This window comes from Symphalangus syndactylus, chromosome 2 (genome assembly GCF_028878055.3).
Source record: "Symphalangus syndactylus isolate Jambi chromosome 2, NHGRI_mSymSyn1-v2.1_pri, whole genome shotgun sequence".
NCBI classification, from domain to species: Eukaryota; Metazoa; Chordata; class Mammalia; order Primates; family Hylobatidae; genus Symphalangus; species Symphalangus syndactylus.
Window position 1 is genome coordinate 110,346,320 of NC_072424.2, and position 66,893 is coordinate 110,413,212.

The following is a 66,893-nucleotide window of genomic DNA, read 5'->3' on the forward strand; positions in this document are numbered from 1 at the left end:
AACCTGTAAAGCTCTGCATAGGAGAAGAGGCCTCATTCTCTCTCTCACTTTGTAGGCTGCTGTTAGTGTGACCTCTTGATTCTCGATGCTGTCTACAGAACTAACTTTATAAAACAGAGTGAATCAGAAGCGATACAGAGGAGAACTTGCTAGGGAAATTGCCTTCCTCAGAACCTTTGTCCATCTATATGGCATATAGGTCATATATTTCTATGCATACACACAACATATACACATACACAGCTATTTCTACTCATACACACATACACTCAAGTGTATTACATACTTACACACGCTGCCAGCTGGGATGAGTTATAATGTGGTTTGACTAAGTTGTAGGAAAACAATATAATTAAGTTGAGAGGTCTTTGTAGAAAAATATAATGATCAGGTTTATATAAAACAAGAAAGACCTGTCATGAAATTTACAACCATGCTGATACATTTAATGAAGCAGGAATTTTTTTTAAATACCAAAAATTTCTAAGCAAGCACAAAAGCACCAAGAAATGATTGTGCTTGTCAAGTAATCTTCCAGTGGAATGCTCTTGATAAAGATAATTTTTTATGAGGCTTCAGCCTTTCAGCAGTTAATGGTGAAGTGTGACTGTCACCGCCTTCTGTTCACATATGATCACAAAGATTTCATGGTCAGAAGAATGCCCCAGTGTTCACATTTAAAGGAAATTCTTAAATCAGGAGGTCCCTAAATTTACATAGGAAAAAATTTTATCTTTACATTTACTAACCTCCATCTGAAATTTTATCACCTGCTTCTATTTTAAATATAGGCAAAACCACAGTGGTATTAGCACTACCTCTCATGTTTGTCACCAGTAGAAATTAATAGTTTCATATCTCGATATAGTTGTTGCAGATATTATAAAATTTCATTTGTGCTCATCACTACTCTGAAATTATGGTAGTTTTATTGTACCTGTCAGCAGATCTTGTTATTTGATGCTTTCAAAAAGAAGCACACGTATGATTATATTATAAATTTGACTATTTGTAAGATATTTATATAATTATATTTTAACAATTGTTTTTCTTTAAAATTCCATGTTTTTTTAAAAAATTTTATTCCCTCAAAAGTTTTCATGATGAGTAGGGGTCTGTGGTCTTTACTAGAGTGTCAAAAACGTCCGTGGCACAAAAAATCAATAACACTTGCCTTACATGTCATTAACTCTCACTCAAGTAGGGAGAGTGGGTAAGGGTTATTATCACCACAGACACTCTACTAAGATCTCAAGAGAATGTCATTGAGTATATGCTTTCATTTGTCCAAGGGCCTAACCCAATTTTCTGGGTGCAACAGATTTGCTTCTTACATTCTGTTCTCCTGTCGAAGAGGATGAAAGAGCTGGACTTCAAATCCTGGGGTCGGGTGCCTCCCCTCTCCAACCATCAGCTCACGCTTTCATTTATGGTGTCCACTGAAGGTGTGATTCTTCTTCTCATTCTCTCCTGGTTCTTTGGTTTTGCAAACATTGTATCATGACACACATGTCCTTGTGTTTCTGTGATTCACTGGAAACTGGAGTCTCCTATCTGCTTTTCAGTGTCACAGATTTATCAGCTGTCCAAGTTTCCCTAATATTTCAGAGAAATAGTAGACAGGTTAACAGCTTTCAAGTAAGAAGATAAAGAACTTTCAAGTAAGGATGCCAACGTAGATTACCAGATCTTTGGGTGCCTCATCTGTGTGCTCTGTAAGGGTAATAATATCCACCTCACAGGTTTATAGGCATTAAGTGAGATGCAGACCATCATAGGTTCTCAGTAACTGTTAGTTCCTTCCCTTCTCTTCATTGAGGGCCTAACTGGCTAAGGCAGCCTTCTCCACCTAACAGGAAACAATAATATGTGCAAGAAGCAGAATCATTTCTTGCTTCTGTTGAAGTGGCTAGTTCAGAGCTCCACCTTGTGAAGCAGCTTGGATCTCTTACTTCCAAGATGGAGACTGCTGTGCACAGTTGAGTGGGAATGGGGTGGCTTATTTCTAGAAAGGCAGGAGAAAAATATGCTTTTTAAAGTAATGACTCACTTATAGGTTGTAATTATATTTATTGTTATACAAAGGCACAGTATTTCTAGCTTCTTAATAACCCAAAACTATATATACTAGGATAAGTTTTAGTTTATAATTCATCTGTAATTTAATTATTTAATAATGCCTAAAAATAAACTATAATTACTTCCAAAGAAAAACGAAGCACTAAAGAATACATGGAAAAATATTTTTACAACAATTATTTTTAAATAAGGAGAAAAGTTTGGGGTTAATAGCACTTCTCTCTCTCTCCATGTATCTATATATAAATAAATGGAATAAACCCATTTTAGCTAACTTCATTGACAAAATAAGATTTTTACTCCTTCAACTATTATTATTATTATTATTATTATTATCACTTTGAGACGGAGTTTCACTCTTGTTGCCCAGGCTGGAGTGCAATGGCACAATGTTGGCTCACCGCAACCTCTGCCTCCTGGGTTCAAGCGATTCTCCTGCCTCAGCCTCCCGAGTAGCTGGGATTACAGGCATGTGCCACCACGCCCGGCTCATTTTGTATTTTTAGCAGAGATGAGGTTTCTCCATGTTGGTCAGGCTGGTCTCGAACTCCTGACCTCAGGTGATCCGCCCGCCTTGGCCTCCCAAAGTGCTGGGATTAAAGGCATGAGCCACCGCGTCCGGCCACTCCTTTAATGATTATTATTGACACGTGAATGGTTGTTTTAAGTATTCGTTTAATGGCTACTTATCTGACTACCGACATATAAATTGCTCTTGAAACACATTCCCTCCTTCATTGTCTAAGTTTACCTATTGAGATTGATACACCTGTGTCTGCATCTATAGCTACAGCTATCTGTGCATCTGTAGTTGGGAGGCTTTGAGGTGTTGAACTAATTTATAAAGAAGTTTTTCAAATAAGCAATTATTAATTTGAAAAAATCTCAGTAATAAATATAAAGGAATGGTGATTAGAGGTTTTAGGAAAATATTCAGGAGAAGACAGGCAGGCTGTACATAAAGGTGCTAGTGCCCTTACTAGTAATCGCTGCTGAGAAACATTTGGTTCAATTCCAAGCAAGCACGTGGCATGGGGGCTTGTTTTTATAAAAAGCAAAAACAAAAGCAAAAAGATGTACTGGTGTTCCTGGAAAGATAGCAGGTCTAACTTGTGTGAGAAAAATTTAAAGGAAGAAATAATAAAATGGAAAGATGTGGATAATTATCACTTAACAGAATATTCCAACTATGTTCAGGTTTAAATTATTCAAAAAGATAAGAAAAAACATTCCTTCAAGAATATAATGCTTTTACTCAGTGATTATCACAATGGACAAACCTGGCTGACAAATCTGCTTAGTGCTTGGGTTTTTAGGAGATGAGGTTTCTAAAATGAACATTTTGAGGAAGAGACATTCTAAACACTTGATTATGATTATGAAATATGAAGTGAAATTATGTTTCAAACTAGGTTTCCTGAAGTTAGATTATGCCATATTTTCACTTAAGAACACAGTAGAAAGGAAATATTACAAACACCTGATTTTAGATGAGGAAACTCTGTGGTGGGAGGAGGGAGGATTCAGAGATTGTTGAAATCTCTCCTGGCTGCTCCGTGTGGCAGAACCAGTGTGAGAACTCAGAAAGCCAGACCTCAGGGCTCTGTTCCTTCCGTTGTTGCATCTTAGTTGTTTCAAGGAAGCAGTGAATGAGGAACCAAATATGTGCACAGTGTTCTGGCTTATCCAGTTGATATTAAGATGATTTCTTGCTCTCCTTTTCCTCTAACGTACTATAAAAAAGAACACTTTTACACTGTTGGTGGGACTGCAAACTAGTTCAACCATTGTGGAAGACGGTGTGGTGATTCCTCAGGGATCTAGAACTAGAAATACCATTTGACCCAGCCATCCCATTACTGGGTATATACCCAAAGGATTATAAATCATGCTGCTATAAAGACACATGCACACGTATGTTTATTGCGGCACTACTCACAATAGCAAAGACTTGGAACCAACCCAAACGTCCAACAATGATAGACTGGATTAAGAAAATGTGGCACATATACACCATGGAATACTATGCAGCTATAAAAAAGGATGAGTTCATGCCCTTTGTAGGGACATGGATAAAGCTGGAAACCATCATTCTCAGCAAACTATCGCAAGGACAAAAAACTAAACACTGCATGTTCTCACTCATAGGTGGGAATTGAACAATGAGAACACATGGACACAGGAAGGGGAACATCACACACCAGGGCCTGTTGTGGGGTGGGGGGAGGGGGGGGAGGGATAGCATTAGGAGATATACCTAATGTAAATGATGAGTTAATGGGTGCAGCACACCAACATGGCACATGAATACATATGTAACAAACCTGCACGTTGTGCACATGTACCCTAGAACTTAAAGTATAATAAATATATATATATATATATATAAAACATTGAATGTGGGGAGTGCTTTATCCCTTTCCAAATTAAGGAGCTTGTCTTTCTCTTCTACTTAACCCATCGTGTCCTGGAAGCATGCCCACAAACTCAACACCACACAGCCCACGGTCACAGTGCCACTCATCTTTCCTGTGAGGTCCTACTCCTTGCCTGCATTTAGTAGAAGGAATCATTCTTGGTACAAATCAACAGTGCGTGTCTGCGGTGAGAAGACCTTCTGGCTTATCATGAGTTTCAGTGCCTTCCGAAACCACCGGTAGGAAAAGACATAGATGATGGGGTTGCAGGCTGAGTTGAAGTAAGCAAACCAGATAAAGATGTCAAAGACCAGTGGGGGTGTGATAAAGTGAAGGAGGCTGTCGACCATCGTGTCTATGGTGAAGGGCAGCCAGCACAAGAGGTCTATGCCCACAGCAATGCCCAAGGTCTTGGCAGCTTTTCTCTCATGCTTGGCAGCCCCAGCCAGGCTTTTGCTCAATGTGGTAATCTGCTGAGCCTGCCTGGTAGCAACCACAAAGATCTTTACATACAAGCTGATCATAATGAGGCAGGGGACAAAGAACAAAGGGAAGTTTAACCAGCCCCAAAATTTATTGAGCAGCAGCTGGCAACTGCCCACACAAGGCATCTCTTCCAGCCACTGGCTGAGCCTTGTCTCTACCACATCTGTGTAGAGGAAGAAGGAAGTGTATGCTGCGGGCACCCCCCATCCTGCCAGGATGTACCTGAGGGCCACCCTCACTGTGAACTTGGAGGGATAGAGCAGGGGATCACAGATGGCACAGTGGCGGTCAATGGAAATGAAACAGAGATGGAAGATGGAGGTGAGGCAGAAGAGGGTGTCCAGGTAGGTGTGCAGGCGGCAGAGGAAGTCCCCGAAGAACCAGCAGCTCTCCACTGAGCGAATGGTGCTGAGGGGCAGCACCAGCAGACCCAGAAGCATGTCAGCCAGGGCCAGGGAGAGCAGCAAGAAGTTGGTGGGCGTGTGAAGCGCTTTGAAGTAGGACACAGCAAATGCCACAAATAAATTCCCTAGCACGATAATCAGCAAGCCTGCTGCACAGGCCAGGTAGATGACCAACTGGATGCCCAGAGTATGTACTGTCCTGGGGCAAGACCCATTCACCTGGTAGCAGAATGCCTCAGGATGCTCTTCAGCACCTTGGATGAAGACAGCTCTCATTTATGGTTTCTACTCTTCCTCTGTCTGAGAACTGGCCACCTTCTCCACTGGGGGGCAAAAAAAAAAAAAAAAAAAAAAAAAAAAATCTGTCTGCTAAATAATCACAAAGTGAAATGAAGAGGAGGAAACTAACGTACAGTTTGGAACCTGGTACAGTGCCCCTGGGTACTGAATCAAATGTGCCCTGAAAATCAAATGCAGCATAGTATTCAAAGTTTCATGAGAGTTACTTCTGCTAGCCCTAGTTTATATGACTAGGTACTTTAAAACTAGTGTAGATAGTATTCTTAAAGAAAGAAAAGAAGGATGTAAGCTGAATGTTTCCTCAAAGAAAGCTTGATTACATCAGTAGGTAGTATTAAATAATAGAGAATATCTCTTACATTTTGATGAGGTATTTTTTGTCAAATGTAAAGTGATATTTAAAGCAATGATCTGAACCAAGTGACCAATTAATTCTTGTTAATAAATTATTCCTTGGAAAAAGTGTAACTTCTAGCTTCTCTCTTTAGGAATTACATACATTGACAATAAAGTTAGGAGATTAAGATTTTTAGCTACATGTCAGCTCTTCCTAAGAGAAGAATTCAGCATGCAAATATTAATAATTAAAAGAGTAGAAAATTGCTCTATTTTAGCTTTAAATGCTGCACATTTTATGATGATAACACAAAGTGTTTACACATCTTGGTATAACTATTTGATAGGCAAAATGATTTTATCTATTTAACATCTTAACATAAGTCTGTGAACTATTAACCAAGTCCTAATATATTGAATTCAGGGTTTCTAAGCTACTTACACAGGTAGAAATCAGAATCTCTTCCCGGGAAAAAATGTTTCTTGGAGCAGGTAAACACAGGGAATGTTAGAGTACTCTTCTGTTGGCCACAATGACAGATGTGCAATTAGTTAATGATTTTATACTCTCAATAGAAACTACTCCTCCATGTGCTATGATACAAATAAGCTGTGAAGAGGCACCATGGGACCTAGTTTGCACTATTTGCAAGTCTCAGTTGTTTAAGGTTCCTCCTCAATACAGAATCACTTACCCTGACAATTAATTAGAGATAAAATTTAAAGACAGCGGATGCATATATTCTTTTTTAATTTTTCAGTTCTGGGATGTTTCGAAGGTATTCCTGCCTGCTAATGGCTGCTATATATTCTCTAATTTCCTTTTTAGTGAGTTCCTTATTTCTCTTCTGCTTTAGGATTATTTGTGTATATTTCTCTCAACATGAGAAATAGTTGAGAATTATTGATCGTGAGTTTTTTGGTTCATTAAGGGGTGTTTTGTGACTTCCACACAGGATTCATCATTATGTGTTTTTTGTGCACTATATTTTGTGATGGTGAAAGAAAGCATGATAGATGAAGCAGTTCACCTGGAGGAAGAATAGTTAAATTCCTGTTTCATCCTTTCCTGTGCTATCACCTAACCTCTCCCTCTGCTTCCCTATTGGTAAGAGTAGGTACAATTATAGCTGTGTAACTTGATTTCACAGGGATATTATCAAGGAAAATAACATGTTGAATCATATTCTGCTCTCTGCCTCTTGATATCGTAGAAGCTGGTATGCCTCTTTACGGTTACAGAGAAACCATTTCACAGTATCAGTCAAACTAAAGTTGTAAAAATGACAGAATTCTAGAGGTGACACCAAATTACATCTGCCAGAGGGGCCTGGAAGAGGAGGTGGGCAAGTCAAAAAGAAGGAAGGAGGTTGGTATGCACCTCTCCTTTCTCTACAAATCCATGGCTAAACCCAGTGTTTTCCAAGGCAAAGCTCCCTATAGCCTGGTGACCGCTGGAATCTTGCCTTATGCCAGCTTCATATGTGTGGAAATAGATTTCTGGCTCCAGAACTTAATCGGACACAAGGAAGGATATTGCATTACTAGCTACCTTGAAACCCCTTTAGCTTAAAAGTCATAATCCACATATAATTGGCTAAGGATTTATATATTTAATTTGACCAAGAACCTGTGAAAAATACAAACAAATGTCCTGTAGCTGGAATAAGGCTGAAGAAGAAACAGGGAAAGGTTTTCCGTTCTGGGATAGATTACCTCAAACCTACTAAAATGTAATATGTAACACAATTGTATGATCTCTGTGTCTCAGATTACTTAACACCACTGTGTCCAGTTTTCTCATCTATTAATTGAATATAATACATGATCTATGTCACGATCTTATTGTGAATATTAATGAGTTAAAATTCATAAAGTGCAATCTCTGGCATGTAGAAAGTTGAGTTGGGCAGACAAGAGTTCGAGTGGATATCTAGTGCAGATAACTGTTAACCTTCCCAAGTTAGGGCTCTTATCCCTTCTTCCACTGACTTTTAGAAATACATTCCATTACATAACAATCACAGGCAAAAGTAATTGGATTCTGGATCTGCTAAGGTTTCCTGCTTACCTTGGGGATTCATTAATGTTGCAGCAAGCTGCTAAAGGTCTTGAATAGAGGAACACTTTTATTTCTTTTAAATCTCCCCACTGCATCACGTGTAGCCTCCTCTGCACTTTACTTACTAGAAACCAAATTTGTTTTCAAATGACTGCCAACTTTAACAAAATCAATTATAATGAGACTGTGCTAATGATGATAACCTGAAATTATGAAGCCAGATGGAAGTGTTCTTAGTGCAAGCTCAAACTGGCAGACTTCACTCAGGTTCAGAGATTCTCTTTCTATAGCCTGTTGTCTATGGACAGTCTTTGCCTGCCTTTGAGAGCACATAGGACAGAATAATTCTTGATTCCTCAAAATTTGATATGATTTGGGTCTGTGTCCCTATGTAAATCTCATGTCAAATTGTAATCCTCAGTGTTGGAGGTGGGGCCTGGTGGGAGGTGCTTGGATCATGGGGGTAGATTTCCCCTTTGGTGCTGTTCTCTTGACAGTAAGTGAGTTATTACGAGATCTGCTTGTTTACGAGTGTGTAGCAACTCCCTCCTGCCTCTTCCTCCTGCTTCGGCCATGTAAGACGTGCCTGCTTTCCCTTTGCCTTCTGCCATAATTGTAAATTCCCTGAGGCCTCCCCAGCCATTCTTCCTGTACAGCCTGCAGAACCATGAGCCAGTTAAACTTCTTATTTATAAGTTCTTATTTATAAGTTACACTTGGCCTAGCTCCACTCTGCACCTGGCTCTTCTTCCTCTCTGCCGACATTGCTAAGCAACAGTGGTCCCAGGTCTACCACTGAATTCCTGCGTAAGGATTGCAGAACAGTAGCTACCCAGGGGCAACAGCTTACCACAGACTTTGCCACATGCCCTGTCTTTGCAATTTCACTTCAGTGGGTGAAAGTACTTGCTCAAACTTGCTTCCTCATGCTGATCTTCAGGAAGTTGGCTTAGTGACCCCTTCTCTGATGCTCTAACTCCACTTCCCCAGCTTTCCCTTGACTCTAATAGAGGCTCTGGTTCCCTTACCAAACCTGATGCTACAGTCCTTTGGTCAAAAATGCAGGCAGTCTCTCCACAACCCCATGCCAGGCTAAATTTTCCTTTGCCATGCTCTCGTGGCTTCTTGTGCCTGGCTCTGTCATAACACAGTATAACTGAGCAGCTACGGTCTCTCCTATGAAGTCAAAATTCCCTTGAGGCCAGGGTTTGAGTTTTATTTATCTCTGAACTGCAAGCAATCAGAGCAACACTTGGCACATAGTAGGTGCTCAATAAATATTCATTGAACGGAGTGGCTTTTAATACAGAGAGCAAGTATCATTGAAGTTACCATTCCTCCTGAGATAATGGCTACTCTGCTCAACTTAGATGAGTCCTGGGAAGAGGAGATTTTGTTTAGGAATGAAAATGGCTGCTTCACTCTCCTTGGCCTAGCCTAGGAAGAGCACGTGGAGCTGTTTTGAGAAACAATTGAGCTAATGTTTGTGGACACCCTTGTAAAGTTCAGTCTGGGAGGATAATGAATATATGTATACACACATGAAAGACATGGATACATCCCCACTATGTGTACACGCAGGTTGCATACATACATGGATCAAAAGTGTATATTGGGAGAAAGAAAGCATATTTCCCCAAACTCTTTATTCATTTATCTCATTTAGTAAGACAGTCCAATTTTATCAAATATTGCAAATCTCACATCAATTCTTTCTGAAAAAGGGTTTAAGCCAAAATCATTATAATTGGAAGTAACTACAACTGTCTGTGTCCTTCTCCCTTTCCACATCAATAGCATGCTCCATAACTCAGACTTCCTGTATGCCCAGGCTCTCTCCCACTCCCCTAACAAGCAATAACAATCTCAAGAAAGATTTAGATAAACTCAGATATACATGGCTGTCGATGATTGTGGAAACCAACTTTGCTTTTTCATCTGATGTTTTCAAGTTAAAGTAAGAAAATCTCTATATGATTTAAGCCAAAAGACTAAAATTCTAGATCCCTAATTTGGAATCTCAGGAGTCAGCAAGACTTGGGAGAGATTCTTTTTATTGGAGTTGTCTTTCCCCAAAGCCCAGAAATGGAATGCTTTGGTAGCTTTAGTATACCTGGAAGGCTCATATATGACTCCTACCTAGATGTTCACTACGCCAACCGGAAGGATCTCCTTATTTAGTCAATCCATGCCCCTACTTGTGTGGAGAAAGGGCATCCAAGATTCCCCACCTACTGAATGAGGAACACAGCCTAAGCATGGGCAGGAAACAGGCTTAGGGTGGAAGAGTCAGGGTGGAAGATCTTGCCTGTGACAATCATCCTCAATGCCTTGTGAAACCAAGGGTAAAACATGGCATATAAAATGGGATTGAAAGCGGAGTTGAAATAGCCTAGCCAGAGGAAGACATTGTACAGATCTTCAGGGGTTGTAAAATTAATGAAAGGATCTGTGATCGTCAATACAAAGAATGGCAGCCAGCACAAGACAAACACTCCCATGACTATGCCTAAGGTCCTGGTGGCCTTGCTTTCTGTTTTAGAGGATGCCTTTTTTTTGCTTTCTGACCCAGCCTGTTTAGTCCTAGAACCTGTGCAGATTTGCTTAGCATGCTTCCTGGCTACTGTAAAAATGTGTATATAAATTCCCACCATGATTGTCCCAGGGAGAAAGAAAGCTATAAAGGAGGCCGGTACCCCCCGGAGCTTATTAAATATTAACACACACAAACCTGTGCAATCAATGGCTGCAACAGACTCTTCTGCACCAATTATGTTTAGTTTTGAGAATACCAGGCCAAAGGCAAAAAGGATGGGAATGGACCAACGGATGAGTAGAAAGAGTTCTATGACAGGGATGGTAATTCTGGTGACGTATTGCAATGGGTCACAAACAGCATAGTAACGGTCAACTGAGACGAAGCAGAGGTGAAAAATGGAGGTGGTGCAGAGCATGATGTTGCAGCAGCTGTGGACTTTGCAAAAGAGGTCTCCAAAATACCAACAGGACTCGATGGATCTGATCATATTGAAGGGCATGACCACACAGCTCAGCAAAATGTCAGTGATGGCCATGGAGAGGATCAAGAAGTTGGTCGGGGAGTGAAGCTGCTTAAAGTGAGCGATGGAAATCATTACGATCATGTTGTCCAGCATAGTCATCACTATAGCCCCGATCATGACCAGGTACATGGCCCAGACACTCAGCACTGGCCTCACATTTCTAGGGCACGAATTGTTAACTGAACTAAAGCAAAATTGTATTGTTGGGAGGTTCTGAGGGTCAGGCAAATTCATCATATTTGTCTCATGGGTACTATGAATCTTGTTCAAAAGTGCTATGTTCCTCTCAGTTCTGTGTGAGAAAGCCACAGTACAACAATACAAATCACCAGCAGCACAGCTTTTTTCAGAGGCCAAACTTAGCCCGCATGTACAATCCAAATATGAATTCCCTACTGACCAGGAGCACTGCTTCCTAAAACTTTGCATGCATACAAGTCACCTAGGGATCTTTTTAAAACACAGATTCTGATTCTGGGGGAGGGCTGAGAGTCTGCATCCAAGCTCTCAGGAGATGCCAGAGTTGTTAGTCCAAGGACCTCCCCTTGAATAGGAAGGGGCTAAAGAAAACTGGATTGCTGTTAGGTCATCGTTCTCTCAGTAATACAGGTGAACGCATGTTCCAGTTGCTCTAATATTAACCTTACTCAGGATTCCAAATCCGTAGGCAGATTGAGTTTTTCCTGCCCCACTTACATTGGACAGTTTTTAAACAATAAAAGCTCCTCAAGGATTATGAAGAACTGTGGAACTATTATTTAATGTTTAGCTTAAACAATAATTATGATCTGAAGACTATGCTGATGCTTCTTTTTTAACTTTATGTGTGAGCATTTGCCAGTGCTTTCCATCCTGCCACTTATGACGTACTATTAGATTAAGGAAACATTTATCTCTCCAGCGTGGAGAACGACATCGTTTTTAGAGTTTTGAGCTATATTATGGCAAATTAAAAATATACTGAGGATCACAAAGTTATACATGAATAATCAAAAATATAAAGGAAAAGCCCACAAATAACAGATTCTATAAATCTGTGGCTTATCTCCTTTCATTTAGCAACTGCATTCATGAATTCAAATTCAAGTTGAGGTCCTCTCCCCCATTTTTGTCTTACATTCGTAACATATGTGATACGTGTGAGTGCTCATTGTTTAATCTATCATTTTGTATAATTAATGCCATTGCCCTTATAATGTGAAAATAATGGGACTGACTCATCCAGAGTATGACATGGTTTGATTTGTTTTTTCCAGTGCCGGAGCTGGATGTGTAATTCTGGTGACCAATGCGATCTAAAGCCAGTTGAAACGGACTTTGGCCTGAGAATAGGCTAAAACTGAATGGTCCTTTGGGAAAATGAACCCACAAGCACGTCCTCACCAGATTTAACTGAAAAAGACATTAATAAAAATACAAGTACCTTTAAAAATACTATTTTCACTATTTGCTACAATAGCTTAGCAATTATCTCCAATATCTGTGTATTATTTGAAATGTTAACATTATGATGTGTTTTATTTGCTCTGGATATAGTAACTTGATTTCTTAAATTTTTTAGGGTTTTTTTTTTTAATACCAATGATATATTAAATTTCAATTAAGTTGTACTTGAAACACCAAGCCATAGGGAAATAAAATGTAAGAAGAACAAAGATGTGTTCAGCTCCATAAAGTGCAGACTAGCAATCAGAATACACAGAATAAATTGTTTACTAGTCAGTTTGGTTCCAATAAAAGGCTGCAAATAATCAAATCTTAATATCTAATACTTTATTTAATAAGTTAAATTTAGCCTGCTCTTTATCTCCCCTGCATTTGTAATTTAAAACCTTTCCTCAATTCTTTTTAAATTCTTTTAAAAATCAATCTTTAAGAAAGCTAACAACTACAAAGTCACTTCAGCATTTCCACTATATATTCATAAATAGAGCATTCCCCATACAAAATTTTACATTTCATTATACAGTTTTTAAAATTTTAACTTCCAAGTTTGAAAATCTAATCACTGAAAGAATATAATTTAACCTCCTCGGTTTGAAGTGAATTTATTTATTTATTTATTTGAAAAACATGGCATGAAACAACTTATAGAAATTAACAATATTCTCTCATATATTAGTTACATATACTAAGGAAATGGTTAAACATTTAAGTGTTAGATTAAGACAAGAAGATAGAGTAAGACACTCACATATATGTTTAAAATTATTACATGGGTGAATTGTTAAGGTAATGTCAAAGATAAGAATAATTTCAAACTCCTATCTTAAGCTCTTGGTGAAAAGTTATGAAAACAAGTAACCACATGCAAATATGACTGCTGGCTTGCTTGTTTGCTAAAGGGAACTGATTATAAAATTAAATCAAGTTGGAGTTTTGTTTATTATTTAAAACTTAACAGAATAAAGATTCCTTTTATTTGGAGATTCGCCTTCAGAAAAGATAGATACAGCATTTTTTTAGACAAAATAAAATAAAGTTAAGCCCTTTATGGCATCTCACTTTTATCATGGGATATTATTGTGCCTTTTTCTCTTTTTTACCAATAACATTTCCCCCAAGCATCAGCAACAAAGGGCTAAATTAATTACAACATTGCAAACAACCACCCATGGAAATTATTAGTTATTTCTTCTAGGAGGCAGAAAGAAACATCCGTTGACAATTCTGGAGAGAAGAGCAAGAATTGCATAGCTTTTTCATTCAGATGTAGTTCTTTAAGGGAGAAGACGATAGACTAATGAAACAGAAACAAGAACTCTGAAATAATAATTTTGAAAATGTAAACAATTATTGGAATTTCAAGGAAAAGGGGATTTATGCAATACTTTTTTTCTCCAGTACTAGAATCCTAAAATTACGTTAGTGTACATATATTTCCATCAAATAAGAAGGGGGAAATATAGCTCAACTAGTTCAGCAACGCATTGTAAATAAAATTAGGAGAGGACATATCATACCTGCTTTATCAGGCATGATTTTTCTCATACTGGTTACATAGCCCAAACGATCTACTTCTGCAGCCATTTTCACAAAAATAATTTTATCTTATTTTGATATATCTCATCCCTACAATAGTGGCATAGGTAAGGGAAATTATTGGTAAATTAGATTTAAGAAAGATTTCCTGTGGGTCTTCCCATCATTGTTTCTTTCAAATCTCTGTGATTTAAGAAAATGACCCAGATTTATTTTTACGGGTCAGTATTTTAAGAGGGGTATCTTTCAACATGCAAAAATAGCAAACGAAGAAAATAAACCTATCTGGTTTTTTTCTGTCCTGATATATTCTCCTTTGGCTTGCCAAAATTTGGCTAATGAGGCTGGTGAAATTAATATCATTGAAAGGTGAGTTATCTGTTACACTACGGTTTCTTACCAAGCAAATTTGCACTGTGTTCTCTCGTTGTCCGCCCTGCTTATTGCCTAGGAACTTGGGGCCACACTATTGTAGGTAGGCTCCTAGTAGGCTGTGCTGTTACCAGTATTTATGCCTAAAATATGCCTCTAGGGGCAGTGTCCTATGTCCTGCTTTTGACCAGTGTGTCTTTTCCCAACCTTCAGTGTGCTGCCAGCAAGAGATTATAGTAAGTCACCAGAGAAATGGCTCTGGGAGGGAGCTTCAGTTCTGTGCAAACATTGCTATGACCTCAGAGGGACAACAAGGACTAGCCTCACACAAGGCCAAAGGTAGGGAGAATGAAAAAGAGGGAAGAAAGGGAGGAAGAGAGGAAGAGAAGAAGGACGGGAGAGAGAAGGAGAAAATGTAGTTGAAATACAACCCATGCTTCGTCCACTTATTACCAAATGCTTGATAATGCATTGATTCCATGAATTCTTTAATCTCTAGTGAAAGTTTGACTCATTTATATCTTTTCTTTTTCCTGCCATGCAAAAGTCAGTGATAGTCCTTCATACTGCAGTTCTTTTAAGTTCATAATTTTTCAAATAAAGGTCCTAGCCCAAGCTAAATGCAAAAAGAACAAGGCTTCAACACAGTTGGATGAAAAGGGGACTCTTTGTCACCACGATGGTATTTTCGTGATCACTGGGGAAGACATTTCCATTAGTGTGCCATAATTCCAAACACTAAGCTTCAAGGAGTTTCCATTGATAATTTTATTACTCATCAACACCACACAGTTGTTTTACTTAAATACACAACACTTTGGAGAACAGCAAAACTTTTCTTTTTTTATTTGACAGAGTCCCGCTCTGTCACCCAGGCTGGAGTGCAGTGGTGGATCTCGGCTTGCTGCAACCTCCACCTCCCGGGTTCAAGCGATTCTCCTGCCTCAGCCTCCCGAGTAGCTGGGATTATAGGCACCTGACACCATGCCCAGCTGATTTTTGTATTTTTAGTAGAGATGGGGTTTCACCATGTTGGCCAGGCTGGTCTCGAACTCCTGACCTCAGGTGATTCACCTGCCTCGGCCTCCCAAAGGGCTGGGATTACAGGCATGAGCCACCGCTCTGCTCCCAGCCCAAAGCTTGTTCTTGTAGCAATAGAAACGAATTATTCATATTTAAGTCAACCGGTAAGGACTCACTTTATTATGTCTTCTGAGGATATTCTTCATGAAATTAAATGCCTTCGTGAATGGGGATGGCTAGAAATGTTGGATTTCCTTTATATGCTCATCTAGGTTTACAAAACTTCTCTTTCCAAATTTCTGTCCTATACTAATTACTTAATAGTATATTTTTATACATTTTGATTGCTTCAGTCAGGGTCCAGTCAGGAGAATAGAATGGAAAATTTTTATTTCAACAGAAAGAAGTTAATTTAGAAAATTAGTTTAAAATACATCTGAAAACTTAAAGAGCAAAAAGCATTTGTAAACAAACAAAAAATAAACCAAAAAAACCCTGCTGAGGTTACTACTAATAGTAACTGTAGGAGGCAGCTACCTCCCTAGATTGGGGAAAGAAGTAGTGGTTGAATTATCAGAACCTAGAAGCACAGAACAGGGGCCCCTCAGAATGTGTTCTCAGACTCCTGAGGGAAGGATGCTACCCAGCTACAGCTGGTTCCTCAGGAGTTTGGAAAGAGTCCTTTTATAGAGGCAAATTATTATTATTATTATTATTAGTTTAAATTCTTTTACCTAAAGAGCTGGTTCATTATTGTTTACAGTTTGACAATAATGTAAACATTTACATGCCTTCCTTGAGGGAGAAGATCTATTAATGGCTTTAGGTATTTGACCAGGTCCAGGTCCAGGAAAGAACTCAAATGTTTCAATGGTATTTGGCTAAATAAGATGATTTGGCATGAAGATGACTCCTCAATGCTCTCCCAACCTGACAGCTTAATGCACAGGCTCTGAACTCCCCAATCGGCCACTAGGAGGAATTGCTCTGATAGCAATGCTGGAGCTCCATGGAGAATAAAATGACTCCTGGAATCGCAGGATTTAATGATTTCTAAAAGTAAGAACAACAAAGATTAATTTGTAAAATGAAAAACAATTACATGCTTTGGACATTAAAAAGACATGGTCTTTCCTTGAGATTACCATACCAGTAAACCACTCTTAACTGCTCATCCCCAAAGAATAAAAAAACTAATGTAGAATAAAGATAAAAGGACAAAGTAAACAAAACGAAAAAGAAAGAAAAAGGAAGGAAGAAAGGAAGGAAGGAGGGAGGGAAGGAGGAAAGGAAGGAAGGAGGGAAGGAGGGAAGGAGGGAAAGAAGGAAGGAAGGAGGGGAGGAGGGAAGGAAAGAAGGAAGAGACAAAGAAAGAAAGAAAAAACACACCAGACCAACAGGTACTCATAAACCGAAGTCTTGAATTTTTAATAGAATTTTTTCTCATGCACTAAATAACAAATAAATCTGAATTAAATACAAAATTCAAATGATTCAAATCAGATTTCTGTTACTTTATTGGGCAAAAGCCTTGCAAAATATATATTCATCTGTCCACATGTTTTATTTTCTCCCACCAGAATGCAGATAGCTAGAGGACAGGGTTTAATTCTAGCTTACCATTGTGTTCTGTGCTATATCCCCCTTGGTGGGCAGCAAGAAACATGTACTGTACTCAACCACGGAAGAAGCAGTGTTATAATACAATCATTGACATGCAGTAAAATAAATTTCAAAAAATCAAACAACCACGGTATTTACTAATGCATTCTCATAAAGAAATATGTTTGTGGATATTTATTGTAACATTAGTTTTTGTAGCAAAAGACCAGACACAGTAGGGATCTAGTTAAATAAATTAGTATACTTCCAAATAATAGAATATTCTGTAGACTTTTCAAAAAATTTGGCAGGTCTATGTTTACTGACATAAAATGAAACTCTAATATGTGACAGTTGTAAAACAACCAAGATTAAAATTAGCATGTATAATATGTTGCCATTTTTTAAAAGTGTGTGGGAGCAATATGTACATACATGATTGTTTACAGATAGGCCTGTGTTTCTTACATGTCTTAAAGAAGTGTCTACCTCTGAGGAGGATGTCTGAAAGAATAGAGAACAGAGATTAAGGAGAGACTTATTTTTTAGTGTATAGACTTTGACTCTTTTTGAATTTTTTGAATTCAAAATATTTTTTGAATGTGCTAGATTTTTTAAATTATGATTTTTAAAATAAGATTTTCTTTATTTTTATTTTTTATCAAATTCTATTTTATTTAACTTAATTTAATTAAAACTTTATTTTAGCTGTAGTCTAAAGCAGCCATCCCCAACCTTTTTGGCACCAGGGACTGGTTTCATGGAAGACAATATTTCCACAAATGAGGTGGGGGAGGATGGTTTTGGGATGACTCAAGCACATTCTATTTATTGTGCACTTTATTTCTATTATTACTTTGAAAATATATAATGAAATAATTATACAACTCACCATAATGTAGAATCGGGGGGGGCCCGAGCTTGTTTTTCTATAATTAGATGGCTCCATCCAGGGGTGATGGGAGACAGTGACAGATCTTCAGGCATTAGGTTATCACAAGGAGTGTGCAACCTACATCCCTTGCATGTGCAGCTCACAATAGTGTTCATGCTCCTATGAGAATCTAATGCTGCCACTGATCTGACAGGCAGTGAGCTCAGGCCGTAATGTGTGCAATGAGGAGCTGCTATAAATGCAGTACAGATGAAGCTTTGCTTGCTTGCCCGCCCCTCATCTCCTGCTATGTAGCTCAGTTCCTAACAGACCAAGGACTATTACCCATCCGTGGTCTGGAGGTTGAGGACCCCTGGTCTAAAAGACCCTTATCTTTAAGTTTGTGAAGGCTTGGAATTAGGCATAGAAAATGACAATGTACAAGTAAAAACACTTTAAGAACATTCTGGAGCTCTAAGACCTTTAGAAGTCAAAAAAAAAAAAAAAAAAAAAGACAATACCAAAAAAATAAATATTGATCAGAAAGGATTAGGTCTATGGATTAAAAAAAAAGTTTTGTTTTATTTTCATAAGGGTTTGCAGCAGGTTGTACATGAACTAAAGAGCTCATAAAACTGCAAGCAGTTAACCTCAACCTCATTGAGATGTTTCAGACAACATTGCAATAAGAAACATGGCCCCTCTCCAGTTCAGCGACAAAGGGAGTTAAGAAAATTGTCTGCCAGGCACAGTGGCTCCAGCCTGTAATCACTTTGGGAGGTCAAAGTGGGGAAATTGCTTGAGCCCAGAAGTTTGAGACCAGCCTGAGTAAGATGGTGAGACCCCATCTCGACTAAAAGTAAAAAATTGGCCTGGTGTGGCGGTATGTGTCTGTGGTTTCAGCTACTTAGGAGGCTGAGGTGGTAGGATAGCTTGAGCCTAGGGAGGTCAAGGCTGTAGTGAGCCGTGATTGTGCCACTGCATTCTAGTCTGTGTGACAGAGTAAGACAGTATCTCAAAAAAAAAAAAAAAAAAGAAAGAAAGAAAAGAAAATTGTCGGCAATTATTTGGGACAAATCTAATGATGCAAAATTAGTATTCTTATTTAGTACAAACAATATATGGTGAATCAAAGCCAGTTCTTCCCATTGTAAATCTTGGGATATGTGCATTTGCAGGAATGTATTATATGCATATTATTAACACATTTTCTCTCAAAAAAAAGGAATGACAAGGGAAATCAATATCGCTTGTATTCATTTTGGAAATGATCTTTATATATTTGTCATTTATAATATTCGTAATGTTTAAGAGAATTTAGCATGTTAAAAGACTTAAAGTAACTTTTTGATTACCACTTAGAATATATTATTAATAGTTGATCTAGACATAGTTTTTAAGTTGAAAGGCACAAGAGAAGTTTAAAATGTTTATAAAAGGTATTATAATTTTAGGAATCTTCAAATCCACTGTATTTGTAAGTAAGTCATTAAGTTTACAATTTAAGTATTATGGAAGTTTTTATGTGTCTGATAATTAAATCATCAGTAAGAGAACTTGAGCATTTTAATGTAATAAATTCAAATAAAATATTAAGTGAATTCAATTCACTAGTCTGTAATTGTCACTTGAGAGGTGTTAAAAGTTGCTAAATGTATATACAGAATAACTTCTGCTTATAAGTTATAATCATAAGTTAAATAAAGTTTATAAATTATAAGTTAAATAAAAGTTACATGTTAAGTGAAATTTTAAGGAAGAGCTAGGTTTTTCAATATTATTTTAAAAATGAAATATTGGTTATAAAAGCCAAAATAAAAACCAAAATTACTTTAACATATCTTTTCTTTTCTTTTCTTTTTTTCTTTTTCTTTTTCTTTTTTTTTTTTTTTTTTTTTGAGACAGAGTCTCTCTTGGTCTCCAGGCTGGAGTACAGTGGCACGATCTAGGCTCACTGCAACCTCTGCCTCCCGAGTTCAAGCAATTCTCCTGCCTCAGCCTCCTGAGTAGCTGGACTACAAGAGCGCGCCACCATGCACAGCTAATTTCTGTATTTTTAGTGGAGATGGGGTTTCGCCATGTTGGCCAAGACGGTCTTGATCTCTTGACCTCAGGTGATCTGTCCGCCTCAGCCTCCCAAAATGCTGAGATTACAGGCGTGAGTCACTGCACCAGGCTGATGTATCTTCTCCACATGCAAAAAGAACACAGAAAACTCAAACTGACAAACTGATCTTAAAAATTAAAAAAGAAATTAGCCAAATGGAAGAGGATGGTGAATAGCCCCCCACATAGGGCAAACGGGGTGAATGACCAAATGAGGGGGCAATGATTCCTTCAGAGGAGTGTGCAGCTGAGAGGAGAGATTCGATGTGCAAGGACAAAGAAGATCAAATTGAGTACGTGCAAAACTTGATGCCTTCGGGAAGAATTTCAAAACTTTATCTCAGAGCAAAGAAAAGCTATCTTTATCAGGTCCAACAGGAAACAGATGGCACAGTCAACCTGGGTGACTGAGGAGAGTTTAATAAAGGACCATTTACTAGGGTGTGGTGTGGGCAGTGTTTAAGGAAACCAGGAAAAAGCAGTCTCATAGCCAGCGGCAGCAATAGCAGGGAACCACCACCTCAACTAGACCGGAAGTGTCAGGGGAAGGAAGCAGTTATGGGAATTTTGAGAGGATGACTGCCTGGAGAGGGACTCCAGATGGCCTTTCCTAGAGGAACACAACCAGCCCCAGGGCAATGTAGCAGAAAGGTTGCCTGGGATAAGTACCCGATTTCACCCTCCTTCCACCAGCTGATCTCCTGCAGGTGCTTCCCAATGGTAAACTGTCATCTGAAACCCTGAGCAGGAGAACTCCTTAATCCGGTTTGTACAGGCCAGCCCCCTGCCCAGACTGCGTGGAGAAGGCTTGGGGCCTATAAAAGGATCTAGCATAGAAACTGTTTAAAATACTTAAGAGAAAATTGTCAATGCCAGATAACAGTGCAGAATCGATTGGAAAGCTGTGAAACGGGAGGGAAAAAATCAGGGGTGGGAGGGAAGGCATGTTACAGATGAATTTCCAAATGAATATTTATATTCTTTAATGAGTACTCAATGTCTATCTTAATGAATATACACAGATTCCATATAACCTTACAGCTATAGGTTTCATTCAGGTAGTTAGCTAAGTCTATCCAAATAGATCACCGCACACCTATCTAGGTATATCTATATCTACAGACAGTTCTCATTCTAACAGCCATGTGCCAATGTCCCAACTGAAGCCAGCTGTCCCTATACTGCTCCCTCCCCTCTTTAAATCCTCTAATGCTGCTTCCAGAATAATACATGGGCACACACACCTGCACACACACATACACACACACACAGAAACATACACACTGTGAAGGTTTTAGAGTAAAGAAGTAGACACTACCTGGGTAATGGGATTATTTATATCCCAAGCCTCAGCATCACACAATATACCTATGTAACAAACCTACACATGTACCCCCTGAATCTTAGATAAACATTGAAATTATTTTTAAAAGAGACTCATGCACCTGTATGTTCATCTCAGCACTATTCACAATAGCAAAGACATGGAATCAACCCAGGTGCCCAAAAACAGTTGATTGGATAAAGAAAATGTATATATACACCATGGAAGACTATACAGCCATCAAAAGAATGGAATAGCATCCTTTGCAGCAACGTGTATGTAGCTGGAAACCATTATCCTAAGCGAACTAATGCAGTAACAGAAAACCAAATACTGCCTATTCTCACTTACAAGTGGGAGCTAGACATTGGGTACACATGGTCATAAAAATGGTAAAAGTAGACACTGGGGAATACAAGAGAGGACAAGGAGGGAAGTAAGCATTGAATAAAACTACCTGGAGTTCACTATACTCACTACCTTGAGGACGGATTCATCCATACTCCAAACATCAGCATTGCGCGATGTACCTAGGTAACAAAGCTGATCATGCATCTCCTGATTCTAAAATTAAAGTTTAAATAAATATCCCTCCAAATTAAACAAATAAATAAGTAGAGAAACAAGAATTTTTAAAACAGGAACTGAAAAGAAGCCAAAAGTAGAAGGACCACTGGGTATAAACGATCTATCACTACAGAAGCAGAGAAAGTTAATTTTAATGTCCTCACCTGTGAAGGGAGAGGCATGACTGGGTGATGTCTACTGTCCTATGAAACTATCAAGAAGAAGGCGCTTGGCAGTGGTTCTCACCTTAATATCCCTTCCTAGATAGAGCCAAATTGTTCAAATGGAGATCAGCCCTTAGATTGGATTATCCTTTGGTAATTATGCAAAGGTAAATATCCTTTGGTAAAAACGAGAATATTTTACTGCTATCAATTATGCATTTATTAGGCACATTTACTTTTTGCCTAACAAGTAGAGAGAATAAAAACTGTAACAATGGTGACAGGGAGGTAGCCCTTACTGAATTATAATGCCCTTCGAGATGGAAGTTGAGCCTGGATAATTTTCCGTGATTGGATCTAGGACATAGAGTATCTGGGTATTGGGAGAAAAGAACTTAGAAAAGAGACACGAAAAAAGACAAAATTAAAATTTCCTATTTCAAAGTTTGACCTAAGGCTGACCTTGGTCAGGAAAAGGGGAACATTCCGCTGGGTACACTGGGGGTGGATCACGCCTGTAATCCCAGCACTTTGGGAGGTTGAGGAGGGCAGATTGCTTGAGCCTATGAGTTCAAGACCAGCCTGGACAACATAATGAAACCCTGTCTCTACTAAAACTTCAAAAGCTAGCCGAGTGTGATGGCACACACTTGTAATCTCAGCTACTTGGGAGGCTGAGGTGGGAGGATTGCTTGAGCCCAGGAGGCAGAGGTTGCAGTGAGCCGAGACTGTGCCACTGGACTCCAGCCTGTGTGACAGAGTGAGACCCTGTCTCAAAAACAAACATACAAAAAACTTTAAAATAAAAAAAAGAAAGAAAAGGGAACATTCTACTCTCCTTCTCCTCTTCTCCCTCCTACAACATAATCCCAGGTATGAGGGGATGTGGACATGATTGACATGTGTGCTCATGTATTTCCCAATTCATGAAGGTTCTGTTGATCTTTTAATGCTTCACAGAAAAATCACTGAAAAAATTTTCACCAAAGTTAATGATCTGATTTAGATCATAGATATCATGGTGTGATGAAATTTGTTTGGGGGTGCCCTAAGGAAGACTTTTGGAGAAAGTGGTTGAAACAAGCACAAGGAGAGACCTTGTGACTGCTGGCCAATCATGGAGACATACCAAGCAGATTAAGATGCTAGAGAAACAGGAACCAGAAAGTCATTTCAAATGTAAACCACAAAGTAAATAATCGCAAAGGCAAAAGCTCAAACTGCGTATGTTGATTCATAATCAACCTGCTTCACCTATGGAAAACTCTTTGTAGTGAGCCTAAAGGTATCAGAAAATAACTGAATAATTTATAAAATGATGGTTAATGATTCTCCCAAGACATATGATAAGGCAGGGCACTAGTTGATAATAAAGGCCAACCTTAAGGCACACTTCCTTCATGGACCCACAGGCTGCAATGATCTTCCTTTTCCTGAATTCCTAGAATGATATCAGATGGGAACCAAAGCCAACACTTTTAAAAAAAATTCTTATATTGCTTTTTAATTGTCTCATGTGTGTAAATCTAGGCCAACTTATTCTGAACTGTTTTATATTTCTTTTGTACATTTTCCCCACCAGTCAGAGGTGAGTGGGATTGGAAGTGAGTTAACAATTAACAAACAATTGAGTAACTGATTTACTAGTCAAAGATAGTGAATGTACCTCTTGTGTAGGTGATAGAACACTTACGTCGATTACTGAAATTTAACGTATCATGTTTGCAGTGATCTGGGGATGTAAGATATGTGCTGCAAGTCAAAATAATAACAATCTCATTTGCAATATTCTATTCACTTTTGCAACAGCTTTTTATTAATGTGCTTCAGGAAACAAATTTGCAGTTTCTGAATGGGAGCTAAATATTTTTCCTGACACTATGTACTTGAGCGCTTTCTGAAACCATGGATAAAAAAAGCCATGAATAAGAGGGTTGCAAGTAGAGTTGAAGTACCCGAGCCACACTAGAAGATCCAATATTAGTATGGGAGTGGAGTAGTCTAGGTATGGGTCTATCAGAATAGCAAGAAAACAAGGCAGCCAGCAAGCCAGAAATACCCCCATTATTATACCCAGGGTCTTCGCTGCTTTCCTGTCCTTTTTCTTGGATAGGTGTTTTTTCACTGCCCCCTTTGTGTTTTCAGGCACATGGCTGATGACTCGAGCATGCTGTTTGGAAACAATAAAGATTTTGCCATAAATACCAACCATGATGGAGCCAGGGGTAAAGAAACATGTAGCGAACAATATTGTCCCCCCAAATTTGTTGAAAGTAAGGGCACAGAAATGGAAGCAAGCAACAAGTATCTTATAGCTCTGCATACCGGAAACATTGGCCTCGGATAGAACTAAACCAAAAGAAAAAAGAGCAGGAACTGACCAGCAAAATGCCAGCAGTCGCTTTATGGTGGAGTTCGTCATTCTGGTTGTGTAATGTAAAGGGTAACACACGGCATAAAATCGGTCAATAGCGATGGAACAGAGGTGGAAAATGGAGGTCAGGCTGAGCATCATGTCAAAGCTCGTGTGGAATTTACAAAAGCCATCCCCAAAGTACCAGCAGCTCTCCACTGATCGCACCATGCTGTATGGCATAATGACAAAACCCAGCAGAAAGTCTGTGGTTGCCATGGAGAGGATCAGAAAGTTTGTGGGAGAGTGAAGCTGTTTGAAATGCGATATGGAAACCATTATAACCAAGTTTCCAAAAATAGTGATAATCATGGCTCCAGTCATAACCGAATACATTACCACCCGGACATGAAAAGAGCGGTTGGTGGGAGGACAAGATTTATTTACAAATTTTGGACAACTGGATAGGTCTTCGGGAATATAAGTTAGATCCATGGTGCTTTATCACTTGAAATTTCTTTCCAGGAGGATGAGTCACTGTTTCTTCTCTTCTTAAAATGATTCCAGTAAATTTCAGCTCCTAATAGTACAAGATTTTTCAAAGTTATCTATTATTAATTCACTTCAATTGTAATTTATTTAAATATTTTAAATTATATCAACTGTGTTTGCTTTCTGAGTTACTTGGTGCATTAGAAAAATGACAATTTTCGCTGTGTATTCTTTCCTGTGTTATTCTATTTAATTCTATTTCATCCATCTATCCATCCATCTATCCAACATAGGTTTATCTATTGACTGCTTTATTCCTGGTAAGGAATTGGGAGATTTTCAAGAATTTTTGGTCAACTTTCACTTGGAACAGACACATTCCTAGAAACTGTTTTGAATGTGGCTGCTAACATCTCTTGCATCATAAAAAATACTCAATACCCAAAAACCAAGTGAAATAACAAAGTTTTCCTTTAGGCATTCTTTTGATAACTTGAAATCTTCATTTGTAAACAGTGTGCAAATGTTTTAAGAGTCATAAATGGCATATTGCTGCTGAAACATGCAGTACCATGAAACATGGCTGTTGAAAGCCATGTACCTATGGATTAAAACATGCACCTGGGTCAATGCTTCATAGCTTCTCTGTTTGCTACTCTCTTCCCGTCCTTCCCTCTGCCTCTCCTGTCCTCTACTCTTCATGCTCCTTCCCTGTATTTCTTAAGTCTTATAGCTTCTCTGAGATTCTAACTAGTGAAGCCATGTCATATGTTCCATCCCTGAGAGACCAATAAAAATTACAAATTCCACACTCACAGACCCAGTTACTCAAATCTCACATGACTCCTTTTGGTCACAGTGGGCTGAATAAAGGAGGGTGGACAAATGGCATAAATAAAATCTTCCGAAAAATTGTCACTCTTGCTTTGCTATTTGCTTCGGAATACACATCACCCTGAAAAGCCACTCCCTAGCAGCCTCAAGAGAAGCTTGACACTGTGCCTATAACAAAGCACGGAGTCTGCTTAGTGGGCCACAGAAAAGCAGGCCCAATCTTGAGTGAATCAGACAAAGGAGACACCCTGGGCCTATGTTGAATTCTCCCAAGCTATATAAAGACTCAACTGCAGTGTACATTTAACAAGTTCATCTATTTAGGCAGATTCGGTTTAGTTTTTCCTTTAGAATCCTAAGAAAGAGCACAAAAACAACCCCCAAGAAAGAGCAAAAACTGGCCCCTTCCTCATCTCAAGGTGCTAGAAGTTCCCTTCCTTCCTTTTGATTCTCTCATTCTTCCTGACCGACAGGGAAGAAAAGGAACCTTGTTGTGATAAAAGAACCTGAATTTTGCTGGTTAGAGACACTTCTTATTACCAAGTCACAGGAAGCTGTCTCCTTGCAAAGTCTTAGGACGACCTTTTATAGAACTGACTATTCCACGTGACTACTTGGTTTCTCTAGGTTAAAGATTTACATCACCAACTTCCAAAGACGAGGTAGCAAAAGAGCCTTGCATTGAGAGTTCTCCTAGTCCAGCTTCTGCCATCAGCCAGCTGTGAACTCTCGGTGATGGGAGGTGTGCTGGGCTAGATAAGCCTTGCAGGCTTTCCAGCTCTGAAAGTCTGTAAATCATTTGTAACAGAAAGGTGCTTCATTTTAAATCATCTTCTTGTAAACAAATAGGAAACAGAAGAGCAGAGAAACAAGATGAAAGAAAGACAGGAAATAAAGTTTGGGGCTCAATGCAGAGATTCTATGAATGGTACTTTCAGTCCTGGGACACGCCTGATCAATATTAGTTATCATTTAGCCATAAAAAAGAATGAAATCTTGTCATCTGCAACAGCATGAGTGGAACTGGAGGACAATATGTTAGTTGTAATAGCCAGGCGTAGAAAGACAAATGTCTCATGTTCTCACTTATTTAGGGAGCTAAAAAAAAAAAGCATTGAACTCACGGAGATAGGGAGCAGCATGATGGCTATCGGAGACTGGAAATGATAGTGGGGAGAGGGGGATAAGGAGGGAATGGTTAATGGGTACAAAAATACAGTTAGATAGAATGAATATGATCTAGTATTAAGTAGCACATTAGGGTGATTATAGTTGATAATGACTTATTGTATATTTTAAAATGACTAAAAAAGTAGAATTGGAATGTTCCTAATGCAAAAGAAATAATAAATGCTTGAGATGATGGATACTCCAGTTACTCTGGTTTGACCATTACACATTGTATGCCTGTATCAAAACATCACATGTACCCTATTAATATGTACAACTATTATGTATCCATAGTAATTTTAAAAATTTTTAAAGGAAAAGTTGATCGGGTTCAGGATAGGGTACCCGAAAATATGGCACCTCGTCATTTGAGAAAATAGCGGAAGCAAGTTTACTCTGGCCTTCTCCCACTTTTTCCCTGAAGCAGACCCTAAAAGTATGACCTGGTCTTCTCCTAAAATAGGTCATAAGACTCTCTTGTGTCCTATACTCGGGGAAAAAGAATGTCACACAGAGACACCAAGAAGAATTTGAACAAACAGGCCTTGTTAAGTTAGCCCCCAGTTTATTACTATTGTATCATATCCTTTTGTCATACTTTTGAATGACTCTTCAGAAAAATACAGTTTTTACAGTTTTGAGGCAGTATTCATTTTCGAAGTCTCCTGTGTCATGTAAAATTTATATTAAATAAATGTGTGTGCTTTTCTCTTGTTAAAAATTATATTGAGGATATGTTTCTCTCCATTATAGATAGTCCTCCACTCATTGCCTTTCTTTATTCTTTGGTTTTCAGCAAGGAAAGGTTGTGAACATCTAGCCTGGGCCCCTTTTGAGCACTTTAGTGATAGCACTTAAGAAATAATTGTTGAATTTATATCTGTGTTAAAAAATATATGAACTCACCACCATGAGACAAGTAACTCGTCTATCCATCACCACTGGATTCTCAGTATCTAAGTTACCAGGTTCACACCATTCTCCTGCCTCAGCCTCCCAAGTAGCTGGGACTACAGGTGCCTGCCACCACACCCAGCTATTTTTTTTTTTTTTTTTTGTATTTTTAGTAGAGACAGGATTTCACCATGTTAGCCAGGATGGTCTCAATCTCCTGACCTCGTGATCCGCCCACCTTGGCTTCCCAAAGTGCTGGGATTGCAGGCGTGAGCCACTGCACCTGGCAGGAAGTTTTCTTAACCTTATTTCAAGGCTTAGGTTAGAGATATTTGTAAAGCAATTAGTAAATTGATAAATGGATCCTTTAAAGAACCTAAACACTCTCCCCACAGGTGTGTATAATAAATTATATTACCGACACACACATTAGCAATACAAAAATCTACACACGTATGTCTGTGTGTATATAAATTGAGTTTATTATAGCACCAACAATATATTAAAGGGGAAAGGTTATGCTTTTCAATAAAAGGTGCTAGGACAATTAGTTATACAGAAATAATAAGGGAAATTAGGCCCTATCTCACACCTTACACAATAATCAATTCCAGAATTAAGGTAAGTTGAAAACCTAAATGTGAAAGGTATAACTATAAAACTCTTAGAAGACAATATAGGAAAATTTCCTTATGATCTCATGGTAGGAAAGGATTACTTAAGTCACAAAAAGCACAAAACATGAAGAAAAAGATTGATAAATTTGACTTCATTAGGATGAAAAAATTACGTTTAGCAAAGGTCATAATAAATGACTGAAAAAATAAGCTACTCATTGGGAAAGATATTTGTCCCAAATATAACTGACAACGAGTTAACATCGGGAATATGCAGACCTAAAAATCAATAAGAAAAATTTTAAAAAAAACATGATTTTTCCAAAACTGAGTGTAGGCTGCAAGGACGCTCATTGTGAGTTTCATATCTAATATTCATACTTTATATTTATTCTTTAACATATTTCAATCTATTTATTAAAAACTACTTTTTTGGCAGGGCACAGTGGCTCTTGCCTGTAATCCCAGCACTTTGGGAGGCCGAGCTGGGTGGATCACAAGGTCAGCAGATTGAGATCATCCTGGCCAACATGGTGAAACCTCATCTCTACTAAAATACAAAAAATTAGCCAGGAGTGGTGGTGTGTGCCTGTAGTCCCAGCTACTCGGGAAGCTGAAGCAGGGGAATTGCTTGAACCCGGGAGGCGGAGATTGCACTGGGCCGGGATCGCGCCACTGCACTCCAGCCTGGCAACAGAGCGAGACTCCATCTCAAAAACAAAAACAACAACCACAGAAAAAAACTATTTTTTTGTAAAGAGAAATCATCACCATGCAATATGTTATGTACAATAATCAAACTATGCCTAAATTGCTTTCAGATAACAGTGAGGGATATACCCTCCCCAGCCTGAATGGGATGACATCGGGAAAGCTTTGGAAAACAGTTGCGCTTGAGGTAAAGCCTCAAGAACGAGTAAGTAAATTATTTGGTGAAGAGCATTCTGAACAGTAGAAATAGAATGGCCTAGCCTAAGAGTTCTGAAAAGGCATGGAGGTTTCAGGAAATTTAGGTAACTTGATATGGCTGAAATATAATACACTGGTAAGAAAGGGACAGGAGATAGAGAGACAAAACTAGGTCAGAGAGATGGCAGAAAATCTTTCATGCCAGCCGAGAAATGTGGCCATTATGGTGTAACTCAGAAAGTAATACATAACCATTTAAGGATGTTCAACAGCAGAAAGACAAGGTCAAATATAGGTTTTAAATGAATCGGTGGCTGCAGTGGGGAGAATAAACTAGAGGGGTGAAGACTTGAGGAATGAAAACCAGTTTGGGAATTCATCCAGAGTCCGTAGAAGGGAAAGTTAAGACTTGCATGAAGATGCATTGTCCATCCTTGACTGGTGGATGAGGAGTAAGGAGAAGGAGGAGTCAAGGATTACCCCCAGGTTTTCAGCTTGAGCAATTGCAAGGAGAGTGATTCAATAGAGAACATGGGAAAAGAACGGTGAGTAGTGAGATGATTTGGTTTAGTTCAGCACATGTGAAAGATTGGGCACCTACTGTAAAGGAGAAGACCAACTGATGGGAAAACACCAGTATATTTTACGTGAGTTGGACAGACAAAGAAGGAAACTAGATGTCAGTAAGAATATGATCACAAGAGGAAGTTTCAGAGTTTCCTACAATATATCATATAATGATATAGGATGATGTATAATGCTGTGATCTGGGCTCAGAATTGGCAGTTAAGGATATAGGTTTTAATTCTATCTCCACACCTATGAACCAGGTACAATGGGGAAGTGAATTGTAAATAATAATGATAAATCAAATTTATTGATAATGTGCTATGAACTGTATCCTGTACATTATTCAAACACATGACAGATATCTCACTTCATTTAGCAAAGGTTATCATATGTGACTGAAAAAAAAAGTGATAAAAATAATTTCCATTTTTGGGAAAGGAAACTTCATTTAATTCCCATGGAAATTCTAGAGGGTTGGAGAACATAGTGGTCTTGTTCACATCTGAATCCTTAGCATCTAGCTAACACACCTATAGGCATATAATACATGCAAAATGAATACTTGTTATAGGAATAAATAAATAATTTAATTAATGAATACCTCTTCACAAGAACCCTGAAAGTTATGTATTATTTGAACCTTGAAAGTTATGTATTAAATATTAATATAAATATTTTTCATATTTCTCTAGAAATGAGAAAAATATTTAAAGAGATTTAGTAAAACTCTTTCTGTTGTGAAACATTGCTAGGCAGCTAGTCATCACAAGTGTTTGAAAACTAACTCGGGCCAATATATTTCCAGGTATAGCATAAGTAATGGTTCTGGCTTCCTTTGTTTGTTGGTGGTAATAGGAGTGATGAAGAAGACAATTCAAATGATTTAATTACCCAGGTAATGATTGCCATTTTGCATTTCTTTTTTTTTTTTTTAACTTAGAGCTAATCTGTGATCTGGCTGCACATGTTCTAATGTAGCATTGTGGTAACTCCACCTCTAGTCTAATATGGTTGTAAAACACATTGTACTGTGATGTTTCATTGTGTTTTGTTGTGTGTTTTATTGTATTGTTCCTAGTAATATAAACCATGGAAGGAAGACTAGTTGATGATCTGTGTGTTTTTCCTTAATCCCAAAACTTTCTGTAATGTCCCACACTTAGGAGAAGACACAAACAAGATGAAAACTTTAAGCCATTTGGGCTTAGAGTTATCAACACATTTCAAGCATATGAGGCTGAGATCACTGTTTACAAACTCTCTGGTTGTTAAAAATAGTCTTGAGAGGATTGCTTATAGAAGTAATTAAATGTGTTGATTGGCTACTTACCAATGCCTACCTCAATTCATTTACAGTTTGACACTTTGAAGCTGTGATTTGGTAAATTTGAGTCCCCAAAGAGACTCCTACAACAGCATCTCTCTCACATTACTCTTATTTGCCAAACTTCAGAGTAAATAGAGACCAGAGGGCATCATTAACACGTCTGCTCTTTGGCTTTGATGATGATGGGAAATAATTTCACACTAGAAGTCACTGGGGAAGTAGGTGTACTTAGTGGAGATAGGAAAACATTTATCACCAAACTTTATTTGAGGAAACAAATACCTGGGGAATTCTCAGACTATTAAGCAAAGGCCAAATGTAAACCTGAGAAAGAAAACTTTAGCTGATGCAAGATAAGCAAGACAGTGACCTATGCCTTAGTCTATCTGCTTATTTGATGTTAATGTTTATAGATTTGGCACATGAGCAAAGAGCAAGGAGTTTCTTATCTGGAAGGTAACAGAAGTTTCAGGAAAACCATTCAACTAACATCACGCCTCAGCCCTGGTTGGCTTCTACAGGAAACCCTTAATTAAATACTCATTTGGTTTGTCCCTTAATAAGTAATTTCAAATATTAAAATTATAGGTATACTGCACACATTGAATAAGATAAGCTCCTCTGCCAAAAGAGAGAATAATACAGAATAAGGCCAACTTTTTTCTTAGTACCAAGAATTTGCTTGTGTTTGGCTGTTGCCTTTATCACCAGTCTCTAGCGGATCATGACTGTGGGTTGTTAGGAGTCCCTGTGCTTTTACTTTCCTTGGTGATTGGCACTGACCATAGTTTCCCTGGTTCTCAAACCCACTATAAGATCTTGTTTCCCCAAACACCTTTCTTGCCACTAGGGCAGTTGAAAAGCTGGAATAGTGCATTCTGATATTTCATTAATAAACATTTTTTTAATCTGGGGGGACAAATGTAGGTTTATTCAATACTTCTGTTATCACTATATTTTCGTAAATGAAAAGAGCATATTAATCCTGGAAATTTAGTAAGGACATAATCTTAGACAACAGTCTATTAAATTGAATAAGTTTTCCAATATGAAAAGCTCACCACATTGTTTTGATTTTCTCACTTTACAATTACCTGTAAAAAGTTTGTCACAACTAACACCAATCTTCATACTGAGAGGATTTGGGAATCCCTGACTTAGACGATCAAGGTACCATTAGTTTGAGAAAATATTAAAACACTGAAATCTCAAGAACTAACTTTAGAAATAAAGTTTTTCCTTGCTGGTTTAAAATTGTTGCATTCTAGTCAATATATCCTTTTTCTCTCCCTTCCTTGAACAAATGTTCATCAAGCAGCAAACCTGTACCAGGCTCTGTGGCAGGGACGGGGGATGAATGATGCTGCCTACAGGAGCTCATAGCCGAGGCTTCTGAGTGAGGTTTTAAACATTGTAGTCTTCATAATTCCTCTAAAATTTTAACCTACTATATACACTGAAAAGCTTAGAATTCCTTTTTATTAAAGATCTAAATCAATGATTCTTAGGACTGCATTCATTTCAAAGAAATCAAGCCACTTATTAAAATTGCAGATTTCTGAGTCTCAATCCCATCCTCCCAAATAATTTCAATGCAGTTAGGGCTTCTAACACAGGCCCAAGTAAAAGGCCATAAGTCAAATCTAGTTAATGGTTTCAGAGTATATGTTTTAATAACTTTGCTTTTAAAATTGTATTATATTAATAAAGAATACACTTTTTGCCAAAATTAAACCTATATAGGCACATTCTCTTAAATTTAATTGGGGATAAAATTATGAATCCCTATAGTATTCTCACAGTTGACCCTACTTCCTAAGACAGGAAATTGGGTAGAGTTTGTAGCCTGATATGGTTAGGCTTTGTGTCCCCACCCAAATCTCATCTTAAATTGGTATTCCCCATAATTCCCATGCTTCAAGGGAAAGAACGGGTAGGAGGTGATTGGATCATGGTGGCAGTGTTCCCCATGCTGTTCTCGCGATAGTGAGTGAGTTCTCTCAAGATCTGATGGTTTTATAAGTGTCTGATAGTTCCTCTTACATACGCTCTTTCTCTTCTGCCATCTTGTGAAGAAGGATGTGTTTGCTTCCCCTTCTGCCATGATTATAAGTTTCCTGAGGCCTCCCCAACCATGTGGAATTGTGAGTCAATTATAGCTCTTTTCTTTATGAATTACCCAGTCTTGGGCAGTTCTTTTTAGCCATGTGAAAATGGACTAATACATAGCCTGACAGACATGGGCTCAAATCCTATCTCTAACATTTATTAATTGTGTCCCTTTGGACATCTTATTATTTATTATTTATTCAGCTAAAAAACATGCAGTGAGTAACTTTCTCTGTGCCAAACATGATGCTAAGTACAGCAGTACTTAATAAATCACTGTCCCTAGCTTCTGCAATTCACTGCCCAGTGAGGGCAGAGGGCACCACAGTCAATACATGCACTGACAGGGATGGGCATGGGATATTTTGAGAGTTCAGAGAGACACTTACCTGGCCTGAGGGGATAACAGAAGGCTTCCTGGAGAGGTAATCCTCAAGATGAGCCTTTTCAGATGAGTAGATGTCAGCCAGTTACAGCAAGGGATTTGGGGGAGGCATTTCAGGCATATAGGGCTGCAGGAGCAAAAACACAAAGGAGAGGAAGCATGGGAACTACAAAGAGAACTGGGATTTTAACCCTGGCTGATGTGGTTCCAAAGCCTGAGCTTGTCCCCATATGCCAGGGTGCTTCAGAGTGCTCTACACTAGTGTGCTTCAGAGATTGCACAGAGTTTTCATGAAGCTTAATTACATTGGTAGATAATAGGTGTTTTGCAGATTGATATCAAAATATAAATTACTTTTATAACTTTACAATTTACATATTTATGGATTATGTGCTATATAATTAGATATATATATCAATAATTTATCATATAAATTATCTTATGTGTATATATACATGCTATCTAAAATTTTTTCAAAATAAAATCCCCACAGTTTCTCAAATAACTGACATATCACATACTATGCACAAATGTGCCACCAGGTTACTTCCTTTTGTATAGAGCTTGAAGTAGATCTTCTTCTGCTATCCTTTTTGCATAATTACAATTGTAAAATTTGTTAGGAAGGAGGATACTGGGATTCTGCACTAGTTTTTTTTTTTTTTTTGAAAAAGAACTGACATGTAATGTCTATGTATGTCAACATCTCCGTGTGCAGTACCATAGCATATGCTGAGTGAACACGACTATAGCACACACCAATAAAATGACAGAGAATACCACTAATAATATATGTTCACCCAAGGGTTTTTACATGTAAGACCCATGCTAGGCAATACTTCTCATCTAGTAATCAACAATGTACCAAAGGAAGTGAGATCATTGCCCTCACTTTATAGCTGAGTAAACGAAGGTTTTGCATTTTTAAGTAACTTTGTCCAAATAATAGCTGATAAATATTGGAGTCAGAAATGTAGATCCATGGTGTCTGGCTCTCAAGCCTGCCCTCCTCACCATAGATCATCTTCAATAATGAGGGCTTGAATATTCTCATTAATTAAAACCTCCCTAGGAGCAGCCTGGCTTGAAAAATACTGCTTTACCACATCACGTTGTTAAAACATTGATCAAAAAACAAATTTTAGAGTTTGGCATCTCAGTGATTTCTTATTTGACTTGTACATTTATTAAGAGGAATACCGGGGGATTCCTGGACAAGATGGCCAAATAGGAACAGCTCCAGTCTGAAGCTCCCAGCGAGACCAATGCAGAAGGCTGATGATTTCTGCATTTCCAAGTGAGGTACCTGGTTCATCTCACTGGGAATGGTTAGAGAGTGGGTGCAGCCCACGGGGTGAGCAGAAGCAAAGTGGGGGCATTGCCTCACCCGGGAAGTGCAAGGGGTTAGGGAACTCCCTCCCCTAGCCAAGGAAAGTCCTGAGGGAATGAGCCGTGAGGGACAGAGCTATCCAGCTCAGATACTACACTTTTTTCACAGTCTTCACAACCCACAGACCAGGAGATTCCCTTGGGTACCTACACCACAAAGGTGCAGGGTTTCAAGTACAAAATTGGGTGGACATTTGGGCAGACACCGAGCTAGCTGCAGGAGTTTTTTTCATACCCCAGTGGCACCTGGAATGCCAGCAAGACAGAACCATTCACTCCCCTGGAAAGGGGGCTGAAGCCAGGGAGTCAAGTGGTCTTGCTCAGTGGGTCCTGCTCCCATGGAGCCCAGCAAGCTAAGATCCACTGGCTTGAAATTCTCACTGGCAGCACAGCAGTCTGAAGTCGACCTGGGACACTTGAGCTTGGTGTTGGGAGCGGCGTCCACCATTACTGAGGCTTGAGTAGGCTGTTTTCCCCTCACAGTGTAAACAATGCCTCCTGGAAGTTTGGACTGAGCAGAGCCCACTGCAGCACAGCAAAGTTGCTGTAGCCAGACTGCCTCTCTAGATTCCTCCTCTATGGGCAGGACATCTCTGACAGAAAGGCAGCAGCCCCAGTCAGGGCCTTACAGATAAAACTCCCATCTCCCTGGGGCAGAGCACCTGGGGGAAGGGGCAGCTGTGGGAGCAGCTTCAGCAGACTGAAATGTTCCTGCATGCCAGCTCTGAAGAGAGCAGCTTATCTCCAAGCACAGCGCTCGAGCTCTGCTAAGGGACAGACGGCCTCCTCAAGTGGGTCCCTGACCCCCATGCCTCCTGACTGGGAGACTCCTCCTAGAAGGGGTTGAGAGACATGTCATACAGAAGAGCTCTGGCTGACAGCTGGCAGGTGCCCCTGTGAGACAAAGCTTCCAGAGGAAGGAGCAGGCAGCAATTTTTGCTGTTCTGCAGCCTCAGCTGGTGTTACCCAGGCAAACAGGGTCTGGAGTGGACCCCCAGCAAACTCCAGCAGATCAGCAGAAGAGGTGCCTTACTCTTAGAATGAAAAACAGAAAGCAATAGCATCAACATCAACAAAAAGGATGACCACACAAAAATTCCATCCAAAGATCACCAACAGCAAAGACCAAAGGTAAATAAATCCATGAGGATGAGGAAAAGCCAGTGCAAAAAGGCTGAACATTTCAAAAACCAGAATGCTCTTCTCTTCCAAAGGATCACAACTCCTCACCAGCAAGGGAACATAACTGGACAAAGAATGAGTTTGACAAACTGACAGAAGTAGGCTTCAGAAGGTGGGTAATAACAAACTCCTCTGAGCTAAAGGAGCATGTTCTAACCCAACGCAAGGAAGCTAAGAACCTTGATAAAAAGTTAGAGGAATCGCTAACTAGAATAACCAGTTTAGAGAAGAATATAAATAACCTGATGGAGCTGAAAAACACAGCATGAGAACTTCGTGAAGCATACACAAGTAACAATAGCCGAATCGATCAAGCAGAAGAAAGGATATTAGAGATTGAAGATCAACTTAATGATATAAAGTGTGAAAACAAGATTAGAGAAAAAGAGTGAAAAGGAATCAATAAAGCTTCCAAGAAACACGGGACGATGTGAAAAGACCAAACCTACGTTTGATTGGTGTACCTGAAAGTGACAGGGAGAATGGAACCAAGCTGGAAAACACACTTCAGGATATTATTCAGGACAACTTCCCCAACCTAGCAAGACAGGCCAACATTCAGATTCAGGAAATTCAGAGAACACCACAAAGGTACTGCTCAAGAAGAGCAACCCCAAGACACATAATCATCAGATTCACCAAGACTGAAATAAAGGAAAAAATGTTAAGGGCAGACAGAGAGAAAGCTTGGGTTACCCACAAAGGGAAGCCCATCAGATTAACAGTGGATCTCTCTGAGAAAACCTACAAGCCAGAAGAGAGAGGGGGGTCAGTCAATATTCAACATTCTTAAAGAAAAGAATTTTCAGGCCGGGTGCGGTGGCTCAAGCCTGTAATCCCAGCACTTTGGGAGGCCGAGGCGGGCGGATCACGAGGTCATGAGATCGAGACCATCCTGGCTAACACGGTGAAACCCCGTCTCTACTAAATATACAAAAAATTAGCCGGGCGTGTTGGCAGGTGCTTGTAGTCCCAGCTACTCGGGAGGCTGAGGCAGGAGAATGGCGTGAACCCGGGAGGCGGGGCTTGCATGAGCCAAGATCACGCCACTGCACTCCAGCCTGGGTGACAGAGCGAGACTCCATCTCAAAAAAAAGAAAAAAAAAAGAAAAGAATTTTCAACCCAGAATTTCATATCCAGCCAAAGTAAGCTTCATAAGTGAAGGAGAAATAAAATCCTGTACAGACAAGCAAATGATGAAACTATTCCAAACAATTGAAACAGATGGATTCCTCCCTAACTCATTTTATGAGGCAAGCATCATCCTGATACCAAAACGTGGCAGAGACGCAACAAGAAAAAGAAAATTTCTGGCCAATATCCCTGATGAACATTGATGCAAAAATCCTCAATAAAATACCAGCAAACCGAATCCAGCAGCATATCAGAAAGCTTATCCATCACAATCAAGTCAGCTTTGTCCCTTGGATACAAGGCTGGTTCAACATACGCAAATCAATAAATGTAATCCATCACATAAACAGAACCAACGACAGAAACCACATGGTTATCTCAATAGATGCAGAAGAGGCCTTCAATAAAATTAAACACCACTTCATGCTAAAAACACTCAATAAACTAGGTATTGATGGAACATATCTCAAAATAATAAGAGCTATTTATGACAAACCCACAACCAATATCATACTGAATGGGCAAAAGCTGGAAGCATTCCCTTTGAAAACCAGCACAAGACAAGGATGCCCTGTCTCACCTCTCCTATTCAACATAATATAGGAAGTTCTGACCAGGGCAATCAGGCAAGAGAAAGAAATAAAGGTATTCAAATAGGAAGAGAGGAAGTCAAATTGTCTCTGTTTGCAGATGACATGAATGTATATTTAGAAAACCCCATCGTCTCAGCCCAAAAACTCCTTAAGCTGATAAGCAACTTCAGCAAAGTCTCAGGATACAAAATCAATATGCAAAAATCACAAGCATTCCTATTCACCAATAATAGACAAACAGAGAGCCAAATCATGAGTGAACTCCCATTCACAATTGCTACCAAGAGAATAAAATACCTAGGAATACAACTTACAAAGGATGTGAAGGACCTCTTCAAGAACTACAAACCACTGCTCAATGACATAAGACAGGACACAAACAAATGGAAAAAACATTCCATGCTCATTGAAAGGAAGAATCAATATCATGAAAATGGCCATACTGCCCAAAGTAATATATAGATTCAATGCTATTCCCATCAAGCTACCACTGACTTTCTTTACAGAATTAGTAAAAAAAAAACTACTTTAAATTTCATGTGGAACCAAAGTAGAGTGCCTATAGCCAAGACAATCCTAAGCAAAAAGAACAAAGCTGGAGGCATCACGCTACCTGACTTTGAACTATACTGCAAGGCTACAGTAACCAAAACAGCGTGGCACTTGTACGAAAACAGATATAAAGACCAATGGAACAGAACAGAGAAGTCAGAATTAACACCACACATGTATAACCATCTGATCTTTGACAAACCTAACAAAAGCAAGCAATGGGGAAAGGATTCCCTATTTAATAAATGATGTTAGAAAACTGGCTAGCCATATGTCGAGAACTAAAACTGGACCTCTTCCTTACACCTTATACAAAAATTAACTCAAGATGGATTAAAGATTTAAATGTAAGATCTAAAACCATAAAAACCCTGGAAGAAAACCTAGGCAATACTATTCAGGACATAGGCGTGGACAAAGACTTTATGATTAAAACACCAAAAGCAATGGCAACAAAAGCCAAAATTGACAATGGGATCTAATCAAACTAAAGAGCTTCTGCACAGCAAAAGAAACTATCATCAGAGTGAACAGGAAACCTACAGAATGGGAGAAAAATTTTGCAGTCTATCCATCTGACAAAGAACTAATATCCAGAATCTACAAGGAGCTCAAACAAATTTACAAGAAAAAAAAAACAACACCATCAAAAAGTGGGCAAAGGATATGAACAGACACTTCTGAAAAGAAGATATTTATGCAGCCAACAACATATGAAAAGAAGCTTATCATCACTGGTGGTCAGAGAAATGCAAATCAAAACCACAATACCATCTCACACCAGTTAGAATGGCAATCATTAAGAAGTCAGGAAACAACAGATGCTGGAGAGGATGTGGAGAAATAGGAATGCTTTTACACTGTTGGTGGGAGTGTAAATTAGTTTAACCATTGTGGAAGACAGTGTGGCAATTCCTCAAGGATCTAGAACTAGGAATACTATTTGACCCAGCAGTCCCATTACTGGTTATATACCCAAAGGATTATAAATCATGCTACTATAAAGTCACTTGCACACGTATGTTTATTGCAGCACTATTCACAATAGCAAAGACTTGGAACCAACCCAAATGCCCATCAATGTTAGACTGGATAAAGAAAATGTGGCACATATACAGCATGGAATACTATGCAGCCATGAAGAAAGAATGATTTCATGTCTTTTGCAGGGACATGGATGAAGGTGGAAGCCATCATTCTCAGCAAACTAATACAGGAAAAGAAAACCAAACAGCGCATGTTCTCATTCATAAGTGTGAGTTGAACAGTGAGATGGGCGCAGGGAGGGGAACATCACACACTGAGGCCTGTCAGTGGGTAGGGGGCAAGGAGAGGGATAGCATTAGGAGAAATACGTAATGTAGATGATGGCTTGATGGGTGCAGCAAACCACCATGGCACATGTATACCTATGTAACAAACCTGCACGTTCTGTACACGTATCCCAGAACTAAAAGTAGAATTAAAAAAAGAGAGATACCTGCCATTGATAAATCATTGTGCATGGCCTAATTTTAAGCTTCTACATCACTTTAATTTATAAATATGTTGAGAACATTTTAATTTGTGTGAGTCAATAATGTCTTCCCACTGTGAAAAATGAAAGAAACAAAGGAAATGCTGAAGCTAATGTGACTCACAACAGAACCAGCCTCAATGGAATGAATGTTAGAGCAGCCTAAGTTCACTGGGAGCTTAAAGGCTTGAGGCAGGAGGTTTAGGAGGAAGAGAGATGTGGAGAAGAAGGTGAGGATCTGTCAAGTTACTTCCAATAATTTTTATATCTGGCCACGTACTCAATGAGTTATATTAAAGTACTTTGAAAAAGGCATATGTACTTTATCTTTTAAAAAAGCAAAAGACAAAAACCAGAACTCTCAATCTGATTCTTACATCATCTAGATTTTCTGAGTGCATATCTCAACTACTAAATAATAATTTTATTACTACCCTTTATCATCTACTAAATTTAGAACCATGTTTCTTTACACCTTTAATGTTCAAGTTCTTCTAGGGAACTAAAGGGAAACTGTGGCTCATCAGAATCGACAATGAATTGGAGTTCATCTGGTTTGCACTACTTTTTTGGTAAATATTTATGAGTCTCTAAAGATTGGATTATTGACTTCAAGAACTGAGTTCAAAATCAGGATGGATTCCAGTTCACTGATATCTTAAAATGGCATGATTATTATCATTAATAAATCAGTTCCAACAAACTTCCTTGCTAACACTTCTTTTACTGATCTGGAGTGGAAATTTATATGAATATTCTTCTTTGAGAAGAGGGTGAAAGTTGAGAAGGTTTTGATCGCAAGTTATCTTGACCTGGGGAAAGAGTGTCACTGAAATTGCTTTCTTGGTATTTGCTATAGTCTTGTATGTCAAGTTAAAGTTCTTTCTGTGGATGCAACCCAAAGCTATTCTCAAAGGGAATTAATTAGAAGGCTATCTGGGACTCATGGAATCCATGCTGGATAACTGAATTTGGAAATGAACAGACAGGTGGGTAGTTCTGGAGTCTGGGAAGAAAGAAACCTTGATATTACCATGAGCAGTCCGCTCATGATCTTACCGCTTGGATAAAATGGACACCCACATGATTTCATTGTTTTCTGCCAATTATTCTGCTAAGAATCACTGTTTCTATCCCTTTGTTAGATATTCAAATTCTAGAGAAAAGCCTGAAAATATAAGCTTGGGTAATTTACTCATCTGTTTAGTTAGAGGGAGAGGCAGGGGGTCAATCTTTTTATTACAGTTCCAATGAACTATAACTAGTTGGAATAAAAAACATCTCAAAAGTGAATTGGATTCCAGTTGTTAAATAGGCTCTGGAAAATCAAAAGACAAAAACACCTCTGCATGAGGAAAGGGAAACTACAGCAAAGCTGGGAATATGGAAAGACAAAGCAAATCTTTCCTCCTGTTTTGCTGAGAGGGGCAGTTATTACTTATTATGAATATTAAAAACAGAACCTACAATAAAGATAGACTGTAAGAGCTTTAGTACCGAGTGAAAAAATGTAAAATTATTTGAGTCATGAACTTGTCCCAAGATAAATGTGGAATCAATGCTAAAACCTGAATAGTACTTTAAAGTAAATGTAAGACAAAGATGATTGTTATCACCATTATCAATATTGATTTAGAAATTCTAACTAATGAAGTACAGTAAGGAATATAAATCAGAATCATAATTATTGGAAAGAAGATAAAACTTAGCCTTGTTTGAGGATAACATAATTTGTATAATGAAAACCCAAACGAGTCAACTGAAAAGCTAATATAAACTTAATTATATAACCAGCAGTAATGGTTACATAGAAAACATAATGGTTTCAGAAAAAAATTCAGAATAGGCAAAACATACATAGAGAAAAGCACAAAACACTTCAGAGTAATCTTAAGAAGAATTATGGGAGCAAATGAAGAAAAGCACATAAAATTACTATGAAGTATAGAAAACTCACTAAATGCTTGTTTCCTTTTTAAAATTTGACAGACTGGTCTCACAGGTGAAAAAAGTCAAACTGGTCTCACAGTTGAAAAAAACTCTTTTGAAACTGAGAGTGGTTAGAGACACTACTTATTTTGTCTTGCGTATACTAAATTAAAAACATAAAACATAATGTTTTTAAAATGTACTAGAGCAAAACTTGATACAGATCATTGAAACAAAATATATACTCCAGAAACGGACTATAATTTCTGGAAGGATTTAACATATCCTCCGGAGATCCTCAGATTTGTAAACAGAAATTTAAACTCAGCAGTGTGCATTTAGTTATGTTTAAAATCATTTGCCTTACCCTAACTTATTCATGAGCAGAAGGTAAATCCAAATCCCTGGTGATACTCAATCTGAAACAGACCATGTGAAGTTTGTATTCATCAGCTCAATTGCTGATGAATGCTTGTAATTTAGAATGTTTGTGCACTTCCTTCAGAGAATGTTATTTGAAACCATTATTTGTTCCTCTTTTTTATTTTTATATATGCCATCTAAATAGCCATGGTGTATCTAGTCTGATTATACCTCTTGTTGGCCCTCATGTTTAGCTACTTTGATGGACTACTGCTTCTCTTTCTGTGTATTGTGGAGCCCAGCAAAGTGAATTTGTTTAATACCAGGTAGCCTGTGTTTTGAACCCTGTCATGCCAGATATGACCTTAAGCCATGGTAAAATCCTTCTAGACATTTTCATGACTTCAGTGGCAGGTAAAAAGCAGAAATTTCATTTAATTTATATTATTTTTAGTAAAGTTAGAAACAGCTGGAATTGTTAACAATAGGGAATGATTAAAAATATATTTGTACATCTGTGCAAAGTCACATTGTACAGCCACAAAAAGGGATTACTCATGGCTCAACCCTCAGCATCATGCATTATATATAGTTAACAAATGTGCACATATACCCCTGACTCCAAAATAAAAGTTGAAAAAGAAAAATATTAATATAAAATAAAGAATTTTGGATGATATAATCCTTACCAGGAAGTAAGGATTGAATAACTATGAATAACATTTTTAAAATTTCATTTGGTTTGTATATATTTTATTTTTATATTTTCCTTTATTTTTCAAATTTCTTAGAAGCATGAGAATCAGAAAAATATACCTTAAAAATGTGAAGATCAAGATATTTAAGGATTGGAATATATATTAACAATACAAATAACAAATTATGTGTCAATTATTTAGCAGTAACATTTAATGTGTGTACTTTTAGTTGATTTTACTAAAAGACATATACACATATGTGACAAGGACATGTATACATATATGACAAAATCATTCTGATTTGCATCCTCAAATTCAGCCCTATAGTTTCCACCACTGAACAGCTGACTAAGGTACCACAGTAAACTCATGGCAGTTCTTCTAAGGGCAGGAAAAGTTATATAAAATATAGGCCTTTAAATGCTGGATTTGCAAAGTTCCAATATGTGTGGTAAGAATGGAAAAGAGTATACCTACTATGTCCCAAATAGGAAATTTCCTATAAGCATCATAATTTAATTCACCATACATACTTTGACTCAAGTAACTGATTAAAAAAAAAATCCGTGTGGTTGGAGCACGTGGTTCGTTATGTTGTGTTCATAAATATGATCACCAACCGATTTGCAAAACAGTAAAATATAATAATTCTATGAACTCGATTCCAAAAATAATTTACACCTGGAAGAATCTTTTTGGAAAATTTTACCAAACAGAATCATCTTCAGTGCTTTTCTAAACCAGGGATAGAAAAATGCATAAACCATTGGATTAAATGTAGAGTTCAAGTAGCCAAACCAAATCAATACATCGGTCAAAGTAGGTGGAATAATGTAGTGAAGAAAAGGGTCCACGACTGTACAGACAAAGAAAGGGCACCAGCATATTAGGAAAACTCCCATCACAATCCCCAATGTCTTCGCAGCTTTCCTTTCTTTGCTTTGCGAAATTCCATTTTTCATTTCCAATCCAATTTGGAGCTTCTGATTGGCATCATTAATTGATCTTGCCTGCTCTTTAGCTATAATATATATTCTGTAATAGACACATAACATAATAGATCCAGGTATATAAAAAGAAGTCATAAAGGCCAGTACTCCGGATATTTTGCTAAAGAAGACAGAGCAACCGCCTCTGCAGTGAACATGTTTGTAATATATCTCTTCAGCGCCTTTGAAGTTTAGCTCCAGAAAGATCATTCCAAATGCAAAAACAGCTGGGATACTCCAACTAATGAAGATCATCACACAAATAACCAAGATATTGATCTTGGCTTTATATCTCAGTGGATCACACACAGCATAGTAGCGGTCAATGGAGATGAAAGACAAATGGAAAATGGAGGCTGAGCTCAGCATAATGTCAGTGCTGGTGTGAATTTTACAGAAGACTTCTCCAAAATACCAACAGTGCTCAGCAGATCTCACCATGCTGTAAGGCATGACCAGACACCCCAGAAGAAAGTCCACAGTGGCCATGGAATGAATGAGCCAATTTGTCGGAGTATGAAGTTGTTTGAAGTGTGACAAAGAAATAATAACTATCAGATTGCCAACCAGTGTGGTCAGAATTATGAGCACCATTAAACTGTACAGGGAAGCACGGACATCATTTGACCAGTTGTTTTTCACACAGGAAATATTAATTATATTATGGCAAAAGGGCATCGTTCCTGAGGGCTGTCCGTTTACTTTTCCCTTTGTGTGTTGATTAATCTTTTTCCCAAATCCATAATCAGTTTACAGTTCCTTCTCATTTTTATTTTGTATTTGCACATACTTATTCCAGAAACCTAGGAGGAAAATAAAAGAGTAAATCATTGGCAATTTGAGTCCTCTCACTTCTAACACATTTACCTATTACTCCCTGTTGAAGAATAGTTATTTTGGAAGGAACTTTACTTCCAAGTTCCATTCAATAGTTCAGTACAGCAATTTTTTTAAAAAACTTTTACCTGGAGCTGGATATTGTTCTAGAAATACAAAGCTAGATTATCAGGTTGAACTATATGAAACTGCCACATTTGTAGGTCAGAGAAGATCAAACGATGATTATGATCACATCTTAATCTATGGAAACAATCTGTGTCCATAGGAAACCAGTCTACTGGGGGAGATTTACATTCTAAAGGGTAGAAAGAAATTGCCATAAAATTTGGAATTAAAATATGTTTATGAAAAAGACAGTCTTTTAAGTGTGCCTCTTGTGCAGAATTAATACCCACTAGTGCCCACTTTTGCACTTGGTCATACTTAAGTTATATATTTCTTATTTTATAATTAATTGTAATAAGAAGAAGCTTACATATATTTATTCACAGCTTGCAAAGTACTTCTACATATATTCCATGCATTATTTCAGTTACCGTTTTATTTGACATTTATAAGACCAACATCATTTTTTGTAAGGAAGACATGACATGCTTCATTAACCTCATTTTACTGGCAAGAAATTGAAGTTTAATTCACAAATCATTAAAGCTTGAATATGAGCTGTGGTCTCAATTACTAGTTCAGTTTCTTTGATATCAGTCCAGTCTTTCTCTCTATTGCAGAAAGAACCAACTTGAGGTCAATTTTTAAAAATTAAGCTTTAAATTTTCATATAAGAATTTATGATGTCTTAAATAATGGCACCTACTAGTGAAGAATAATATTGTGGTCCCACTTATTAAGGATTTTTGATATACAGACTAAAGTCTATGGTAAGAAGTGAAGTGGCATAGTGCAAAGAGCACTGAGGTGACAGCCCAGGGAAGCTGAGTTTCCATGTGGGCTGTGGGCAAGGCACACGACCTTTTTAGTTTTTAAGTTCTGAAATACAATAAATCTCACTTTATAAAACAGGTAAAAAAAAATATTATGAGTAGGCATCTTCTACTAGGCCTCCTCTTCTTGTACTTCACTGAAGAACCTCAAAGTTCCAGGGGACTCAGTTTGAAACTGTCCCTTTTGTTTCTATATGATCCTGTAAATCTGAGCTAAATTCTAGAACTTGGACTTACACACACACATATGCATGCACACACACACACATATATAACATATACACAGACATGTACATATATATATAAAGAGAAGAGGGGAGAGAGAGAGAGAGAAAAAGGAAGAAAGAAAAAGGGAAGAAAGAAAAGAGAGAGAAAGGAAGAGAGAAGGAAGGAAGGAAAGAAGAAAGTGAGGGAGGGAGAGTAGGAGGAAGGGAGAGAAGGAGGGAAGGAAGGAAGAAAGAAAAAAGAAAGAAAGGAAAGAAGGAAGGAGAAAGGAAAGAAAGAAAGAGAAAGAAAAAAGAAAGAAGAAAGAAAGGAAAGAAAGAAAGAAAGAAAGAAAGAAAGAAAGAAAGAAAGAAAGAAAGAAAGAAAGAAAGAAGGAAGGAAGGAAGGAAGGAAGGAAAGAAGGAAGGAAAGAAGGAGAAAGAGCTTGGGGAAGGATACAAATTTTTGGCAATGAAGTCCTATAGTCTATCACTTTGGTATGAAAATGCTAGAAAATAGCAACAATTCCTAGAATTCCACGAGTCTGCCTTCCTTTTTATCTTTTTCCCTTCCCTCTGGGTTGATGGTTTAGAATGAGAGAAATGCAATATCTAGGTATGAAAATATATATTTTAATAAATTTGAAACACTTTTCCCCTAATCTCCTTTGGTCTTCTATTCCCAGAAGGAAACATATTTATACCAAATAAATCTGCAAGATTTATTTAAAAAGACACACAGGCTCATTCCATGATAGAAGCTAAACAGCAAACAAAAACTGTTATTTAAACTAAGCAATATTTGAATTACAATTATAATTTCATTAAAACATGATGGATTTCTTACTATGAAATTTAAGTTTGCATTTAACTAAACTCAATCAGTTAAGTTATATATTTTCTAGTTAGACTTTTCCTCCACTATTTCCCTCTCTTTTCCTTCTTTCTTTTACTTATTGACTTACTAAAGGAACCACACAACACTCAAAATCACTGTTCAGAAGTGTTTATTTATTCCTGACTCTTAAAAACATTTCTACCTGATGTCATACTGAATAGGGACTCTCAGCAGGAACTAGGGTTCAAAAAGAAGTAAAGGAAGGTGGAAATAAAGCAAAATGCAAATTTCACTTTTAGAAGAGGAAATTCACAGAAGACGAAAACGCCATCTGTTTTCATAGGCCTTGTTTTTTGTGGCTCTAAACTTCATAGGTCTTGTTTTTTGTGGCTCTAACCAAAATGACTCAGAGGCTACCTCAAGCTCATATTTGCACATACGGGTTTAAGAGAAATCAAGCCTTAGGCACAGTACCCTAGAAATTGTTGATAGTATGAATGCCACATCTGTAAAATAATTTGTCTACCTGACTTAAAGAATATTAAACATCATTGTATGAGTGCTTTTTAAAGTGTTATAAATTGTTTTTGAATAGATTTATTTGTTTAAGTGCTCTATGACAACATTGTGAGTTGAAAGCTTATCTAAGGACCTGGCAAAATAGTGTTTTTGTTTCTTTTCTTTCAGCTTTAAGAATTTATGAGCTAGAAATAATTATTATCTGTATATACAAATTATCCAGGTTGAATATACAATAGCAATATGGGAAGTTAATAAATTGCTGTTTGATTACCTAACTAAGCAAACAGTTCTGTGCAAATGATCTAATCATCTAATGTTTGAAAATGACATATGAATTAAAAATATGTTGATAGAACTTATAGCTTAAAATAGATCTGTCTAGCAAGGCAGGAACTCCCGGGCAGAGTCCCCCAACTTTCCAACAGAAGATCATGAACACTAACCCTATCATAACCTTTGTCCCTGATTCCATTAGCCACCCATCCCTAATTGCTCAGGCTTCCATCTCTATACTACTCTACTCATTTCCTAATCCAAACCAATTTCCCACTGTGGTATTACTCACAAAACCCTTCCAAGGGTGCCCTTGGGGACTCATGGTCTTTATTCCATTTCCTAAAATTCTTTTTTTAAATCTGCTTCCCACTCTTTGTTCTAACTAAAACTTTCTCCCCTCAGGATACCTTTTCCCCTGCAGCCTTGTCAATGGTGGCTGTTTTCTTTCCTACATTCCTTGTACCTCTTCATATTATGTGATCTGGAGGAAGAATAAGTGTCCACTTACACTCATTGCCATTGAAGATCATTATCCCTCTTTCCACCCTAACCTCTAACCCCTTGAAAGCTTTGAAGCTCATGTCTTCATGCTATACCTCTGTATTAGTCCATTCTCACACTCCTACAAAGAACTGCCTGAGACTGGGTAATTTATAAAGGAAAGAGGTTTAATTGACTCACAGTTCTGCAGGGCTGGAGAGGCCTCAGGAAACTTACAATCATGGTAGAAGGGGAAGTAAACACATTCCTCTTCACATGGTGGTGGCAAGGAGAAGTGTAGAGTGAAGGGGGGTAAAAGCCCCTTAGAAAACCATAAGATCTCATGAGAACTCACTCACTATCATGAGAACAGCATGGAGGTAACTTCCTGCATGATTCAATTACCTCCCACCAGGTCCCTTCCATGACACGTGGGAATTATGAGAACTACGATTCAAGATGAGCTTTGAGTGGGGACACAAACCACGTCAACTTCCTCCTATTGTAGGCATGTACAGACTCCCAAGTCATCTCTCTGTACTTCTTGAAGATATGAGCTCCTGGCTTACTGTCACTGTCTGTAATGCTACTCCTGCTAAAGTTGTTAGCAATTTTATTGTCCACTTAAATGATCCTTCCAATAATGGACTCTTAGTTCATTGACCTCTATCTCTTCACAGTCATAGACTCGCCTCCATCTCATCTCACCTTCCATGGTCATATCCCGGGATGTCATTATCAATGACAAGAGTCATCCAAATGATTGGTTTCAAGCTTCACATCCTGTCCTCCCAGCCCATGTGCTTCCTTTACAACAATTTTTCACTAGTGCTTCCTTTCCAAGAATTTTTCAACTCCCTTGAAGCCCTCAATTCATTTATTTTACACACCTTTCCACTGTCCTTCATTTACTCATGTCTACCTCTTTACTCAGTTTAGATTCCAGTGTTTCCCGGCATTATCTTAAGCTCTCTCACATTAACATACTTTCCTGGCTAAACTTGGACACTGGTTAAATGCAGTTTTCCTCTCACTCCACTCCTGCACACTGAATGTGGCATAGAAAAACACACAACAGCCTTCTTTTAAATTCATAACAAAAATGGACCATTACAATTGCTCAGGAATCCTACTCCATTGCCCTGTTACCTTCATTCCTCTCCTCTCTGAGATGTCTATTTCATGCCTCCTCCCTTCTTGAATCTCAAATACTTATTCACATCCTTACTCTCACCTAATGGCTTTGCATTCTGTTTCACTGAAAAAAGTGATGCAATCAGAAGAGAATGTCCACATCCCACCAGCCTATACCTGTTTACGTATTCAGCCCACTCCCTTATTGCTGCAAATTACTGCAAATGAATGGACTCTCTCCCATCACAGGCCGTTCCTCAGATGTGACCCATACCCATCTCTTTATGCCTATTCCAAGATATACCCTCCAACTGTCTCTCCCCTGCATCTTCAGTGATTCCCTTCCAAATACCTTCACTCTCAAATATGCATTAATATTTTCTACCTTAAAAGAATTATTGAAGCTCACATCTTCTTTCATCTATCAACTACCCCTTTATCAGACAGGAACCCTTTGAGTCATTTATACTCCCTGTCTCTAATTCCTCTAATCCTATCTTTTAAAATTCACTGTAATGGGAATCTCATCATCAATACTCCACCAAAACAGTTCTTAACCAAGTTATTCTACATTACTAAACCCAGTGGTAAGTTATCAGGCCTCAAGTTCTTGCTTGGCCTTTCAATTCCCCCTTGAAACAATTTCTTCCCTCGGCTCCTGGGTCACTACCCCCTTGTGGTTCTGCTACCTCACAAGTTGCTCTTGTCAGTGGCTGTTATGGTTCTTCTTCATCTCACTGGCCCTAAGTCTCAGCCCTCAGTTCCCTTTCCTATTCATAACCACTCCCTTGGTGATTTGATGCTGTATTACGGCATGGTCTATATGCTGATGAGTCTCAAATGAACACTTCCAGCTTTGACCTTCCCCCTGAACTCTGGACTAGTATTTCCTGCTGCCCACAGGATATTACCACTTAACTTGTCTAAAGCCAAGCCCTTGACCTCCTTCCTGTGCCTAGCTTCTCCTCCTCCTCTCTACACATCTAGAATATGACAACTCTATTCTTGAATGTCCTCCATCCAAAACTTTGAGTTAATTCTTAGCTTCTCACACTCAGCAACATATCCAATTCATCAATAAATGATCTTGGCCCTTCATTAAAAAGCGATCTAGAATCAGATCATTTCTCATCATTTCTACTATCACCATCCTAGTCCAAGCCACCAACAATCTCCAGATTAATCTAATAACCTCCCAGCTGGTTCCCCCGCTTCTTCTCTTGTCTCTCCACAGAAAGTATCCCCAACAAGCAGCCAAAGTGATCACATAAGTATATACATTTTTCACATAAATTCTTCCAGAATGGTAGAACATGAGTCTCAAATGTAAAAGAACAGGGGCACAAAAAATATGCCCAGAACCAATACTGAGACATTGCCAGCCATGCGCCTCTATCAGGCCAAAGTAAGCTGCACGGTGACATGCTGCATCTGTGCCTGCCTGATGTTAAGACCACACTTCTCACAATGTCTCCTAGAACTTGATCTAATCCTACAGTAGTGTGTGTATATGAGGCTGCATTCTGCCCATCTATAATCTACTTAAATTCATCAAATTCTGTATACTTTCAAGCATGAGTAACTATTTTAATATAAGTGAGTTATTACTGCTATTTTTATAGACAAGGCAGCAAAGAGAACGACAAATCTTATATGTCAATATATTGTTAAGTAATGAAAACATTTGCAGAGTATTTAAAAATATCATAAATAGGGATACACACTCACATATATTTATGTAATTATGGGAAATAGGTGTGGAATGGAATACTCCAATTCTCAATATTGTTTGCTCAGAGATAGTGAGATTGAAACTCAAAAAACACACAAAAAAATTAACAGCAAAAAGAAAATAATACAAAATTTTAGCAATGTTTTTACCTGGGTGGTGAATTATGGGTGAATTTTATTTACTTTTCCATCTCTATGACATATTCTAAGTTTCTTTCTATGGGAATGTTTCACTTTCATAACTAGAAATTTTTTTAATAAAAGTAAATGTATTGTTTATAAATTGGGCTTCATTTTAAAAAACTATTGGTGAATAATTATCAATAAATTTGTATTATTTGTTTCTTTGACTTGTATAATTCTTTGCATGATTGATTTATCTATTTTACCTTTGTACTAAAATTATACTTTTGCTAAATTTCTGAACTGAACTGATTTCCTGTTTTTGTTCTATTATAAAATGTAAAATAGACAATAATTTTACTCCAAAACTATAGTTGCAGCTCTGAAATTCCAGTATTTTTAATAAACATACTAAAATATGTTTGAAAAATACTTATTTCTAAAGGGGGAAAGAGACCAGGGTGAGGGGAAACAGCGTTTTTAAATGTTTAAGTCATGGTTCTTGAGATGAAACATTGCTGGAAGTGAACCATTTCTGTTTCAAAGAAACAGGAAATGGGACAAAATTCATTTGTTTGCTCCTACATCAATACAAACCAACAAATAAAAGAGTAAAACAGTCACCAGCAATATTATGATAAATGTACTATACACGAAAGTGTTGCTGCTATTTTGACATGCATAAGGTAATATGAATTAGATTTAGGTAATATAACTAAAAGGTTCTTAAGTTAATTGATCTAATATATGGCAGGTATACACACACACACTGAATTTAGTTTAAATTGAAAGGGATTATGTTAATATGACACAACACATTTGAAAATGTACTGGGATTTTTCCTACCAAATATATTTGTACAAATAATATTTGTGCAAATAAGATTATCATTTTGCAGTTTAGTTTTGTATATAGTAACAATAAGACATATTGTAATTGTAAAACCTAAAGAAACTATAAAGACTCCTTAAATGATGTTAAAACTAGCCAATGTACACAGCATAGAATTTCTTTCTTCATTAACAAGAAAAGGAGATTTTTTAAAAGTTTCAACTTTTCAAATGTCCTAGCTTTCCATAAATGAATTTTTAATAAAAGAGAAACAACACTTTTTAAAAGACATGTCAAGCAAGCTATTTAAAAATATATAACCATTCTTTTAGCTTCTCTTACTAAAGTGGCCATTAAGCAACTAAATTACAGAAAACCCTTGTTAATCTTCACACTAAATAATCCTAAATTTTAACAGATGAATAAGTACCAAGCCATTGATAAATCTCACTATCTTTAGCATTCTTCCCGTAAAATACTACTTTAGGCCTTTGGGTTAGTCTCTAGGATTTGGTTTGGCTGTTCAGCAAATTCAGACCTACCTGCTCAGGTAAGAGTCAACACAGTCAGTGGATGAGCAGACAGCAGGAACACTGCCTTTGGGACCAGTCTGCATCAATCTCCTGGATACCTGCTGCTGGCTAGAGCCCACTGCTGCTCTATGATAGGCCACAGTTCACACAGACAGAATGACGCAAATATTAAAATCCAAAACAAAAGCTGATAATAAATCTTTCTGAAACAAGCTAACAATATGTTATCAAGAAATATAACTGGGAGGAGCTTTTATTCTGAACCAGCATCAGGAAGCTAGCAGTGAGCAAGCTAAATAAAGAAGGTAAATATTACCACTACTTTAAAAATAATTCCAAGCGTGGGCGACCAGGAACCACAGCGATGCATTAACAGTATATAAATGAAAACACATGTCCATTAAAACTGACTTAATTGCTGATTGATTTGAAAGAAAAGTACTTCTCTATTAGACACCTGTACAAAGAAAATAACTAGCATTTAAAAAACAACTTGCTTTCAAAAGAGATGACCCGTACCCAACAAATGAATATTTTTAAAAAATAGAATGTACTCAAACCCAGTAACATATTATAGTTAGAAAATACTTTAAAGCAATGGCTTTCAAACTACTTTTGAACCACAATTATAGAAAGAAATACATTTTATATTCTTATTCACTACATATGTAGGTAGGCACCAATAACAAATGTAAAAGTTTTCATTAAAAAATACCCTTAATTGTTTAAGTCACTCTGATATTTCCTATTTTATTCTATTTCTTCTTTTAATTACTGGAAATTACAACCAAATAATGTTATTAACCACAATAGAAAAACACCGTCTTAAATGTTATATGGTCACACACATTTATCTCATTAGTTTTTGTTTGTTTGTTTGTTTTTTGTTTGTTTTTGAGATGGAGTTTCACTCTTGTCGCCCAGGCTGGAGTGCAATGGTGCAATCTCAGCTCACTGCAACCTCCGCCTCTTTGGTTCAAGCGATTCTCCTGCCTCAGCCACCCAAGTAGCTGGGATTACAGGCGCCTGCCACCACACCTAGCTAATTTTTGTGTTTTGTTAGTAGAGACGGGGTTTCACCATGTTGACCAGGCTGGTCTCAAACTCCGGACCTCAGGTGATCCACCCACCTAGGCCTCCCAAAGTGCTGGGATTACAAGCATGAGCCACTGCGCCTGTCCTATTTTATCAGTTTTTACACTTAGACTTTTGAATAAAATAAAAGTTGATTAAATAAAAATTATTTAAAAACAGAAAAGAGAAAAAAATGAAGATATATAAGAATAAAGCAAAGAATAAAGATAGAGAAACATAAGTAAATCAAAAATTAAATATAAAAAAGAAAAAATGTTTATATATAAAACTTCCAAACTGACCCTCTCTGCATGGAACCAGATCCTCCAATATGGCAAAATGAAGAGCTGGACAAGGGCTGTTTCTCTTCCATTACTACCTGTTACTCTGCATAGGATTAAAGGATCATTATGACATATTGATTATCAGGCTCGGTTCTTCACCCTCCTCACACCCACACCTTCATCTTTCCTTCAGTGGGGGCAGAAAGTACGTTTTTTGCCCTTTGAATTTGAACTTTGCCATTTGACATGTCTTGGCCAAAAGAATGTGAACAGAGATAAAAATGTTCCAGTTCCAAACCTAGCCTTTGGGAGGACATGTTTATGAATGTCCTTTATCGTATCACCAGGAATACAACATACCCGGCTAAGCCACTTGTCCAAGGAAGATGAGAGACATGTGGAACAGACAGGGACATGAAGACCTGCAGCACCTGGCAGTGACCCTAGCTGACCCCATGGGTTCATGAGCATAAGTTGCTATTATTTTAAGCTATGGAGTTTTGGTGTCATTTGTTTCACAGCATGATCAAAGCAATATTAACTGTGTCAATTGTATTTCTGAAGGAAGCCATGGAGATCTGCTGCCCCATTCTCCTGCCTTGGGATCACTAGTGAAACACTGACACTCCGTAATGGGTCAGCTGTGACCTAAATAGCCATTATTAAAAGCAGTGGTAGAACGAGCAAAAGGGCATACAGTGAAATTACCCTTTACTAAGTGAATGTAACTGCTGCTTCAGAAGTCTCAAGATATTAAAGGTTGATTCAAGAAATAATATCCAATTTCAGTTCTTGTTAACAGTACATAGAAAATGTCATTCACTTTTCCCAAAATGAGTTTAATGTTACCTGAATCATACATTTTCCTGTCTTACCAGGAATCAGTCTTCTTTGCAAGCAAGCACAATACCTCATGTATAAGCGTTTATTAAGCTCTAGGAAATCAAGGCCCTCGTCTGCTTTGTTCATTAGTCTCTCGCCATGGCTTAAAACAGTGCTTGACAGGTGGGGCCCGGTGGCCCACACCTGTAATCCCAGCACTTTGGGAAGCCGAGGCAGGCGGATCACAAGGTCAGGAGATCGAGACCATCTTGGCTGACATGGTGAAACCCCGTCTCTACTAAAAATACAAAAAATTAGTCAGGCGTGGTGGGGGGCGCCTGTAGTCCCAGCTACTTGGGAGGCTGAGGCAGGAGAATGGCGTGAACCCGGGAGGTGGAGCTTGCAGTGAGCCGAGATCGAGCCACCGCACTCCAGCCTGGGCGACAGAGCCAGACACCATCTAAAAAAAATTAATAAATAAAATAAAAAAAAAAGTGCTTGACAAACCATAGATGCTTAATAAATACTGGCTTACTGAGTAACATTGAATTACTGGATAAATTAATTATTCATTTTTAAAAGCCTTTAAATCAAAGGATTACATTGATATGGAATTCTCTTAGTTTCACTGTGCTAATTACAAAACTGCACAGGCAGTAAATCTTCTCTTCATCTCCTGCTCTTTCTTTTAACTGGAAAGCTTGTTTAATTGGATAATGATTTTTTCTTCTAGGAATATATCATTAATAGTGAGATTGACATACAAATAAATATTTATTGTACAATAGAGGGATTGCTAAATGGAAATATAAAGTTTGTGCTATGAGAGAGCAGAAGAAGGATTTGGAAAACCCTCGTGGCAGCCAGGACAGGCTTCATGCATGAGGCCACATATAAGCTGAATCTGCAAAGACAATCCTCAGAGACTTCACAAACCACCTAAATTTAGAATAGGCAAATACACACAAAAACTCTTGTTTAATCTTAATAAAATAATTTCATAGTGGACAATTAAAGTCCTTTAGTTAGTAACAATCCTGTTTTTAAATGTTATTCTTATTTCATCATCTTTTTTTATCAACAAAACTATCTTGAATGTTTACTGCGGGCATTCGAAATAAAGCTTCTTTTTCCTTTCTGTTAAGTGCACACACACACACACACACACATACCCCAAAAAAAAAATAAAACCTAAAAATATCTTAATTCCCACTCTCTGAACCCACTGAATTTCAAGCTAATTATCAGCTCCATCACCAAATGCATCTTAGTAACGGCACGATCTACATCCTTGGACATGCATGCCTGCTGTCTACAGCTTTGACGATTGAATAGGACATTCCTGTAGATATTGTGAACTCCATGAAGGCAGAGATTTTGTTTCTGTTGTTTCCTTTTTGAGACAGGATCTCCCTCTGTTGCCCAGGCCGGAGTGCAGTGGTGCAATCATGGCTCACTGTAGCCTTAACCTCCTGGGATTCTCCCACCTCAACCTCCTGAGTAGCTGGGACTAAAGGCATGCACCACCACACTTAGCTAGTTTTTGTGTTTTCTTTTTCTTTCTTTCTTTCTTTCTTTCTTTCTTTTTTTTTTTTTTTTTTTTTTTTTGTAGAGAAGAGGTTTTGTCATGTTATCCAGGCTGGTCTTGAACTCTGGGATTAAGGGATATACCTGCCTCGGCTTCCAAAAGTGCTGAGATTACAGGCATGAGCCACCGCACCTGCCTGAAGACAGAGACTTTGTATGCTTTGTTCACTGCTATAACCCCAGGGCCTAGCACATAGCAGGTGGTCCCTAACTACTGGTTGGTTGACTGACAGATTTCTACCAGATTTAGCTGAATATTCACATCTCTAGCACAAAGGAGAAATCTCAGAGCTTGCAGTATTGATTCAGAAGGCATTCACCTAGTGGCAATAGTTGAAGTTGTCTGTGGCAGAAGATAAGAGAAATCCCACAAGGGGAAAGAAAGAGGGAGGAAGACAGAACTGTAAGAAATGTCAATATATAAGTAAAATACTTCCAGATATTGGGATGATAAAAAAGAGACCAATAAAGCCAAGAGGGGAAGAAGAATTTTAATAAAGTTACGGTGTAAAATGTTACTGAGTGTTAGAGTAAGGATAGAGATCAAGCATATGGTCAAGGATTTAAAAAGGTGTCATTAGCGGTTTGGAAGCAATGTTAGTGGAGTGTTGTGGACCATAAAGAAGATAGTGTATGGTAGGAAAATAAAGGTAGCCAGGGTAAACAAATTTTTTGAGACATATGACCATGAAAAGAAGGTGAGAAATGGAATAATAGTTTGAAGGAATGGGAAGTCCAGGGAAATGTAGAGCAAATAAATACAAATTAAAAACAAGAGGTTTCATTTTCCCTGTAGAATATAAGAAAAGAGATTTTCCCTGCTTTCCCTTTTTCAAAGAGTCTTTATATCAGAAAACTTGTGCTTTAAGGTCTTTCTCTGTCTCTTTAAAATGTAGGTAAATCTTTTTAATGCTAACTCAGCCTCTGGTCAGCATTATGATCCAGGAATGTCTTTCTCAAGGACTGGGAACCATCTCTTGGAAATGTAAACATTAAGGAAGATAGCACCCTATCTCCCAGATTCTGTGGGATGGTAGGAAACTAGCCTCAGCTTACTACTTGCTCCAAGTTGCAAAACTCCCTCTAGTCATAAAGAGTAGTTGATTTTTAAACTACTTTAGTAGTTTAAAGCCAGTTAGCTAACACAGATGGTTACCCCAACTACCATGTGGGTTTAGGATGAATTCTGTGTAACAAATGGTGCTGTCAAGTCCTCATACATAAGCACTAGTTATAGTATATTTGAAGAAAATGTGTGTATTCATCAGGGTTCTCCAGAGAAACAGAATAAATAGGATGTTTCTATGGTCTAAATGTTTGTGCCCCTCAAAATTCATTTGTTCAAACCTAATTCCTAATGGGATGTATTAGGAGGTGGAACTAATTAAAACTTTTGGGGGTGATTAAGTTATGAAGGTGGAGCCCTTATGAATGGAATTAGTTCCCTTATAAGGAGCTAGAGAGAATACAGTTCTCCCCTTCTACCGTGTGAGGACACAGAGAGAAAGCACCATCTATGAACCAGAAAGCAGGCCCTTACCAGATACCAAATATACCAACACCTTGATCTTGGTTTTCCCACACTCCAGAACCATGAGAAATAAAAGAAAGAGATCTGTTAAAAGGAGTTGGTTCATGCATTATGGAGGCTGGCAAGTTCCAAGATATTCAGGGTGAGTCGGCAAGCTGGAAACCCATTAGAGTTGATGATGTAGTTCCAGTCCTAAGACTAGCAGGCCTGAGACCCATGAATAGCCAATGTCTCAGTTTGAGTCTGAAGGTAAGAAAAAGCCAATGTCCTAGTTCAAAGCCAGTCACTCAGGAGGAATTCTCTCTTAGTTGGGGGAGGGTCAACCTTTTTGCTCTATTCAGACTTTCAACTGAATGGATGAGGCCCACTCATATTAGGAAGACAATCTGCATTACAATTTAAGTGCTAATCTTACCCCAAAACACCCTTACAGAAATACTCAGAATAATGTTTAACCAAATATCTGGGCACCCTGTGGCCCAATCAAGTTGACACACAAAATTAATCATCACAATATCTGGAATGGATTGCATCTGCTTACCTATATAAAAGAATGAGGTGTCTTTTTGTCTTCACAATATCTTAGTGGATTGCCTGTGATGTGCATCACATAATACAAATGTTTTCTTTCTCTTCTACCTTTGTGGAATGGTTTTCTGGGTTGGGAGGAGATTTTGTTTTAAATTATATTTTCCCAACAGATGCATTTGTTAAGTTTGATTAGAACAAATGTGAGAGGGTTTGTCAGACAGCAGGATGAACCAGAAGGAAAGAAAGAGTGAAGATCAAATAAGATGTATTTGATGGAGCATGGGTTCAGGGTGATGGAAGATGATGTTACAAGAAATACAGGAGGCTACAGGCCTTGAAAGGAAGAGAAATCCTTCCCTTTCTTGCTCTTCCTCCTCTTCCCAGCTGTATTAGTTTTCTGGGGCTGCCATAACAAAATAACACAGAATGGCTTAAATAACAGAAATTTATTGTCTCATAGTTCTGGAGGGTGGAAGTCCAAGATTATGGTGTCAACAGGTTTGGTTTCTCCTGAGACCTCTCTTCTTGGCTAACAGATAGCTGAATTCTCACTGTGATTTCACATGGTCTTACACATTTTTGGTGTTTTTTGTGTATCCAAATTTTCTCTTCTTCTGACTCCAGTGCGATTGCATTAGGACCCACCCTAGCAGCCTTATTTTAACTTAATCACCTCTTTAAAGGCCCCATCTTCCGATACAATCACATTTTGAGGTACTGGGGGTTAAAATTTCAATGTGTGAAATTTGGGGGGCACTATTCAACCCGTAATGCCAATGTATCCAACTCTACTCATCCTTAAAAACTCAATTCATTTGTTACTTTCACCTTACAATTAAAATCGGTTTCTCTTATGCCTTCACTTCCTTAGAACTTTATCTTTCTTTTTCATATGGCCTTGTAATACAGTTAATCATTTTTATTTCTTAGGAATGTATTTTCATATACTAAACAATGATGTGCTACAAATATTTTCTTGCATATACTTATATACAATATTAGCTGTATTAATGGTTGTGTGAACGCAACTGATATTTGATGATGTTAACTTTACTTGGACCTTGGAATTTCTATTCGCTTCAATGCTCACTGTGTTTGCTCAAAATATTACCTCTCATTAGAAGATATGTCTGGGCCTTAGAATCTTTAACTGTAAAGTTAGTAGATTGGCATAGATAATCTCCTTTGTTTCTTTTTATCTCTTCTATTCCATCCATCCATTATTTCATTCATTCACTTATTCATCCATTCAGGAATTATCAAAGAAGTTTCTTCTATTCCTAGATGGCAGACGCAGTGCTCAGTGTTTTTTTGTTTTTTTGTTTTTTTGTTTTTTTTTTGAGACGGAGTCTCGCTCTGTCGCCCAGGCTGGAGTGCAGTGGTGCAATCTCGGCTCACTGCAAGCTCCGCCTCCCGGGTTCACGCCATTCTCCTGCCTCAGCCTCTCCGTGTAGCTGGGACTACAGGCGCCTACCACCACGCCCGGCTAATTTTTTTTTTTGTATTTTTAGTAGAGACGGGGTTTCACCGTGGTCTCGATCTCCTGACCTCGTGATCCGCCCGCCTCGGCCTCCCAAAGTGCTGGGATTACAAGCGTGAGCCACCGCGCCTGGCCTCAGTGTTTTGAATACCATCAACAAGACCAAGTTTGTACCTTCCAGGTCAAAGAGTTGACATTCTAATTTTGACCTGCAGTCAAATTCAGATGAGTTTGTCTTGCCCTTCTTGTTCCGCAGCATTCCACATCATAAGGCCCATTTTGCAAAGTCATGCTGCAAGGAGTCTTTTTTAGACTACCTTCCTCCCAGCTTATTTGTGATCAATCTCTTCAGTTTTTCCCACGGACTAAATATACTACAGTCCTCACGCCTCTACATATCACTTCAATACAACTATACGACAATTAAACATTTAGAAAGGTCATGTGATATAACTTGAATATCCCATGAACCTAAGATATCTACCCTAACTCATCTTGCCCACTAATAGGCAAGTGTACCCAAAGTTATCTCTTTAGAACAGCTTCTTTGGATTAAGGTATTTTTTTCTGGAAGTTTTCTTTTAAAATGCAGGTATCATATCCCCTGTTGTGCTTTATTATAACAATTGATTGCAGCTGTATCCTTTATTTCACACTTCCCACAGTGCCTTCAATGTAAAGCAATAAATGAAGGAGAAATTCTCTGAGGACTACACCCACTAATATTAACAGATATTTTAGCACAAGTTAGCTTATGACAACAGAGTTTATGGGTAGCAAAGTATTAATATAAGAAGAAGAGTTTGGAAGCTTGGTGCACTTTTTATTTTTGAAATCAATCTCAGATGATTAAGGAGTTTGATGCCCTATACGTGAAGAGGTTGGTTCCATTATGGGGACTGAATATCAATGCAGGTGTACTTAAAATGCTCTGACTGTTAAAGAGGTACCGAAAGCAGATGCACAGGCCGATGTGTAACTGGCACAAATATTGACTGTTTTCCTTCATAATAGAAGAAAAGTAGCCTAATCAGCCAGCACTATTATAAAAAAATCAAATCCTTACAGGTGATGATAAATTGTGAAATGCATAACCAAGGAGTAAAATGTTTACTTTTATATTTATAGGGGTTTTGCTTATTACACAAACTAGGAATCAGCAATTTCTAGAAAATAAATATCTTAAGCTTTGTGGGCCACACATCTGTGGCAGCTACTCAACTTTGCCATTGTAATATGAACGAAGTCATAGTCAATAGCAAATGAGCGTGTGCAGTTGTGTTCCAAAAAAACTTTATGTACAACAAAGAGTTTACTGACCCCTGATATAGACTATAGAAGAGATACTATGAGAACTTCCTACCATCAATCAAAGCAAGAAGATGGGAATTCAAAGCCATTTTCCTGGTAAGATTCTTCTGTCCATTCTACTAAAAATACAAAAGATAGCTAGAGTAAAAATATAATTTGCAATATAAAAAAATCAGTTTACTGAGGTAAAATAAGGAAAAGGATATCAGTCTTTACAATTGCATTAGATGCTTACATTTAAGCTTAGCTATTTTCTGCTGGCATAAAAAGAAAACAGTCTTATCTCCACAAAACACTGTATATAAACTTCTTTGTAAGTTTACCAGGGATGTAATTGGTTATTTCTTGGAAACTGTTCCAGAAGTGTTTCAGGCTTCAGGAGAATTCTCTGTTATGAGAGTCCTTCCTCTTTCCCGTTCATCCCTCGATTTTTTTACAGTAAAATTAGTGAAGATTTTGTCTGACCTCCTTCCACCTCCCCTTTCTTCAGATGCTCTCTTCTTTTCATTTGAGAGTCCATCTTTTCAGGAATACAGTTGTCAGGGGCCCCAACTTTTCAGTAGCAAAATGAACATGACCATGCCTAGAGATGTTCACCATTAAAAGTACCCAGGCAAATCATAAGGTCTTCAATACATAAAGAAATGTCTCCACATGTGGAATTTGGGGCTGGCAGGAGAAAGGTCTTGATACAAACAATGTGGCTTAAATCCCCTGAAATCACATTGGCATAAACCTGGTTTTGTCCAGAACTGAGTGCTTCCTGGCATGAGACATGGGATATGGTCAGTTGCGCAGCTCTATTCGTATTGTGGATAAAGATGATCCAACAGAACTATCATGGCTTTCTAAAAAGTATTCTGTAAGCAGATAAATTCCCTTTACTCTGATTTTAAAATAATTTTTAGCAAGTAACTTATAAGTAATATTGTTTCCCAAGCAGTTTTATATCATGAAGGTACTGCTGTTCTGAAATAAGTATATCTGGCTGGCTTAGTAGTAAGCAATCAATCACTTACGGAGTGCTTACTGCATATCAGGTCCTGTATTGCATTTTCAAATTTAATCCTCTTGCCAATACCGAGAGTCTGGAAACATTAATCCCATTTTTCTTAAAGAGACTGATGCTCAAGGAAGCTAAGGAATTTGGTGATTATACACAGGCCTATCTCCAAAGTTCTATCTCCTTGTGCTGCTATTTTATTTCTCCCATGTGTGTAAATGACTAGACTCATTCTGGTTTATAAATCATCTTTGGTGAGTTCTGTTAAAAGTGGCTTAGTCTCATGCCTGTAATCCTAGCACTTTGGGAGGCCAAGGCGGGCAGATCACGAGATCAAGAGATCGAGACAATCCTGGCCAACATGGTGAAACCCCATCTCTACTGAAAATACAAAAATTAGCTGGGCGTGGTGGCGCATGCCTGTAGTCCCAGCTACTCAGGAGGGTGAGGCAGGGAGAGTCGTTTGAACATAGGAGGCGGAGGTTGCAGTGAGCCGAGATCTCACCATTACATTCCAGCCTGGGTGACAGAGTGAGACTCTGCCTGAAAGAAAAAAAAAAAAAAAAAAAAAAAAGTTGCTCAGTTTCCAATAGTCTGATCATATCTGATGGAATTTAGAGAAATGATTTTCTGAACTTAAAGTATTGAGAACCACAACCGAAATAGATTCCCTGTGTAAGACAACTTTGTAACACTCTATTCCTGACTACAAAGGGTAGTAAATGATATATTTCCTTAAAGATTAAGCTACGATGCAGTTCAGAACTAATAGTTATTATGATTACTAGAGAGTATATAAGTACAGAACATGACAATAATGTCTTCTACTAACATTGCAAAAGATATGAAGCCATCTCCGGGTCAGGAATCAAACAGCAACTGAATTGGTTCACTGTGTAGAGAACTTCATGTAGATCCCTACATTTTAGATAAAATATTATATCAGGGGCGCATCTATCTAAATATCTTAGCACGTCAAGAGCATTTAGATCAAAATATCTTAGTATATTTGGAATATTTATGTATAAAAGGTTTGTCACAGCCCCTGGAACTCAGTAGAAGCTCAGTAAATAATAGTTAAGGAAGCTAATAATAATATGGAGGCTAAAAAACAAAGTGGTCCTTCAAAAATTGTGTTCAGTTCAGAGCCCTGAGGACAGACCAATTGTTAGCAGTCTCATGCATCTCCCAAAACTCCTTTCAGGAAACAAGTTGACTGATAAATAAACTCATCGTGATACCACCTACTCTGAATTATTACAGAGTGGAGCATTAGAGGATTGTCCATATATCCATTCGTTGGCCACCAGAAATAGAAAAGCATGTCAACAAGCCACTCAACTTATACACTTCAGGAAGAGTATTTTCTCATTCTGAACCATCCCTAAGAAACTACACCTTGAATGCTAATTTCTACTTGAACTTTGAATCTCTTACCCAGATATTATTTTACATGTACCTATAGAGGGCAGCCTTCTACAAATTTTTGTAAGATGTGGATTTTTATCCTTCCTCCTCCCAAAAGGCTCCAGAAAGGAGTGACCCAGGATGAAACAAACTTTGCCTTTGCTTGGGAGAAACCAGAACAATTTACAATAGAGGATTTATCACCGTGTGTCATTCAGACCCTTGTTGTGCATCTTGGGAACTCTTGACGGCAGAGCGTGAACATATTGCGCGTGCAGGTGCAGCCTAAGCTTGGCAATTGTCAGTATTAACAAAGTAACAAGTAACAAAGAGAAGAATAAGCAAGAGGAAGAGGAAGAGGAGAGGAGGAAGGAAGAGGAGGGGAAAAGGAGAGGAGGAGGAGGGAGAGGAAACATGGAAAGAGAATGAGGAAGAGGAAGAGAAGGAGAAAAAGAAGGAAGGAAGGGGAAGAGGAAGAGCTTTGACTAACCCTGTACTAGTTTCTAGGCTGAGGGAATTACATGAAATCCCACGTTTATTCTCACAGCACCTCTAAATAATAGACGTTATTTTTAACCATTACTTTACCAAAAAAAAAAAAAAAAGGAACTGAAAATTACATCAGTTACTACTAAGAAGCAGCTGTGGAATTTGATCCCAGATTTGTCTGAATCGAGTTCTAGCTCCTAACCACTACCAAGAATTTGCAAATAAAAATTAAATTAGGCTAGGTGCGGTGGCTTACACTTGTAATCCCTTCACTTTGGGAGGCCAAGGCCAGTGGATCGCTGGAGCCCAGGAGTTCGAGACCAGCCTGGGCAACATGGTGAAACCCCATCTCTACAAAAAATACAAAAATTAGCTGCATGTGGTGGTGTATGCCTATAGTCCCAGCTAGTTGGGAGGCTAAGGTGGGAGGATCACTTGAGCCCAGAAGGTCGAGGCTGCAGTGAACCGTGTTCATACCACTGCACTCCAGCCTGGGTGACAGAGCCAGATCCTGTCTCAAAAAAAAAAAAAAAAAAATTAATTTAAATTAAAGGGTTTCCCATCTCTTTAGTTGATTTCTCCCACAGACCCTTAAAATACCTAGAGAGGGAAAGTACATGAGGCTACTACATGAATGAGAACTTTACTTAACACCTGTCTATGAATGAATGTGTAGACTATTATTAATTAAATGCTAGGCAGATGAGACAACAATGCAGTAACATTAATTTCAAAACATTTTCAAAACAGTGTTTGTAATTGTCTTAATCTACAAAAATAGTATAACATTTTATCAGCAGTTTCTGAAGATAACTTTCACATATTTATTTCCAGTAAAATTAAATTATATGTGTGTATTTTAGGAAGTTATTGTCAAGCTATCGATTTTATTTTCTTACCACAGTGCTTTTATAACCGATCTCCACAACAACTAGTTTTCCACTACTAGCTAGGTACACATGACAGCAGGCTTTTCAATTAATTTTTACTCATATTGAGATAACGAACCCTCAGTTCTATTTAATGGAGCAAAACAAAATTTTACAAAAACAGGAAGAAAAAAAGTCAACTGGTTAAAAACCGATTTCATTAAATCAACATCATAATCTATTAAAACAGAATTTCTAATTCTAATATTTTTTATATCTCCAATCAAAGTTTATCCAATCAACGTGTCTAGAATGCATATTGTCCAAATATTAACTATTTATCAGATAATCTACTACCATAGTCACACCTGGGCCCTATTTGATTTGGCAGGAGTCCAAAGTTTCCAGAAAGTGTGGATGATTAAATAGCTTTTCATGCTGATAAGCACCTTTGCTGTATTTCTATAGCTGGACCACCAAACAGAACTAATTTCAGAATAGTGAGATTAAAAGAGCTCACTCTTCTGTTAATATATTTTCATTGATCCCTTTAAACTTACTTTCCAAGCCAGAAAAATTCTCTTTATGTTGCCAATCTTCTCCCAATGTCCCAAGGAAAATTCTTATTCTCCACACCACATCAACACATATGATTAATTATGATCATTTTCCACATATATAAGTTTAAATATTAATTGCATACTTTCACCTTAACCCTCACACTGCATTGAATCAATGTCTGTGCTATTAAAGCTACAAGATTGACTGTGAGGAATGTGGCATATCTCTCTTAGAAAGGTAAGGATGCAATATAAATTTGGCTTTAATAATCGTTAAGCAACAAATCAATATCCAAAACTTAAATAGGCTTGACATTGAGCTCTTCAAGAAGCACAGGGCAGCATTCAGGTAGTTGCTAGTAAGGAAATACTAGCAACATAAAGTGGTAGAGAAAGCAGTAAGCATAAAATTAAATGATTCTGGTTTGAGGATTTGATATGCGTAAGTTAGGAACCTTGAACATGACACTCTGCTCTCTAATGCAGAATGGAGAAAAATGTGCCTACATTGTGAAATATATAAAATGTATGTCTAAAATGTCTTGTGAACTATAAAGCTTTATACACAAAATGTTAATAATGCCTTTCCGTTCTCTGGGCAAGAAGATAAAGGTAAAATTGCCTTCAGATCCATGGAAAGGATAGAGAATGTATAGACCTTATGTTAGCCTTGTCCTTGAAGGAACAGGTGGTATTGGCTTGCAATTGACAGGTAATAGGGCTGACAACAAAGTAATAGGGCAGAAGACAAGTAGTGTAATAATATTATACATTGGAGAATAAAAGAATGATAACAGCAGCCCTGATGACTCATGGCAGACATGCAGGTGAATTACACTTCCTACTTCATTTAAATTTGGCGTGGCCATCTGACCTGCTTTAGCGAATAAAATATGACTGAAAATGACATGCATCACTCTGGATGAAAGCATTTAAGAGGCATGTGCAATTCCTCCATATTATTTTCTCATGCTTCAGAAATTATGGAAGCACAGGTTGATAAGGAGGTGACACAAAATGAAAAAAGCCTGTGGTCCTGTGCTATGGCATAGAGGCTAGCTGCCCTGGAGAAGACTCTGCATAAGCAGGAAATAAACTTTTGTTGTATTAAGCCATAAAATTTTTGGCATTATTTTTTACTACATCACAACCTAGCCTATGCTGATTAATACACATTCTAAAGAGAAAGTATGGCATGGTTAAAAGGGACATACATTTTTGTTTGTTTTGAGATAGAGTCCCACTCTGCCATCCAGGCTTAAGTGCAGTGGTGCAAACTTGGCTCAGTGCAACCTCAGCCTCCCAGGCTCAAGTGATCTGCCCTCAGCCT

The 66,893-nt window shown here is 38.0% G+C and overlaps 4 protein-coding genes across 5 annotated transcripts; all 4 read right to left on the bottom strand.

Annotated features, from left to right (window-relative positions):
- Positions 1-4,567: 4,567 nt before the first annotated feature.
- On the bottom strand, positions 4,568-25,096 carry TAAR5 (trace amine associated receptor 5). The gene is made up of 3 exons (XM_055243982.2): positions 24,916-25,096; positions 24,234-24,330; positions 4,568-5,709 (listed from the first exon to the last, which is right to left on the bottom strand). Exon 3 carries the CDS (start codon positions 5,660-5,662, stop codon positions 4,649-4,651), a length of 1,014 nt encoding a protein of 337 aa, XP_055099957.2. The 5' UTR covers positions 5,663-5,709; positions 24,234-24,330; positions 24,916-25,096; the 3' UTR covers positions 4,568-4,648.
- LOC129463275 (trace amine-associated receptor 4) lies at positions 10,337-11,380 on the bottom strand. The gene has a single exon (XM_055243980.2). The coding sequence runs from the start codon at positions 11,378-11,380 to the stop codon at positions 10,337-10,339; it is 1,044 nt and encodes a 347-aa protein (XP_055099955.2).
- TAAR2 (trace amine associated receptor 2) lies at positions 23,955-25,008 on the bottom strand. The gene has a single exon (XM_055243981.2). The coding sequence runs from the start codon at positions 25,006-25,008 to the stop codon at positions 23,977-23,979; it is 1,032 nt and encodes a 343-aa protein (XP_055099956.1). The 3' UTR covers positions 23,955-23,976.
- Positions 25,097-43,215: 18,119 nt separating the features above from the next.
- On the bottom strand, positions 43,216-52,866 carry TAAR1 (trace amine associated receptor 1). Of its 2 annotated transcripts, none has more exons than XM_055243983.2 (2): positions 52,625-52,866; positions 43,216-44,969 (listed from the first exon to the last, which is right to left on the bottom strand). In XM_055243983.2, exon 2 carries the CDS (start codon positions 44,842-44,844, stop codon positions 43,828-43,830), a length of 1,017 nt encoding a protein of 338 aa, XP_055099958.2. In that variant the 5' UTR covers positions 44,845-44,969; positions 52,625-52,866; the 3' UTR covers positions 43,216-43,827. The 2 variants fall into 2 exon arrangements, with proteins under 2 accessions (XP_055099958.2, XP_063489911.1); XM_063633841.1 differs by lacking the exon at positions 52,625-52,866 and adding an exon at positions 48,465-48,562.
- Positions 52,867-66,893: the final 14,027 nt, after the last annotated feature.

Excerpts from the sequence above, each read along its gene's own strand:
- TAAR5 (XM_055243982.2), bottom strand. The coding sequence starts at position 5,662 with ATGAGAGCTGTCTTCATCCAAGGTGCTGAAGAGCATCCTGAGGCATTC.
- LOC129463275 (XM_055243980.2), bottom strand. The coding sequence starts at position 11,380 with ATGAATTTGCCTGACCCTCAGAACCTCCCAACAATACAATTTTGCTTT.
- TAAR2 (XM_055243981.2), bottom strand. The coding sequence starts at position 25,008 with ATGGATCTAACTTATATTCCCGAAGACCTATCCAGTTGTCCAAAATTT.
- TAAR1 (XM_055243983.2), bottom strand. The coding sequence starts at position 44,844 with ATGCCCTTTTGCCATAATATAATTAATATTTCCTGTGTGAAAAACAAC.